This window comes from Myxocyprinus asiaticus, chromosome 3 (assembly GCF_019703515.2).
Source record: "Myxocyprinus asiaticus isolate MX2 ecotype Aquarium Trade chromosome 3, UBuf_Myxa_2, whole genome shotgun sequence".
Classification (NCBI taxonomy): Eukaryota; Metazoa; Chordata; class Actinopteri; order Cypriniformes; family Catostomidae; genus Myxocyprinus; species Myxocyprinus asiaticus.
In genome coordinates, this window is record NC_059346.1 from 29,783,068 (window position 1) to 29,855,156 (window position 72,089).

A 72,089-nucleotide genomic window follows, 5' to 3' on the forward strand; every position below is an offset into this window, starting at 1 on the left:
GGAGTAAGCTAAAGGCAGAGAATTCAAATACACACACACTTTCACACACCAACACATTACATGCATCCACACACAGCCAGTGGTATTATTGTTAATGAAAACTAAAAGGAAATCAAATGCAAACTTAAAAAGTTAGTTCACCCAAAAATGAAAATTCTCTCATCATTTTCTCACCCTCATGCCATCCCAGATGTATTTGACTTTCTTCTGCAGAAAAAAAAAAACAAAGATTTTTAGAAAAAAAATTCAGTTCTGTAGGTCCATACAATGCAAGTGAATGGTGACCAAAATTGTAATGCTCCAGAATGCACATAAACACAGCATGAAAGTAATCTATAAGACACCAGTGGATTTAATCCATGTCTCCTGAAGCAATATGATAGGTGTGGTGGGAAACAGATCAATGTTTAAGATGAAGAATGCAAATCACCAAAAACAATAGAAGAATGTGGAAATGAAATATCACTTCAGAAGATATGAATCTGAGTGAAAATTGTCATTTCTGGGTGAACTGTCCCTTTAAAAATGTAATAAACTGCAAAAAAAGAAACTAGCATATTTGGAAAAACAAACACATTATTGTGACCATTCACATTTTTAATGACCGAAGTAATTTTAGTTTTTAAAAACACAATATATCATGAAAAAGATCATAAAGATAATATAAAATACTAAAAATGTATAACCCACCTTCATTAAACATAAAAATTCCACAAGATGTCCTGAGAAAGAAATGGAAGAAACAAATCTCAGTTAGCACATTAAAGCTGGCAACTTTAAAATACTAAATCTACAACAAAAATTAAATTTACTAAAAACTAACTAGAAAACACTACAAAACTACAACTAACAAATACAGAGTTAAAACTAATGAAAACTAAACTTAATTGAAAACACAAATTGAAAATAAAATTAAAATGTTATTAAAAATTCAAAAATATACTAACCTGCACACAATTACTGTACTCACAAATACACACAATATCCAGGGTCTTACTGGGTCTTATGCAGTCACTAAAAACAGACACACACACAGGACACAGAATAACAACAACAGAAGCACAATGTGACCTAACAAACACCACACGAGCCTGTGAGCATGCTATTGACATTCTACGTATTATTCTACAATTAACACTCCTCAGGGGGGAATTAACCAGAAATCTCATTACCTCACAAAAACCATAACTCCACATGAGTGATGTAACCAGTGCTCATTGCTAAGGGAGAGCTGATGACAGTGATAGCTTCGCTTTTTCATTCATTATTGACACGCTCCATGCTTCCTGCACAAGTTGTCCAATCACAGCACACACCCCATAAATCATAATGCGGGCCCCTCCTGTCAACTGAGCATGTGCATTGAAAACAGTGATGGGGTTAAGGACTGGGTAGTTTGCATGATGGAGGATGGTTTTACTGTGCAGAATTTGTAATTCCTTTAATTCCGACGGAAAAGGATTCATATGTCTGTGGTAGATGTTTTGGTAGATGTAAGTTCTGGAAGGGCACACCATTTACACTGTGTAGGGAGAGAGAGGCTCTCTTGGTCCAGACCCTCATCTTTTATACAGTTTCTAATCTGGCATTACCTCATGGCTATGCCCCTTTATTATTTTTTGTAGTCAATGGATACCATCCGCAACCATTATTTCACAGAGCCTCTGACTTCTTTTTAATGGTGGAAACCTGGCTTTTAGTCCATTTTTTTTTTTTTTTTTAAAAAAACCTTTTAAATTAATTTAATATAAATGTATATTTTTTGAGTAAATAAAATATAACAGTCTTGAGCATAATACGGTCACTTTGACTATTGGCTCTGTTAATCTTTAACTTAGCTGTGTTTCCCAGTGCTTTCTCGTATCTTGGTACCATTGTCTCTGCTACAGCTGAGTGCACTGTGTGTTTCTTGCAGCGTAAACACTTTTAATAACCTCATATGCTCTCTCCTGGGTCACACAAAGTTCAGGCTATTCTATTTAAGTACTTTTCTATGTTTGATATGTATAAAAATACACTATGATATAGAAAAATATACTATACCATAAACATGCATTTCATATCCGGATAGCATTTACACCTCACAGTTAAATGTCTTCACTCTGATCGGATAGAGATCCAGTCACTCTTACTCAAAATGGGAAACGCATATTACATCAGCGGCTGCTGTAACTAAAAATTCTAAATATATATATATATATATATATATATATATATATATATATATATATATATATATGGATAATTGAAATGTTTTACATCGCTTTGACAGTTAAAGCTGAAGAAAGGCAATTCCTGCGACACTAGCGCCACCAAACGGAATTGAAAAAATAAACTTTGTTTTCAAAACAGCTTTCTGGATATGCCCCCCGTCTGCCACTGGTCAAACAAAGAGATAGTCCCACCCCAAACACACGCATTGGTTGAGTAACGTTGTTGGGGTAGGTCTAAGGGGGTCGCTCGAAACAAACAGAGCAATTTTCATAGCGCAACAGAAACAGTGTTGACAGTTTTCGAGATAACATAATAACATAATACATATTAATTATGTAGTTGTATCCAGATAATGAACGTGCATTAGCATTTACACCTTCTTTGCATGTGGTCAGAATCCGTCCATGACCACCTCCGGAAGTGGTTTTAGTGATCTGATAATGTGATTACAATCTGTCTTGGGTGCATTAACAGCTGGCATTTAATGTGGTCAAGTGCTATCTGTTGCGATCCAATCACTGACAATTTATTTTAATGCTAGGTGTAAATGGGGCCTTAGTTTAGTGTTATTTTATCATATTGTATGATACTTTTATTTTATTTTTTTATCAACATTTTATTTTGCATACTGATATTTCTATTTTGAGTGTTAATATTACTTTTTTCCTCTATTTGATGTTATTTCACTTTATTTGTACTTATTTTACACAGTTTCTAATTGCACACAGCCAAGCTCCAAATGTTTTAACAAAAACAATGTTTAGTTTTTGTAATGCCAATAAAGCCAAATGCATACCACAAAGAGTTAAGCTTATTGCCCTTGGTTGTTTTAGGTCTGCAACAACAAAAACTAATTAGTTCTCAAGTCATGACTTTTTAGGCAGTACTTTGGCTGTATCAGCATGTGTTTGAATTAATCTGTAAGAAGGTTCCTGGAATAAGGAAGGGAGCGGAAGCAGGGTGGCAGTCCAAGTAAGTCAGTTTTTAATGTTTTTCAGTTTGTCTACAGTTCCTGCACGTCACTTTCACAACACAACATAATTCAGCTTCACAACTCAATCAGCTTCACAATTTAAAACTATCTCAGCTTCACAGTCTGGTAAGTTTCAGCTACAGGCCTCTGGGTTTCTTTGTTCCCAACTCACTCTCCCTCATTGGCATTCTCGGCAGCCTTTTCAAGCCCATCTCCATTGTCACTGCAACGGGACACAGGTGTTACATATCATAATCAGGTGATGGCCCTTACCGCTTCCTCTCTCCCCAGTGACAGACAGATGACCACATCCCACTCCACATACCCCCACCGCCCGACTCAGGCCCGGGCAACATCCGGTCTGCCAACTCCCCCCCCATTCCTGGAGAGGAAATTAGCCACAACCATTTGTTGCCTGTGGACCACCTTAAATTTGAAGGGCTGAAGTGCCAAATACTAATGAATGATCCGCGCACTGGTATCCTTAATGCGGTGGAGCTACTGAAGCTGGGCGTGATCCGAGTGTAGAATGAAGGCCCACCACAGCAGGTAGTAGCGGAGGGCTAGGACCGCCTACTTGATGGCAAGACACTCTTTCTCGATGGTGCTGTACTTAGTCTCTCTCAAAGAGAGCTTATGACCTATGTACAGCACAGGGCACTCCACACCCTCCACCTCCTGCAAGAGCATGGCCCCCAACCCCCTCTCTGATGCATCCGTCTGTAAATAAAGGGGAGAGATAAGTTAGGAGCATGTAAAATTGACCCGCCACAGAGTGCAGATTTCACTATCGTGAAAGCCTGTTGGCACGCCTCCGTCCACTGGACCGGATCTGGTGCCCCCTTTTAAGTGAGATCAGTCAAGGGGCTGGTGACATCAGAAAAATTAGGAACAAACCTTCTGTAATAGCCAGCCAACCCCATGAACTGCCTCACTTTTTGGACTTAGGACATGGGCAGGATGCTATCGCTGCGGTCTTATCAATTTGGGGACGTACCTGCCCATGACCCAAGTGAAAGCCTAGATACCGTACTTCCACCCGCCCAATTGCGCACTTTTTTGGGTTTGCTGTGAGCCCTGCACGCCTCAGCGACCTCAGCACAGTTCTCAGATGCTGCATATGCTTCTGCCAATCGTTACTGTATATAATGATATCATCTAAGTAGGCAGCGGCATACACAGCATGTGGCCGGAGGATCTTATCCATGAGGTGCTGGAACTTGGCGGGAGCCCCGAACAAACCGAACGGATGAGTGACGAATTGGTGTAATCCGAAGGGTGTGGAAAAGGCAGTTTTTTCTTGAGATAATGGAGTTAAGGGGATCTGCCAATATCCCTTAGTTAAATCCAGTGTCGAATAAAATTGAGCCGCACCCAACCGATTAAGCAGTTCGTCAATTTGGGGCATTGGGTATGTGTCAAATTTAGACACTGCGTTGACTTTCCGGTAATCAACACAGAACTGGACTGACCCGTCAAACTTAGGTACAAGAACAACCAGGCTCGCCCAATCGCTGTGCAATTCTTCTATTACCCCCATCTCGAGCATTGCCTCTAATTCATCCCGAATCACCTTTTTCTTGTGTTCAGGTATGCGGTATGTCCGACTACGCACTACCACTCCCGGTGGGGTCTTGATATGGTGCTGTATGAGGTTAGTCTGACCGGGAAGAGGAGAGAACACGTCCACAAACTCTTTTTGCAACCTGGCCACCTCCGTGAGCTGGGACGACGAGAGGTGGTCTCCACAAGGGACCGGGGTGAATGGATCAGCTTTGAGCTTCACCTCTGGCCCAAGCTCCACCCTCTCCGGAACTACCATCACCATGGACACGGGGACCGCCTCTCTCCATAATTTAAGGAGGTTGAGGTGGTAAATTTGACGTGCCCCGCCTCTATCCGTTCGTTTAACTTCATAATCGAGGTCCCAGACTCGCCGTGTAATCTCAAAGGGTCCTTGCCACTTGGTGAGTAATTTCAAGTTCCATGTGGGGAGTAATACAAGTACTTTGTCTCCCGGTGCAAATTCCCATAGCTGGGCACCTCTATTATACAGCCAGCTTTGTGTCTCTTGAGCTTGGAGCAAATTCTGTTGTGACCACTGACCCAGTGTGTGTAGCTTTGCTTGAAGATCAAGAACCTTCCTCCCACGCCTACTGTATGACGTCAAGCACCCCGAGGGGCCAGCATCCATACAGGAGCTCGAAGGGGGAAAACCCCATGGAGGCTTGTGGGACCTCCCTGACTGCAAATAATAGGGGGTCCAGCCATTTGTCCCAATTTCTAGCGTCCTTGTGTACAAACTTACGAATCATGTTTTTCATGGTGCGATTAAATCGTTCCACCAGCCCGTCAGTTTGCAGGTGATAAACACTGGTGCGAATCGATTTAATCCCCAGCTATTCATAAGCTTCGCGTAGTGTTAGTGACATAAATTGTGTGCCCTGGTCAGTGAGGATTTCTTTCTGAATCCCCACCTGGAATTGAAGAGTGCCTCCACAACACTGTGTGCCTGAGATGTTGCATAAAGGTTGATTATCGCGTTGCATAATCCACCAGGACTAATACAAACCAATATCCACGTGCTAACAATTCTAATGGCCCGACAAGTTCCATACCAATTCTTTCGAAGGGGGCCTTGATTAACGTTAATGGGCACAATGGCGCTCTTGGTGTGGCCGGTGGATTCACCAGCTGACATTCACGGCATGCCGCACACCATCTGCGTACATCCCCGTGAATTCCCGGCCAATAAAAGCGGGTCATAAAACGGTGTAGTGTTCTTTCTTGCCCTAAGTGACCCACCATAGGATTGTGGTGAGCCACCTGGAAAAGTGTTTCCCGACGGCTACTTGGGACTAATAACTGGGTTGTATTTTCATGGGTTTGAGTGTCCTACATCATTCAATACAACCGGTCCCTAATAATTGAAAAGTACGGATATGTGAGGGCGACATCAGGCTGGAGCTGCTGGCCATTGATTGCTCTCACTTGGTCAAAGTAGGGTTTTCGGGCAGCCCCGGCTCCACCTCCCCAGCCATCGCGTCACACACCACACACCGTGTTTTTGGTTTGCAGGACCCATCCACACACAATGCTTTTAATAATCGTTTAAACCCCAGCCAATTGTTTCCCAGAATCAGTGGATGGGTGAGGCGGCAATTAACCACGGCCTCCACTCTATGCTTTACTCCCCGAAATTGAATAACGGTAGTCACTACCAGGTATTTGTGAACATCCCCCATGCACACACCTCACCATCGCCTTGTGTTTTGTACCCAAAACCCCATCATGAACCAAGCCGTGGTGGATCGAGGTTTGATTACAACCAGAATCCACCAGGGCTTGGTATGTATGGCCCTTAATTTTTACCGGTATCCTGTACGTCCCTGCTTGACCAGGGGCAGACTGTGGCATGTCAAGAACCCGAATCCACATCTCCACCTCCATCACTGGACGCCAGTCTTGGATGCGACCCAGTTCCCCGCAACCATGACAGACTGGCCCAGGCTTCCCGGCTGCACCCATGGTGGCGGACACATCAACCTGGGAAGGACAATGGAGAGGGGTAGGGGAGGGGGCTGGTGCATAGTGCAGCCCATGAAGGCAGGGCGCTGGTTTTGGGTGGAACCACTCCCCGTTTCCGGGGAGCGGGTATAGGGTAAGAGGGAAGGGCAAGAGGAGGAGGAGAAGCAAGAGAGGGGAGAGAGAGAGAGAGAACTGGACCTGGCCTCGCCAGCTTCCTGGTAGGCCGCCATGTGGGCTTCGGCCAGCTGAACGGCGTCATCCACAGACGTGGGGCAATGGCACTGGACCCATTCTGCAGTTCTCTTGGGTAGACGTATGGTCAGCTGCTCCAGCACCATCAATTTGATCACGTCCTCCACGCCGCACCCTCCCCCGGCTAGCACCCATTTTCAGCAGGCGTCTCGGAGCTGTTGGGCAAATGCAAATGGGCAGCTGGCTTCGCTCAGCATAAGGAAGCGGAACCACTGGTGGTGCTGTTCAGGAGTGCGGCCCACCCATTGCATGATAGCAGTATTCAGCTTCACGTAGTCCAGGTGGTCCTCAGCTGGCAGTTGTTGTGCCGCGAGTTGGGCCTCCCCGGAAAGCAGCGGTAGCAAGAGGAGGGCACATTGGGCTTGAGGCCAGCTGGAGGTGCTGGCAGAGTTTTCCACAAACGCCTCCGGATCATCCTGAGGGCCCATCTTTTTGAGGAGGAGGTGCGGCTTCATCTCTGCCTCCGGGGTCACGGCCTGGGCCTGAAGGGCGCGGAAGACTTCACCCAGCTGTGAGGTGTCCATGGCGGCCAGTCTTTGCAGAAGGAATTCCCAGGTTTCGGCACCAGTGTAAGAAGGTTCCGGGAATAAGGAAGGGAGCGGAAGCGGGGTGGCAGTCCAAGTAAGTTAGTTTTGAATGTTTTTCAGTTTGTCTACAGTTTGTGCACATCAGTTTCACAACACAAAATAATTCAGCTTCACAACTCTATCAGCTTCACAATTCTCAAATCTCAGTCTGGTAAGCTTCAGCTACTGGCCTCTGGGTTTCTTTGTTCCCAACTCTCTCTCCCTCACTGGCATTCTTGGCGGCCTTTTGAAGCCCATCTCCATCATCACTGTAACGAGACACAGGTGTTACGCATCATTAATCACCAGGTGATGCCCTTACCGCTTCCTCTCTCCCCAGTGACAGACACATGACCACGTCCCGCTCCATAGAATCATTAACTAATGGTTTGCAAAGATATCATTATGTATTGACTTTACTTGTTGAGGCACATGACTATTAACTCATCAAGTAATTGTTGTAATTGACACATGAATTTGCAGTAATAATGCAATAATTAAGCATGTATTAATGCATATTAGTGCACCCGGATTGGGTGGAAGTTCATATACATGGCTTTGGCTCATTGTGGTAATTAACACATTAATTAACATTATTAGTTCATATAATAAGTTGTTAGGGAATTAATCTACGATGACACATTTAATTAATAGCAATTCATATATGACTTAATATATTAATCAGACAGTCTCTTTATTAGTTGCTGATGTGGCAAACATTAATGAATGGCTTAGTTAATCATGAGTCATACATTAACTCAATATTATCTGTGCATTAGTTAAGCATGAATTAATGCTTATTAATGCACCCATATTGTAAAGTGTTGCCCAACAGTAAGTAAGCCATTTGTAATTTGCAAATAAATCCTGTCTGCCTGACACGACAACAATGACACAGCCATTGGCGTGGGTTTGAGGCTGGACTATTTGTTTGTTCGATCTACAGCAGACAGGGGCGTATTCGCAAAGCTACTTGAAAACAATGTTTACTTTTGCGATTGTGTTCGGTGTAGTGGCATAGAAATCACACACTTCAGCATTAAATATACTTAAAATATACGTATTAAATTATAATTTCATCAAACATTACAATGATCAATAAAAATTGTTCAGTGTAATTAAAAATAGACTATTTTACCCAATATTTGTGTTATGTATTTTTGTTATTTATGTTATTTGTGTTATGTATTTTTATGCTTTATACTGTATCACGCCTTTTTACAGTATCATGCTTAGCAACATACTAACATCAAACTCCACTGAATCTTAATTGTGAGATGAGTCTCCCTTGCAGAACACTATTTGTGTGGTGCACAGAGCTCCTGCCTATGTGGAACATTATTAGATGTCACTTATGAGGTAACATGATAGTTAGGATGATGCCACAGGCAGACTGACACCTATGCAGCCACCTATTAAGGCAGAGAGGAAGCTCACTAACAGAGCCACACTCACCAGGAGTGCGTGCATTATTGAGGGTGTGAGAGGGTTATGTGTCTGTGAGTGAGAAAGTGTTACTGCGTAAGACTTCATGAGATGCAAATGTCCAACTGAGAGATGGATAAAGGCTGTCAGGAGTGACATATGGAGTGGTCTGTGAATAATGCTCCTTCAGTCTGTCTCTTATCAGAGAGAACGTGCTCTCTCTCTCACACACACTCTCTGATTGACTGAATAATCTCTGTGTCTGACAGCAGAACACCAGTGTGTGCGTGTTTGTGTGTGTCACAGAAATACATATAAAGGGCACAAAGGAGAAAACTGATGAATAAATGCACAATTGCCCAAGGCACCTAGCCTCAGGGAGAGAGAGGAAGACAGCGAGAGTGAGAGAAGAGAAGCATAGATGGAAAGAAGTGAAGAGAATGACAGCTCCTGAAGAGAAAGACACAGAACTAAAACAAGGATTACAGAAGTCTGAGAAAAGATAAAAACAAATGCAACCACACACACTATGAGCAAACAAATAATGCAATAATTGTCCTGAGGTAAGACAAGGGGGAGGTGTAAGTTAAGCTTGTTAAGAAAGGTCATATTTTTTAAAAGAGCACATATAGTTGGGAACAAAAAGAGACAGTACAAGAAAATGAGAGCAACAAAGAATAAATAGCAGGGCTCCAATACATTTCAGAAATAACAATCGAGAGATTGAAACTGAATGATGAGAGATGCTGAACAACAGAATGACAAAAAGCCATTAAAAAGTGTGAAAGAGAAGTTTAAAGGTGCACTCAGTTATTTGTACCCTATTAAAAAAGTTTTACATATAATTGTACTTTTGAAAATATGTTTAAAATCATATAACGTACATGGGATGAAGACTTCAGTCATATTAGAAGCCTATTTAAAGCTGTTTCATTTACATGAATGGTGTTGCCTCATAGTAACCGCTATATTGAGATCACATGACCGGCCGAATATTTTTGAATACTTTATCTCAGTAACCTACCTATTATGCAGATAACACATTTATACAATGTCATCGTTAACTGAAAATATTTCACCATGTTTAACAGTGCAATTTAAACCAAAAATGTACTAAGTGTACCTGTAAAAAAGAGAGAGCTTTTTGCTCCTCTGAAGCAGCTCTAAACCATTGGTCATTAAATTAAGAGCAATCCACCCTGGCATACTCTCTAACTCATCCCTTTATACTGATAACATTGATTTTATACTGCTTTAACATCCACAAATTAATTCTGGGGTTAATAAAGTGCAGTGCTATCAATTATTCATTTAATTGCGATGCGCTAATGCGTAGAACCAAGCTGTCCCTATTTATATGGAATTCCCATTGCTGTGGATATAGTAAAGTCCTTACTACACTGTTATTAATTTACCAGGAAGAACACAGGAGCAAGACAGAGAAACCAGAGAAAAGAGGTTTTTAGCTGCAGTGCATGTCACATTCACTTTGAAGGTGTTGTAAATTGTATGACAATGGGATTAGCAAAGCTGGATTTCTGTCATAACTCAGTTATGACATTAGTAAAATTATTAATTATTTTGCTTTAAGTCTTTATTTATATTTGTGGTCTTAGCAGGCACTTTCTAACCTAAGAAACTGACCATGAAACGCTTAATATAATGTAAGTGACAATTACCAAGCCTCACAAGGCAAGAAGCTGTTTAAGTCCACTGTAATTGTAATCGCACTTATGCATTTTTAGACCAGATCACTACTACACTCAGGTTTCTAGTGTTCTAATACATAGCCATACGAACTGCCTCGCGAAGTCATAATGCAGTAACTAGGTAACATTGAAACTGTCAAATATTTGCATCCAGCAAAATGTGGAATATCACGTTTTCACAGTTTTCTCTAAATCTGAGCATAGTTGAGCTAGATCTAGTGTAAGAGACCTGATTTCTGTCATAACTCAGTTTTGACAAAATGTGTAGTTACTGTGTTTTGCTTTTGTAGGGCAGCACAGTTGCTGTAGATTAACTCAACTGGTGAGTTGTGACAAAAGTATTTGTAGTAGAAGTGAAGAGGATATTTTTTGAGTCACTGTGACTCCACTGTGAAGCTTAAAGGGGTCATGACATGCATATATATATATATATATATATATATATATATATATATATATATATATATATATATATATATATATATATTTTTTTTTATTGTATTTTATTCCTTGAGATTCACTTGCAATAATAATAATAAACTTTATTTTATATAGTGCCTATAAAGAGGCCTCTCAAGGCACTTTACATAGAAAGGCAAAATACAAATAAAATATAAAAATACAGAGCTTAATACAAATGGATAAGACATGCATCTCAAAACAACTAATGATAAAACACAGTAAATAAAGTGATAGTATTAAATTAATTGAATACAATAGTATCAATTAAAAGCCTCCTGGAAAAAAATAAGTTTTAATATATGATTTAAATTCACTAAAAGACTGAACTTCTCTAAGTTCTGAGGGTAGAGAGTTCCATAGTTTCGGAGCATAAGAAGAGAAGGTCCTGTCACCCATAGAGCGTAAACGAGTCTGAGGAACAGTTAAAAAAACAGATTTAGAGGAGCGGAGATCCTGCCTTAGGGTATATGAGGTTAAAAGCTCAGACAAATATTGGGGAACCAAACCATGCAAAGCCTTGTAGGTAAGCAAAATAATTTTAAAATCATCACGAAACCTGACAGGGAGCCAGTGCAAGAATTCCAAGATAGGAATGACGTGATCACTTGCCCTGGACCTAGTCAGGATTCTGGCAGCTGAGTTTTGCACATATTGCAATTTATTTAATGTAGATTTTGAGATTCCGGCAAGGAGAGCATTGCAATAATCAATACGAGAGAAAACAAAAGTATTGATCAGCTTTTCAGCCACAAAGAATGATAACATAGGGCGCAGCCTTGCAATGTTTCTGAGATGATAAGATGATGTTTTAACAGTATTTTTTACATGTGGATCAAACAACAAATTTGCGTCAAATATAACACCCAGATTTTTCATTTTTGTTTGAAGCTCCAAAACTGAGCCCTCAATGGAGTTAAGGAGCCAGCCTTCTGAAGCTGGTGAGGAGATCCAATAAGCATAACCTCTGTCTTATTACTGTTAAAACAAATACAATTTTGAGCCATCCAAGTTTTTATCTCAGAAATGCAGTTTGAAAAAAAGGCATCTGCCAGATTTTCACCAGGATTAGAATGAATGTATATCTGTGTGTCGTCTGCGTAGAAATGATAATTAAGACCCAGTGATCTTAAAAGCTGACCAAGAGGAAAAATATAAATACTAAAAAGTAAAGGGCCCAAAATTGAACCCTGTGGGACACCAGAGTGGATTGAACCAATCTCATACCTGTAACCACCTAGAGAGACAAACTGCCTACGATCAGAGAGATAGGACCTGAACCAGTTTAATGTAGTACCAGAGATATCAAAGACAGATCCAAGATGGGTGAGTAAAACAGTGTGAAATTTCCGAAAACCAATGAAATGGCTCAAAGAGATCATCGACAATGAGGTGATTGTGTGATTGAGAGGCAACAGCTCACTCTAAGATTTTTGCAAGGAAGGAAAGATTTGAAATGGGATGGAAGTTGCTCAAATTGTCCAAATCCATATTAGGCTTTTTTGGAACTGGAGCTACAGCAGCAATTTTAAATGCTGCAGGCACAACACCAGTACACAAGGAGTCATTTAATATGTCCAAAACAATGGGACACAGAGAGGCAAAACAGGATTTGAATAGACTAGAGGATCAACTATGCTAGTGGTAGCTTTCATACGTGATACCTCATTACTTAGAGTAACATGGTCGAGTTGAGTGAAATTTGAGAGAGGTGTGCCAGAGAAACAAGACAGGTTGAGAAATGAAACCGGAAAAAAACAGATGTGGTAGCTAGAATATTTTTCCGAACAGTGTCTATCTTAGTGCTAAAAAAGTCCAAAAACATGTTACACAGTGGAGGTGATGCAGGCAAGGTGGTGGAACAATTACATTTGAGCAATCTATTAATAGTATTGAAAAGATGTCTCTGATTATTTAAAATTATAGTAATGTAAAAATAACAAGATCTGGCTGATCTGATTTCTTCTTTATAATCATGTAAATTGTCTTTCCAAGCCTGGTAATATGCAATAAGGCCAGAAAAATGACACTTTCACTCCATTTTACAAAAAGCAGCCTTCATTGAGCGCAGATTGTTGTTATACAATAGGGAGCAGAACGCAAAGAAGAGATAATCCGTGATTTCAGTGGAGCAAAATCATCTAAGCAAGATGAGAGAACAGTATTTAACAGAGAAATCTTGTCTTCAAGAAGATCAGAAGAAGAAAAGCAACTTAAAGAAGAAACAGTAGAGTTTGTAAAAGCTCACAGAGCGTGCATTAAATAACGCTGTTTTAATCAGACTCGGAGATAGAGAAGAAGACAGGGAAACCTCCAGACATGGAAGTGATGACAAATTGTTCAAATCAATGCAAGTATAAATCAGTCTTTTGGCTTCCCGCCGAAACAGTGGAATAGAGATGGCAGTCGAAGACGAAGAGACAAAACTGCGTCTTGAACTGCGATGCATGTAGCGTTTTGGACGCAATATTCCATTGTTTTGACAATGTTCATGAGTGTCTTTCGGCAAATAATAGTTCCATTTTAAATTCAGTAGCTGCTGTGCAGTGTACCTTAAAGCCATGAAGGGACCCACACCCACAGTAGCCTCAAAGTGATGTAAATCCTAGGCAACAGCATGGTTGATACCACCACAGGAAGCTCACAGATAATAACAACAGTCCAAAGTTTAAAAGGTAATCCCACATTGCAATGAAGAATAAATAAAGTAGTGCTCAGACTATAAAAACATTAAACTTCGAGGCTCTGAAAATCCATGCTACCAGTAAAATAAATAAATAAACATTTAAACAGTGAGAGGAGTGGCAGCCAAACGCGCCAGCGTTCCCTATCAACTGGAAGTATATTATAATGTTAATATGACAGTTTTTCACACAAAAAATTTAGTATTACATGACCTTTTCTACCCTGTCTTTGGCCCTCTGTCTGAAACGTGTACTTAACATTTTAAACCGTTATGATTGGCTAACATCATTGGAAAGCAAACACCCCTCTCCATTACATTTGTGGAACTGTATTTTCCAAGAATGAAAGAATGAAAACTTGCAAGCGATATACGAAATACCCTGAAAGCACTCAGTCCAGGCAATCATTGATATGAACATATGAATAGTTGTTTGACTAAAATAATAATAGAAAACTGAACAAAATCCTCACACTGTTTCTCCCCAATACTTATCAGGCATACAAGATTTGGTTATAAAATGATGCTATTTAAACAGCTAAAAATATTCAAACTCAAGCTGCGAATGTGAAGGGTTAATATATATGTTTTAAGCTGTAAGGAGAGTGTTATAAGTGATAGTCGGCCCAGGGATTCCCCTGATTGATCTGAATACGCATCCTGTGTCAGGAAACACGGTATGTTCGCTGGCTGGGGAATCTCCCTCGAATGATTCTCCCTCAATACATTTGCCACTTAAATACGGGAAAATGGCCATCCCGATGCATTCATTTTGACCAAAATGTGGGACATCATGGATATAATGGGACATGAGAAAGCAGGCAGTCTTACTAACATATAGTACTTCACCATTGTTTTCCGTTGCGCTCTGCGTTCTTCTGCCATATTTAAATAATTTAATCTTAAATCAGTATTTCGTGAGGAATTTCTTTGGCAAGTAACCATGTAATAAGTACGATCCGCTCCCCTTTGGAGTCATGATAATGGTTTATTTTACAATAAAAATGTCTGACTTTACAATTCCTTACATATCAAGCAAACACAGGCAGACGAAACAATAGAATTACAATTGTTACTTACCGGCATTACTGTCATGTCCAATATTGTTGCCACTGTTATATCTTACAATTACATTTTCTTCACAAAGCCTGAATACTTGGTTCTCAGAAGAATTCATCCATGAATCAAAAGAATCCAAACATTTATTCCCACATACACTTCGTTTGAATTAGCCACTCATTTCTAACTTTGTGATCCTTTAGAAGACTATGCAGGGGTGCAGATTTTCCACAAACAGGAAAACAACAATGTCTGAATGTTGCAGAACCCCAGCCACTCTCTCTGTCAACTTACAAGCCACGATGGTTACGTATGTTGTGGAGGTAGGCACTATGCAAATGACAATGCACTTTGACGTCACAATGTAGCCAATTTCAAAACGAGTCATTTTTGGAGGATAGAAACAATAAATGTCCTTTTTGGACTGGAGAGGAAGCATTGATTCTAAAGTTACAGTATTTTTTTTATAGTTAAATGACCTCTTATATGTCAAAATATCAAGGAAAATTTGATTCCTCATGTCATGACCCCTTTAAAGAGGAGTATCTTGAAACACTAGTAATTTTCTATGGCAATCAGGGTTGGAAGATTTCTAATGAAATTTGTCTTTTTCATGTCATTCATTTACTTGGCAGTGATATGAACGTCTTTTGAGATCACCATGTAAATGTATAAATCCAGTCTCAACATCCACATGCAATCAGGGAAAGAGTATTGGAGATATTGTCTGGGGTGGTGACAGACTGGACCACCTAAGCATAAAAATGCATGTTGCCATGGTGCTTTGCATATTTTAAATAGTCAGACATTTTATTAGAATGTATTGTGCATATCTGAGTTCTGAAATGCATGTCAAGGAAACTAGAAAGAACTAATTTAGCATTGGTGCTCTATGCATGTGTGTGGGACAGTATCCTGAGTGGTCTCTTGAGGCATGTAAAAAATACAATTTTAAAATCAAGTCCAAATTCCAAATTCAGTTGTAGTTCCTTCCTGCACCTACTTATATTAGTACCGATGTATGCATTTTACAAAACTCAAAATCAGACAACTCCAAGCTTGTCTTAACCTTTCAGATTTTTTCTGGTCTATATCTGTTAGTCATTTTCTGTCTGTCTCTCATTCTCCCCCTTTTTCTCCTCTGTTTCTCTCTTTCATCTGAGAGGTACAGGATTTATGCTCTGGCTTCATGCTGGGTGTTTTACATTGTTTGAAAAAAGTATTTTTTCAAGAGAAAAATAGATAAAGGGAAAATGTAGAAAATGTGTGCCCACAATCGTGGGTGATTTCAGGTTTTACTATCTTTGTGAGGACATTTAGTCCCCATAATGTAGGCACAACCTGATGTACACTGAATCCCATAAAAATGAGTATGCCCACTTGAGACAAGATAACCAAACACAAAAGCACCCAATCCTCACAGCCTGGGAATTTGGAAACCTTGAGACAGAAGGGGAGATCAGGTCAGACTAAATATTACATCTAGGCAGTCTAAATTAAATTTACATTCACTCCCACACATTCAACACACATGCAGACATTCTTGCAAATGTATGACTCAATACAAAGAAAACTACAACCCCAATTCTGAAAAAGTTGGGACAGTATAAAAAATGCTAATAAAAACAAAAAGGAGTCATTTGTAAATGATATTCACCCTTTGCTATATTGAAAGCACTACAACTACATATTATATGATGTTTTACCTTGTGAATTTCATTGTTTTTTGTTTTATTAATGTACAGTAATTTCAAATCTGATGATTGCAACATGCTTCAAAAAAAGTTGGGACAGTGGCAATTTAAGACTAATAACAATTTGACAAGTTAAAATAAGAAGGCAATGTGAAACAGGAGATGTTAAACAGGTGAGGCAATTGTGTCATAGTATATAAGGATCCTCCAAAAACAGCCTAGTCCTTCAAGAGCAAGGATCATTCAATATTTGTCAATTTGCCAACAGATGCTACAGCAAATAATCCAGCACTTTGAAAACAATGTTCCCCTAAGACAAAATGGAAGGATTTTGGGCATTTCACCCTCTACAGTGCACAATAGAGTTAAAAGATTCAAGGAATCTGGTCAAATCTCAATGCGTAAAGGGCAAGACGAAAACCACTTCTGAATGCGTCAAGACATCACTGTCTTAAAAAAAACATCATTCATCTGTAATGGATATCATGAACATGGGCTTGAGATTGCTTTAGTAACCTTTGTTAGTCAACACCATTTGCCACTACATCCACAGATGCAAGTTAAGACTTTGCTATGCAAAGCAGAAGCCATACATCAACACTGTCCAGAAGCGCCGCCGACTTCTCTGGGCTCTGTCTCATCTTAGATGGAAAGTAGAACAGTGGAAATGTGTTTTGTAGTTCGAAGAGTCCACATCTAAAAAAGTTTATGAAAATCACAGCCGTCGTGTTCTCCGGGCCAAAGAGGAAAAGGACCATTCCAACTGTTATCAGCGTCAGGTCCAAAAGCCAGTGTCTGTATGGGCCAGGGGTGTGTCAGTGCCCATGGCATGGGTAACTTGCACATCTGTGCCAATTACACCATTAAAGCAGACAGATATGGAAAAATTTTGGAGCAGCATATACTGCCATCCAGTACTGCCTTTTCCAGGGATGTCCCGGCATTTTCAGCAGGACAACTTCAAACCACAAACTGGCCAAATAAGCAGAGAGTGCGGGTGCTAGATTGGCCTGCCTGCAGTCCTGACCATCTCCAATTGAGAATGTGAAGTGCACAATATGGCAACGAAGACCCCGTACAACTGTGCAGCTGAAGACCTGTATAATGGATGAATGGGGGGAAATTCCACTTTTTAAACTTAACAAATTTGTGTCTTCAGTGCCTAAATGCTTAATAAGTGTTATTAGAGGAAATAGTGATGTTTCACAGTGGTAAACACTCGACTGTCCCAACTTTTTTGGAGTGTGTTGCAGTCATCTGATTTGAAATTACTGAAAATGAAATTCACAAGGTAAAACATCATATAATGTGTAGTTGTAGTGCTTTCAATATAGCAAAGGGTGAATATAATTTACAAATCACTCCTTTTTGTTTTTATTAGCATTTTTCATACTGCCCCAACTTTTCGGAATTGGGGTTGTAACACAAATGTTACCATTTCTTTCAAAAATAGATATTTGACATTCATTCAAATGTCTATCAAGTGATGGTAACATCTGCATTAGTTTTCTTTCCATTGGGACCAGACACTGAGCTCTGTGTCAGCATGCCTTGCACTAAAATGAGAAGCCAGCTGTGAGATCCCACCTCTTTGAACAGAAATGAGTGAGAATACTGTATGTGCGTCCAAATGTGTGCATGTGTGAACATCTATCTAAGAAGTCATTATATACAGGATATGGATAGTTTTGGGAAATATTCATTAATTAACTAAATGAATAATCTCTGTGCATTTTAGATGATTTATGTGGACTGGAGCCTCAAACCATCAGTCTGTAATAAGCTAATTTTTTCCTGTAAGGATAGAGAGAAGGAAAGGACTGTGATGTTACTGGGAAAACCATGAGCCTCTAAATGAAGCATATTCAGCTGAATATTCACCATTCTAAATTAGATGTATTTGGCATTAATAACATCTCTGTTTACGACAGTGGGCATTAATAAAACACACTCAGAACAAATTTCTGTGTAAATCGTTCATAGATCTATTCTTATGTGAATTGCCCCATTGAATTGAATGGTGTTGCGTACAGTTTACACAGAAATTAATTCTGCTCATGTTTTATGAATGAACTGATCATACATACTATATGCTGAAGCATTGGATTCTGAAGATGTATTCAACATGTTTATCAGCTTTTATGTTAGTTTTCTACTTTAACCCTACTTTTGTCTCTCACTGGGACTGCATCTTGTTTACAAAGATGCACATACACATACAGTCCCACACAGACACATACACATTCCTGTACAAAACACACGTGACAGATGTAACAAACATAACAAATAAACTAAATCAAAGGTACTACTGTCTAAAGGGTGTGTGTAAAATGTCACAGAAATGTTGATATAATAAGATATCCCATGCATCACACTGGTTTTGCTGTAGTTGATGTATATTATGAAATGACAAATAATTTCTACATTTTATTATTATAAAAAAAAATTAAAAAAAACTTTTAAAACTTTTATATTTGTCAGTCAACATGCCAATATATATATATATATATATATATATATATATATATATATATATATATATATATATATATATACTACCAGTCAAATGTTTTGAAACACACTCATTCTTTATTATAATTTTTTTTCTTTACATTTCAGAATAATAGTAAAGTCATCAAAACTATGGAATAACATAAATGGAACTATGGGAATTATGTTGTGACTAAACAAAATCCAAAATAAATAAAAACTGTGTTATATTTTAGCATCTTCAAAGTAGTCATTCTTTGCCTAGAATTTGCAGACATGTACTCTTGACATTTTCTCAACCAACTTCTTGAGGTATCACCCTGGGATGCTTTTTAAACAGTATTGAAGGAGTTCCCATCTATGTTGGGCACTTATTGGCTGCTTTGCTTTATTATTTGGTCCATGTCATCCATATCAAAAACTTTTTTTTTTAAATTACATTTTAGTTTTATAATGAAATAAATTAATTTGGTGGCACAATTATATTTTTGTCTACAAAACTAATTTCAAACAGAATTTTTTTTTTTCTGAAAGCATATGCCTTCAGATCAAAAGATTTTTAAGATCATGAGAAACATTTCAGTCAAGTGTTTCAAAACGTTTGACCGGTAGTGTATATATATATATATATATATATATATATATATATATATATATATGTATATATATATATATATATGTATTTTATTATTATTATTATTATTATTATTATTTATTTTTTTTTTTTTAAACTGTATGAACAGTTAAGAACCAATTAATGACTTACAATATAGTTTTAGATGAAAACCATCGGGTTATGAATTACTTATAAGCTTGAATTCCACCGGGTCAAAATTGACCCACAAATGCAAAAGGTGTATGCAGATTCTCAGTGCAATAGGAGGGTTAGATTTCTATTGAATTTATTAGAAAGTGCATGTATTGTGTAAGTGACATTTACTGTATCTAAGTAGCTCATGAATATGATACAAATTAAAGACTGCAAATTCAGAGTCAATACCACTGCAGAGTAGATGGGTATTCATGTTGAGCATTGAAATTAAACCATATGGCTCTAATATAAAACATGTTCATGTACAGCTGTAGCTCTGGTTAGATAAGTAAGAAATTTGTTACTTATTGAATGGTCATGTAAGAGAAGAAGGTAGGCTGACAAAGATTGAGTTGCAGATTATTTTAATCATGAAATATCTAGTGACTGGCTGGACAGGACAGGGGTTAAGGAAGAACCTGATTGTCCTTGAATGAATGAAAACAAGGAGCTATAAAAAGCCTGTAGAAAGCTATTCATTCATTTAAATGATATTTGCTCGGCTAGCACAGGGTTACCCGGAAGTAAAAATCTCTTTCATGCTTTTGAGAGCCAGTGTAATGAAATAATTGCAATTTACTGTAAATGTTTCTTGGAAAAAAACAATAAAGAATGGCTACTTTTGAATGTCAATGGAGAAACATACTTTTTGCCATGACAGTGCCATCCAGCAGGGCTAGCCTGTGGGTTTGTGGGGCCCTAGGCGAAATCATGAAAATGGGCCCCCTAGTGTGAAAATGGTCATAACTTTAAAACATCCATAGAACCGGGGTCCTGGGTAGCTCAGCAAGTTAAGACGATAACTACCACACCTGGAGTCGCAAGTTCGAATCCAGGGCATGCTGAGTGACTCCATTAAGGCTTCCTAAGCAACCAATTGGCCTGGTTGCTAGGGTGGGTAGAGTCACATTGGGTTAACCTCCTCGTTGTCGCCATAATGTGATTCTCGGTGGGGCGCGTGGTGAGTTGTGCGTGGATGCCGCAGAGAATAGCGTGAAGCCTCCACATGCACTAGGTCTCCACAGTAATGCGCTCAACAAGCCATGTGATAAGATGTGTGGATTGACATCTCAGATGCGGAGGCAACTGAGATTCATCTTCTGCCACCTTGAGGTGAGTCACTACACCACCACAAGGACTTAGAGTGCATTGGGAATTGGGCTTTCCAAATTAAAAAAATAAAAATAAAAAATCCATAGAACAAATGCAAACATGATGAGCAGATTTTTTAAATAGAAAGTACTAAAAAAGAAGCACTATACTGTATAGCTCAGTTGACAAATAACGTGTCCAATAGCTTTTTTCTCCAACATGAAGATGTTAGGTTAAAATGTACATGCATGCATGAAGGAATATGTGTATTTTAGGTGCTTTGAAAAGTCACCATTTTATTGCCTTATATTGATTGCCTTTCAGCATTTTTCTAGAAGTACAAATAAACCAATGCCTCAATTAATATGAGGTCATGGAAACAGCAAGTATGATAATTACTGGATAACATTTAACAATAAGATTTTCATTAGGTATCATTAACAATGTATAATAACATTTTCCAGCATTTGTTTATCTTGGCTAATGTCAATTTTTTAAAAATACAGCTGTTTATTGTTTGTTCATGTTAGTTCATACAGTATTAACTAATGTTAGCTTATACAATTTTTAATGTTAAAAATGGAATAGTATAGGGAGAAATTAACATTAACTAAGATTAAGTATTGTTCATTGTTAGTTCATGTTAACTAATGTAGTTAACTATTGTTAACAAATACAACTATAAGTGTTACCCATTAAAGTAACACAAAATAAGAAAATGCTGTTTAAAGGTGCAATATGTAACAATTTTCATGTAAAATTTGCCTTTGTTTTGCCAATGTGTGAACGGCTTGTAATGCAACTTAAAAAACGAGCCCTTCCCAGACTTCCTAGGTTGCCTATTAAAGCCTGTAGTCTGATTTTCATGCGAAGGGAGCGGGTCGCTTTTGCCTTGAAAATCCAAAGGATGTGATGTTTATGCATGCTCCTGAGAGCCTTGCCACAGACAGTAATAGCTTCTCATCTGCTATTCAACAGCGACAACAAACTGCAACACTAGGTAACATTATATTAGAGATGGAATCCAGCAAACGTCCAGCTCCCAGCACAACATCAACTCCTACACAAACTCCGAGTAAGCCGAAAAAAAAAAAAAAAAAAAACAGTTATCTACTGAATCCACTCTGGCTAAGCAGGAACGTGATTGTGGTCGAGCGAAAACTAGAGTGAACATCAGCAGGGCATTTGATTGACTGTGTAATTTTAATTATCAGAATCAGAATCAGAATCAGAATGAGCTTTATTGCCAAGTATGCTTACACATACAAGGAATTTGTCTTGGTGACAGGAGCTTCCAGTACACAACAATATAAAAACAGCAACAAGACTTTAAAAAAATAATTAAAATTGAATAAAAAATAGATAAATATTGAAAAGAAAAAAGTATATATAGAATACACAATACACAATATATGTATATACAGGTGCATCTCAATAAATTAGAATGTCGTGGAAAAGTTCATTTATTTCAGTAATTCAACTCAAATTGTGAAACTCGTGTATTAAATAAATTCAATGCACACAGACTGAAGTAGTTTAAGTCTTTGGTTCTTTTAATTGTGATGATTTTGGCTCACATTTAACAAAAACCCACCAATTCACTATCTCAAAAAATTAGAATACATCATAAGACCAATTAAAAAAAACATTTTTAGTGAATTGTTGGCCTTCTGGGAAGTATGTTCATTTACTGTATATGTACTCAATACTTGGTAGGGGCTCCTTTTGCTTTAATTACTGCCTCAATTCGGCGTGGCATGGAGGTGATCAGTTTGTGGCACTGCTGAGGTGGTATGGAAGCCCAGGTTTCTTTGACAGTGGCCTTCAGCTCATCTGCATTTTTTGGTCTCTTGTTTCTCATTTTCCTCTTGACAATACCCCACAGATTCTCTATGGGGTTCAGGTCTGGTGAGTTTGCTGGCCAGTCAAGCACACCAACACCATGGTCATTTAACCAACTTTTGGTGCTTTTGGCAGTGTGGGCAGGTGCCAAATCCTGCTGGAAAATGAAATCAGCATCTTTAAAAAGCTGGTCAGCAGAAGGAAGCATGAAGTGCTCCAAAATTTCTTGGTAAATGGGTGCAGTGACTTTGGTTTTCAAAAAACACAATGGACCAACACCAGCAGATGACATTGCACCCCAAATCATCACAGACTGTGGAAACTTAACACTGGACTTCAAGCAACTTGGGCTATGAGCTTCTCCACCCTTCCTCCAGACTCTAGGACCTTGGTTTCCAAATGAAATACAAAACTTGCTCTCATTTGAAAAGAGGACTTTGGACCACTGGGCAACAGTCCAGTTCTTCTTCTCCTTAGCCCAGGTAAGACGCCTCTGACATTGTCTGTGGTTCAGGAGTGGCTTAACAAGAGGAATACGACAACTGTAGCCAAATTCCTTGACACGTCTGTGTGTGGTGGCTCTTGATGCCTTGATCCCAGCCTCAGTCCATTCCTTGTGAAGTTCACCCAAATTCTTGAATCGATTTTGCTTGACAATCCTCATAAGGCTGCGGTTCTCTCGGTTGGTTGTGCATCTTTTTCTTCCACACTTTTTCCTTCCACTCAACTTTCTGTTAACATTCTTGGATACAGCACTCTGTGAACAGCCAGCTTCTTTGGCAATGAATGTTTGTGGCTTACCCTCCTTGTGAAGGGTGTCAATTATTGTCTTCTGGACAACTGTCAGATCAGTCTTCCCCATGATTGTGTAGCCTAGTGAACCAAACTGAGAGACCATTTTGAAGGCTCAGGAAACCTTTGCAGGTATTTTGAGTTGATTAGCTGATTGGCATGTCACCATATTCTAATTTTTTGAGATAGTGAATTGGTGGGTTTTTGTTAAATGTGAGCCAAAATCATCACAATTAAAAGAACCAAAGACTTAAACTACTTCAGTCTGTGTGCATTGAATTTATTTAATACACGATTTTCACAATTTGAGTTGAATTACTGAAATAAATGAACTTTTCCACGACATTCTAATTTATTGAGATGCACCTGTATATATATATATATATATATATATATATATATATATATATATATATATATATATATATATATATATACACACAAACACACACACACATACATACATACACATACATATACACACACACATATATATATATATATATATATATATATATATATATATATATATATATATATATATATATATATATATACACTCTGGAAGTGTATAGTTCTTGAAGGGAGGGCAGGGGGCAACCAATAATCCTCTCAGCAGTCCAAACTGTCCTTTGTATACTTCTGATATCCGATTTCATAGCTGAACCAAACCAGACAGTTATAGAAGTGCAGAGGACAGACTCTCAAAACACTGTTTTGAGCGTGTTCAGCTCAAGGTTGTTTTGACTGCATCAGACAGCCAGCTGTTTAACCTCCCTTCTGTATGCAGACTCATCGTCATCTCGGATGAGGTCGATGACAGTGGTGTCGTCTGCAATCTTCAGGAGCTTGACAGAGGGATCCTTGGCAATGCAGTCATTGGTGTAGAGGGAGAAGAGTATTGAGGAGAGCACACATCCCTGGGGGGCACCAGTGCTGATTGTACAGGTGCTGGAAGTGAATTTCCCCTGTCTCACAAGCTGCTGCCTGTCTGTCAGAAAGCTGGTAATCCACTGACAGATAGACATGGGAACAGAGAGTTGGTGTAATTTAGTCTGGAGAATAGCTGGGATGATGGTGTTGAAAGCTGAACTGAAGTCCACAAAGAGATCCTTGTGATTTTTGGTTTCTTTGGGATGGGGATTATAGTGGAACATTTGAAACAGCATGGGACTTTACACTGCTCCAGAGATCTGTGTGAAGATGGGGACCAGCTGGTTAGCACAGGATCTAAGACATGCAGGTGAAACGCCATCTGGGCTCTCCTTATCCTTTGTTTTTGTAAGATGCGGCTCATCATCTTCATAGATCTAATTTTTTTTATTTATCCCACATTATACATTTTGCACATATACAGTGAAATTGTTTTTCACATATCCCAGCTAAGCTGGGGTCAGAGCGCAGGGTCAGCCATGATACGGCACCCCTTGCTCAAGGGCCCAACAGTTGCATCTTGGCAGTGCTGGGACTTGAACTGGGGGTTCAAGTCCCAGCACTGCCAAGATGCAACTGTTGGGCCCTTGAGCAAGTTCAGTTAATACTGACCTTCTGATCAGTAACCCAGAGCCTTAACCACTGAGCCACCACTGCCCCTCTTAAGTGCAGGTTGAGTAGCAGGAGGGGGGGAGGAGGGGGGTTGTAGGAGGTGTTGCTGTTTGTGTGAAGTGAAGGTCAGAGTTGGTGTGGGGTGTGAGATTGGGCCTTTCAAATCTACAGTAGAACACATTCAGGTCGTCAGCCAGTTGTTGGTCCACCACAGGGTTGGAGGTAGGAGTCCTGTAATTCGTAAGTTGTTTCATGCCACTCCACACTGATGCAGGGTCGTTAGCTGAAAACTTGTTTTTCAGCTTCTCAGAGTATCCTCTTTTAGACACTCTGATTCCCTTATTCAGTGAGTTCTTTGCCTAATTGTACAAGACTTTATCCCCAACTCTGCAAGCATCCTCTTTGGCCTGACGAAGCTGCCTGAGTTCCGCTGTAAACCATGGTTTGTCGTTGTTAAATGTTAAATAAGTCCTAGTAGAAATGCACATATCCTCACAGAAACTGATATATGATGTTACAGTATCTGTGAGCTCGTCCAGATTGGTGTCTGCAGCTTCAAAAACACTCCAATCAGTGCAGTCAAAGCAGGCTTGTAGTTCCAGCTCTGCTTCGTTGGTCCAGCACTTTACAGTCCTTACTACAGGCTTAGCAGATTTTAATTTCTGTCTGTAGGTTGGAAGAAGATGATCCAGACAGTGATCAGATAGTCCCAAAGCTGCTCTAGGAACAGAGCGATATGCATCCTTTATTGTTGTGTAGCAGTGATCCAGTATATTTCTGTCTCTGGTTGGGCATGTAATGTGCTGTTTGTATTTGGGCAGTTCACGTGTGAGGTTTGCTTTGTTAAAATCCCCAAGAATAATAATAACTGAGTCCGGGTATTGTTGTTTTGTGTCTGTGATTCAATCAGCCAGCTTTTGCAGCGCCGCATTCAAACACACATTTGGCACGATATACACACTCACCAGAATAAACGAGGAAAACTCCCACGGTGAGTAGAAAGGCTTTCAGTAAATAAAAAGTGCTTCCAAATTAGGACAGCACATCTTCTTTAACGTTGTTACATCTGTACACCAACTTTCATTGATGTAAAAGCATGTTCCACCGCCTCTCGTTTTCCCCATTAACTCTGCGATCTGATCCGCTCTGAACAGCTGAAAGCCCGGCAGATGTAACACGCTGTCCGGAATGGCTTCACTCAGCCAGGTTTCTGTGAAGCACAAGGCAGAAGAGGTTGAAGAGTCCTTGTTTGTGCGGGTGAGGAGATGTAGTTCATCCGTTTTGTTAGGGAGAGAGCGGAGATTTGCAAGATGAATGCTCGGCAGCGCTGTTCGAAAGCCACGCTGTCGGAGTTTGACCAGCACGCCTGTTCGTCTCCCTCACCTGCATCTCATAGCGTGTTTAAACAACACAGCCGTGCCTCCGACTAAAATGTCAAACAAAACATCAGAATATTCAAAATCCGGGAAAAGATTGACTGGTATATGCTGTCGAATGTTCAGCAGTTCGTCTCTGGTAAAACTGACTGGAAAAAGATTACTAAACACAGGACAAACAAACAAAAACTGCTGACAATGCTTGAAATTCCATTTCAACTACTCACACATGTGTAAAAGTTTATTTAGATCAACAAAATCAATAAAAACAAAAAGTTGTCCAGAATGTGAGAAAAAGTGAATACAAGTTAAAACATCAGGGAAAATAAGGTAAATACAGCAGTGTATAATGTATATATATATATATATATATATATATAATAAAAAAAATACATATTTTAAATAGGGCCTATAAATACAACACCTTGAAATATATATTTGTAAACAAATGTAAAGAATAAACACATACCTCTTAGAGAGCAGACATTATTGCAGATAGGATGGTTTGGTTATTTTCCAGATTAATTGCTCATATTTTCACTCTATGTGAGTTTTTTGCATCTTTATATTGGCAGTGTCTGAATTCCTTCCTATCTAATAATACTGTGAAAAGAAGCCGTGCTCTAGTTCCCAGCAATGCTTTATATTATGAATAAATTATGCAGATTAGTGTGTACTGCTTAGAATTAATTCTTGCCGATTTTAGATACACTGCTGTTATTTTATTTGTTGTAACTTTCAGATATTTGCATTTTTGTGGTTATTCAGAGCTCATTTTATACGTAATATGATATTTTTAGTTTTCACTGTCATTGTGATTTTACATGTTACATATTGTCTTGTGTGTGTGTGTACTCTGGAAAGCATGAGATTGTGGAAAACTCAAAATAAAAGTCATCAATATTTTTTAATCTGAAGGCTTTTTCATTTACTTCTGTCTGGGCCCCATCAGGCAAGTCAGGGCCCTAGGTGGTTGCCTGTAGGATGGGCTGGCCCTGACTCTGGCCACCTGTGCAACAAACACAGCAGTAACCAAGACTACTTCCTCCACCTCGTGTTCCCACTGTTCACTCCACACCTACTACATTCAGCAGCACCCCTCCAAGGGCCCAGGTGGGTTTTGCCTCCCCACCACCAGGCGGCAGATCTCCTTTCCAACTGGATCACATGCAACTGTGTACTTCCTGTGTATTTCACCACCATGAGCACAGCATGACCTGCCTGGCTTCCTCCGAACTCCTGGAAAATAAATTTATCAGCTTACTGCACATGTACAAGGGAACTGGGATTATCTGTTTGACTGTCTGAAACAGCAGGATAGAGCTGTGAAAGAACTTACCCAAGAATTTACAAAGACCATTTCTCTTCACGATGCCAAGCTTGAGACATTTACTGCAAAAATGGAGTCTAACCATCAGCGACTTCTGAATACAATAACTGCAAATAAACGCTATGAGGAAGAAAACTTCAAGGCCATGAAGGTGATGGTGACAGGAGAACTACAAAAAAGTTAAATTACCTGAATTTCAGAAGTTCGTGTAACGGGTCGTGTTACTTATAATTTAGTTTCTCCCTTTTGAACCAATTAGCAATGGAGGTAGAGGGTAATTGCTGAGGGATGACAGGAGACCAAAATTAAGGTAAGTATTAAAGAATTATTTTAATAAACTGTTCCCTTAAACTGTAGGCCTTTCCCCTTTTAAAAGAAATAAAATACTTGTAATAAAATCAAATCAAAAGAATAAACAATTCAAAGTAAATTACATAAATAAAAAAAATAAAAAAGGAAAAACTCAAGCAAATCACTGTTAATTTCATACTGGAGATACATTTACCACATACCCTTACAGTGAAATATAATACAGATTTGTTCAGGTCCAGCAAACTCAAAATCACTGTCTGCAAGTGTTGTTCAGTTTCAAATGTCACGTATGATAACAGTAAGTTCAAATCAATCACTGATATCAGTTTCTTCTTTTACTTATCTCAGTTCCAAATTCCGTGTACGAAGAACCACAGTCTCTCTCCAGGAATTATTTTACCTTGTGCAAGGAAAAGAGGAAATCAAGATACTGTTTTGGTCCTGTGTGATGACTTCTTTTCCAGTGTTCAATTTAGATTGGCTCACCATCAGCAAAGATCAACTCCACTTAGGAAAAAAACTTGACCTGTTCAAAAGGCCAGAAATGCATATATATATATATATATATATATATATATATATATATATATATATATATATATATATATCTTTCTTTCAGGCACGTGTACTTAACAGCAGCATCAACATGAAACAAATGACACCACTCAGAACAACAGTACTCACTGCGTTTCTTTGTACATTAACTTCCAAAATACAACATAAATCATACATATGAACATAACAAATGAAATAAACTTCTGTTTTTCTTACAAAAGAAATGTCATGTTCTTATTTAAACATTAAACTCAACATACATACATTAAATTAACTCACCACATCCAGATATTCACTTTTCAGCAATACAGATGTGTGATTAACCCATCAATCATCACAGGTACAAAATAAAAACAGAATTCACTCAATATCTTCCTCTTCCAACTAACTTGAAGCTAGTTGAGCTTTGAAACAATTTTCCAAGTTTTACTCTGTTATTTCTCTTTTCTTAAGCACTAAACATTAGCTAATCTCTTTCCACCTTCTCTCTTCTCCGGTCTCGTGCAGTCTGATATCTGCTGACTCAGCAAGTAGGCAGACTCTATCACACATCATTCTGATTGGTTAAGGCACTAACTCACTTAATAATTAGAAATTAAGTTATTTATTTTTATTTGTCAACCTCAATTTATATTAATATATATTCTTTTTAACCCTCAATTAGTCTGGGTTACATTTGCTTCATGGTGGAACAGCTTCAGCTGGAGCTGCAGGAGGACATTCGAGCCACACAGCAAAACTCTCGAAAGCACTGTGAACAGCTTTCCAAAGAGATTAATCACTGTAGCACTCAACTGAATGCCCTACGAGACCACCTTAAAGAGCTGCAACTGGAAATGAGTAACTACTTCAAAACACCCAGAAAGGCAGTAGCAGACCTTCAAAGAAGTGTACCACTATCACCTCCCAACACCATTCCTTCTTCATCTCCACCTCCAGTAACTGCACCAATATCGCACCCTACACCTGCTGTCAAAAATTATCATTTAAAGTTAACATTCCCCACATTCTGGTGACGCTGATCCATTGTTGTACTAAACTCGATGTCAGGACTTTTGGTCTTACATCCCCTGGCTGACGCTGATATTTTGGCTACCTTCTGCACTGTCCTGTATGGCACGGCACATGATTGGTGGGAAGTTGCTCGATCCTCTATTACCACATGGGACGAGTTCGAATCAGCTTTCCTCTTAGCTTTCCTCTCTGAAGACTATGAAGACGAGCTGGCTGAGTGAGTCCAAATTAGGACACAGGGAGAAAAGGAATCAATTAGGGGTTTCGCCTTTACGTACAGAGCCCTATGCAAGTGATGGAAGCCCACCTTAACGGAGAGTGAGCTGGTAAAGATGATTCTTAAAAACATCAAGACTTACCTTGCCAGCTAACTTCGCAGCCGAGTAAACACTGTGGATGAGCAAGTGAAACTGGAAAAGGATAATGCGCAACAGTTGTACAACGAAGGACGCATAAATCTCAACCCATACCACAAAGACCCACCTCTAACCGACTTGCTGAAAAACCTCCAGTCCAGTGTTGGAGATGTAAAGGACAACATCCGCCTGGAAATTGTCCACACTATTCCACCCTTCATTCCACAATTCTTCCAGTCAACATCCTTTTACCAGAAGTAAGCGTTCCTTGCAACCTCAGAAGTGAGGAGGTCTGCCTTTCTAACAATGCCATGTCTGTCACAATTCCCTCAAAATCATTCACCAGATTCAAAACATTCACTTCCACTGCTTCTAACAAGTCTGTTTCCATACCTCAACAGTTAGTTGTTCCTATTAATATTGGAGCCTGGAAAGGAAAGGCCATAGTAGATACGGGAGCAAGTTATACTCTCCTCCACGAAAGCCTGTGGAAGGAGCTCGCTCCATATGACAACCTCCATCCCTGGTCCTTTGGTCCACTCTATGTGGCCAATGGCGAGGCCGAAGTACCTATAGGATGGACAAATATACAGATAACACTTCACAACAAAGGCTTCACCATATGTGCTGCCATTCTCACCTCCAAAGCCCTGGCTTATTTCTTAGTCCTAGGCTTGGACTTCATCTTTTCCAGTGGTCTGCAGATAAATGTAGCCGACAGGAAATATTCATTCAAGTCAACCCCCGATGAAGAGTATCCTTTTCAACTGGGCCAGGCCAGCATTCCAGTTGGAAAACCCCAGCATCTGAAAAGGAGACCACACACCAAAAGTTCAAACCAGACACTTTCTCTACTCAGTTCCATTCCTCCATCACAATTCCCATGGGTATCACAACCACTAGATAGCATGGATGACCAAACCTTAATAGAGGCTGCGGTAAATGAAGCACACTTTTCACTTGAATGAAAACATCAATAACTTCACCTTCTAGAATCCAACCCACAAGTCTGTACCCTCCGGCTTGGAAGGACAACTGTTCTTCAGCACTGCCTCTACACCACTCATCCAGTACCCATTAAACAACGTCCATATCGGTTAACACCTGAAAAACAAGCTGTTGTGAGAGACCAGTTAAAGTAAATGATGAAGAATGGTATAGTAGAACCATCTCACTCTGTCTAGGCCTCACCTGTTGTTCTGGTCCCGAAAAGGATGGAACCATAAGATTCTGCGTAGACTACCGTAAGTTTCATGCCATCACCGAGAGAGATGCTTATCCTCTACCGAACATCACAGAGATCCTGGAATCCCTCTCCAGAGCAGTCATCTTTTCCACCATTGTCTTGAACAGTGGTTACTGGCAGGTAAGTATGGATCCAGAGAGTAAGCCTCAGACCGCCTTCATCACTTCCTCAGGGCTGTACCAGTTTAATGTCATGCCTTTTGGGTTGAAAAATGCTCCCGCAACGTTTCAGAGATTGATGGAGACTGTCCTGGGAGAGTTACGGGAACAGATATGCTTTGTATGCTTTGACGATATCATCATATACTCCCCATCCTTGACCCAACATTTTCATGATCTCCAAACTGTCCTCTCCCGTTTACCACCAGCAGGCTTGACCATAAATCTGAAAAAGAGTAAATTCTGTCTGGGAGAGTTACGGGGACAGATATGCTTCGTATATATTGATGATATCATCATATACTCCCCATCCTTGACCCAACATTTTCATGATCTCCAAACTGTCCTCTCCCGTTCACCACCAGCAGGCTTGACCATAAATCTGAAAAAGAGTAAATTCTGTCTGGGAGAGTTACGGGGACAGATATGCTTCGTATATATTGACGATATCATCATATACTCCCCATCCTTGACCCAACATTTTCATGATCTCCAAACTGTCCTCTCCCTTTTACAAACAGCAGGCTTGACCATAAATCTGAAAAAGAGTAAATTCTGTCTTCAGGAACTGACATTTCTTGGACATGTTGTAAACCTTAAAGACATTTCCACAGACCCCAGCAAAGTGGAAGCCATACGTTCTTACCCTGTACCCAGCAATCTCAAAGAAGTTCAGCGCTTCCTCGGATTGGTGGGATGGTATCACAGATTTGTACCCAGCTTCTTCCAAATAGCTGAGCCCATCAATGCCTTGAAGAAAAAGGGACGTGCATTTTAGTGGTCACCTCAGTGTCAGCAAGCTTTTGATCAGTTGAAGGCCTGTCTCATTTCCCTTCCCATCCTGGATCATCCTGATCTACAACTGCCATTTGTGGTGTATACCAAAATAATTTCGGTAGTTTGGGCACTGGAAAGGTGGCAACATTACCTTGAACCTAAACTATTCACCATTGTTACCGACCATTCAGCATTGCAGTGGGTGATGAGTTCCAGAAAGACTACCAGTCATCTTATCCGATAGGCTCTCCACTTACAAAAATGTGATTTTGTGGTGAAGTACCGCAAAGGAAAGCTCAATGTGGCACCAGATGCTCTTTCTCGGGTGCACTCCAGACCTGGATGTAACCTTTACTCCACCCAAAAGGAGGATCCAGAACTTCCAGTTTCGGTTGCTGTCATCTGGGAGGAACAGCACAAAGATCCTGTGATCACAACATTTTTTTCATTTAGCAGAAGATAGTAATTAATTGAAAGATCAATATGAGGTAATCGAGGATAAACTATATCACACGACTCACCTGCCCAGTGGCCAAGTCCATTACTGAGTATACATTCCTAGTAGCCTTGTCCCAATCATCCTACAACACTGCCATTCACATCCCTTTAGTGGTCATGTAGGAATCTACAAGACTTACAAGAGGTTGCACAATGTTGCCTTCTGGCCTGGAATGTGGATGGATGTGAAACAGCATGTTAAGAGGTGTGTGAAATGCCAGACACTTAAAAGTGAGAACCAAAAACCTGCTGGAAAGATCCAACAAGTCACCACCTCACATCCAAACGAAATGCTAGGAGTAGACATTATTGGTCCTCTGCCCTGCAGCACTCAACAACATGAATATCTGCTAGTTTTTGTGGATTATTTTTCATGATGGGTTGAAATGTTCCCCATTCGGAAGGCCAATGCCCAGACCGTCGAATCTTTCTACGGAAAGAGATTCTTACCCGGTGGGGCATTCCTGATTTTATCTTGTCAGATCGAGGTACTCAGTTCGTTTCAGCTGTGTTCCGAGAGATATGTGCAAAATGGAATGTCACTCAGAAAATGACTACCGCATATCATCCACAAACTAACATGATGGAACGAGTAAACCATACCTTAAAGCAAATGATCTCTCCATACGTAGGTGACAACCACAAAAGATGGGACCAACATCTACCTGAACTGAGGTTTGCGATCAATTCAGCAGTACAGGAGTCCATCGGAATGTCCCCAGATGAGTTCCCCTGGGAAGGAAGTTACAAGGACCAATGGACAAGTTATTGCAGGGCTAGAATCTCTCTCCCACTGTTCCCTACTATGACATAGTTAAACATCTAACTCAATTGCAATCAAGAGCAAAAGAGTGCTGCGGGAAAGCCCAATTATGACAACTTAGGAGTTATAACAAAAACAGAAGAGAGAGTACATTCAAAGAAAAAGACAGAGTGTGGGTGAGAAATTTTCCCCAGTCCAGTGCATTTCACCACTTCAGTGCCAAACTAGTGAACAAATGGAAGGGACCTTACTGAGTGATAATGCATTTGGGCCCACTGAACTATCGGGTAAGGCTGGAGGTCACTGGAGAAGATGTCCGCACTGTCCATATATGTAATTTGAAACCATGTTTTCCCACTGCCGAAGAATTAGAGTCCCAGGAAAAAAATAAACTCCTTGAAATCTTCCACGAATCCTCAGACGAAGAGTTTTGGGAGTTTTGAGAAACACTGTCCTCTTTAACAACCTGGGGTTGTTTTCTCCGTGGGTGGAGGGGTGGGGGTGAGTGTGGCGGAGCTGGGAAAACAAAAACAAAAACAAACGAGCCTTTGTTGTTGCCGAATAGCAATGGGAATGTAATTGACGGACGTGAGGTAATGATATATAAGGTGGAGTCAATGAAGGAAGATAGAAGAGAAGGAAGAAGGAGATAGAGAGCAAAGCGAGTACCTGAGTGGAGAAAGATGCAGCCTCATCAGCTGGGTGCACGTTGTGTTTAGTGCTGGAGCTATCGCTTGAGTGTTCCAAGGAATTGTGCTCCGAGCTTCGGATATCAGTGCAGAGCGTGTGTGGACTCAAGAGCTGAAGTGTGTTTCAGCCCGGGTATCTTCCTTTCCCCTGGAAATCTTTACCTACAATTCCCCATTCAAAGCTGTTTCCCCAAGTTGCCAAGAGTAGCGGTTCGGCTGTATGGCTTGCTTCACATGCACACATACCAAACACCCACACCACTTCGCCACACGCATTCATTCACGCACCTCTCCCTTTGTTCTGTGAGTATACAAATTTTCCTTTTTATATATTCATTTCTATTATATAGTGAACAATATTTGAATTAATATTGTTTCTGTTTTCCCTTTATTGTTTTTTATTTTATTTTTTTTTTATGGTTATTTGATGAGAATTGGACTCTTGAATCTGCCAATTTGAATGCAGGATTAGAGCGGATCCTCGGCCCTATCGTAACATTTATTACTGGTTTTTTTTATTTTTTTTTTATTGATTGATTAATGAGACAAGGTGTAAAAAGGTTCATGTAATGTGTTGTTTTGGCTGTTTTTGTGAAAATATAATTGGAAACTGAACTAAAAACATGCATTTATTTTATGTTGGTGTAGAGGACTAAAAAAAAAAAAAAAAAAAGTTATTATTTTGTATGTATGTAACCAGTGGCTTATATTTATATTTAGAGCTTATCTGGGTTTTTTGTAATTTTGACAGGCTTACTCCTGTCTGGCACCTGAACAATTTAATTTAGGTCAATTTATTTAATTATTGATTTAACCTTTTTTACTCCATTACAACAGACCAATTTTAGCTAAATAAATGTCAACCTACTGTTTCTGATTTCACTGTGAGATCAGTTTTTGCAAATTACAGAAAGATAAGCTACAGATATCCTATGAGGTCCTAAGAGAGTGCTTATCAAAGTATTAAAAGCATATCGTAAAGCAGCAAGCATTATATCTATGATTGAACTCACAAAATTTCCAAAGCCTGTTTAACACCATCATAACAATACTCAACACGGATTTCACAGTCTCTTCTAATTCATCCACAGACTCTTAGGAAACTTTTTTTAAATATTTTGATAAGATTGATGATGAAATAGCTTTCAGCCGGATCCACTGGATGATATGTGAAACAAAATTAGTAGTAAAATATGCTAAAGAAACATCTTGTTCATTTATTATATCATGATATAATTATAATATTCTTTTTTAGATACAGCAGATAAACAGGCAGATAAACTCTATAATTTGTTGTAATGCATGTTATAGCTCACATCTTAAAGAGATAGAACCTTTTACTTATTGTCAACATTTGTCTTTCTCTTGTAACTTGGAATCTTTGAATTTCAGTTGATCTTCTGAGCTGGTCACAGTATGCTATCCATTGGGTTGTTTTATTTCTAAAAGTGGATTCTGACGTGAAGACTACCTCCTTTTAGTTTAAATCTATTGTGAACTCAAATCTGCCCTTTTATTTAGTGATGTGGAGAAAGTACAAGAAATGTTTTTATCTCTTCTTTATACCTGGCTGTTTTACAGTCATTTCTGTCTCACCTGAACTAGCCTAGAATGCTGCTGCTAGACTCTTTGACTAATACCAAGAAGAGGAATAATAGAGTATTTCTCCTATACCATCCTCAGTATTCAGTGTAAATTTATGTTACTGTATATGCTGTTATAGCTTGGCATTGCACCTTGTTATATCTGTGAACTCATCAATTTCCATCACACCCATATGTCTCTTAGACCTGCCAAACAGCTGCTCCCTGCAATCCATTTGTCATGTTCAAGTTCAAGGTCTTCCACTCTTATCACTGTTCAAAACACTCATTTGTTCTCTTTGGCCTTTGTGACAGCATATTAGTCATTGTGGAGACAGAAGGAGGGAAGACGGTTGCATGTTGTTGATACTGCAGTGATGAATCTGTGTGAGGGAAAATAATGAGGGGCAAATGGAGTTTATGTTTACCAAATAATAAAGGCATAGTTCACCCAAAAATGAAAATTATATCATCATTTACTCACCCTCATGCGGTTCCAAACCCAAATTATTTTCTTTTTTATGTGGAGCTGAAAAAGGAGATGTTAGGCAGAACCAGATTTTCCAGCGGTACATCCTTTCCAGCAAAACAAATTTCTGTCTCTTTCTCCTTCGCTTAAGGCCCCGATATACTGCATATGAAATCGAAGAACAAACAGATGTGACATAATTTCGAGCAAAATCTGGACAAAAAGAAGGTGTTTTTGAGTTTGCTTCGGTGGTTTGTAACAGCTTGCCAGGGCAAACTTTTAGGAAAACTTCTTATAGGCTGCTAAACAGCTTCTTACTGCCATTGGTCCACATCATCATTAGGTATGACTTGAAGCTCCACCTACTTTGAGGCAGACAGCTAATTCTGTTTATGTTCTTCAGTCATTTCTTAGCAAGCTGGTGTAAATTTGCCTACATCTGTAGGATCGTTTGTTTTGTTTTGTTTAATTAGCCTACAAAAGGAATCAAATCTACTCAAATACTCTCAAGTGTCCACTCACATGTGCCACCTGCAGTAAAAGCCATTCACACATCTGCCCAAAGTAAGATATGTCTCTGTTATCTTCATTCTTTTGTCTTTATTGTACTCATTAACACTCATCTCTCTCATACACTCGTACACCCATCTTTGCAGTATTATTAGTCATCATAAATTGCAATAACAGAGTGTAATTGGCACATGTTATGGCCACGTACCCCATATGGCCGGTTAGCTCAATAGCTCCATGAATTTAGAATGTGAACAAGACAAATTCAATATTATCTGCATATATATTACTTGTATTTCTTTCTGTATTTTCTATCTATCTATCTATCTATCTATCTATCTATCTATCTATCTATCTACCTACCTATTGTCGTGGAACCTTTGCCTCTAATGTAAATACTCACTCTCAAAGTCTTGGGTTTTGATGCCATAAGATAAGACTTTATTAAAAACAAAACAAAGCGGAGGTGCTCCATGGAGCATCTTAAGTTACAGAATCATGCATTTGTATACAGTTTCTGCTCCCCTTAACTCTTTGAGGGATGGCCTCTTCATCCAGTGAAATCGTCTTATGCCTACCTAGTTTCATCTTTGCCGTCTCCCCTTCCAGCTGGTCACCTTTGGCCCCAACTTGCTGTTTCATCTTAATGCTAGCACTTAATAGCGCACATATATCGTTTGCCTGTTTTGGTAATCTTGGCATTATCTGCACCAGTCCTGCTCATTAAATTATCCTTTCTATACCCACATGCCCACCTCCCTTTGGGCCCTACAAAGTTTGATAGAAAGAGGCTGTAATTCTTTCTAAAAGCCAAGCTACTACAGGTGATGTTCCCTATCTAAACCCTCCTTACTCATTCACTTGACACAGGCATCCCATCTCCCAGGTCTCCCCCTTTCTGCATTACATCAATTCATTTTCCCTTGACACAAAGTCCTTACACAGAGAGAGACTGCAAGCTAAGCTGTTTTCTGCACTTTCAAACTGTATCTAAATAATCAGTGTGTTAAATTAATAAAATAATGATTAAATATGTAACATACTGAATAACATTGATAATGCAGCTTATCATAATACATTGATAACACATTGTCATTTTCAGATCATTGCAAATTGCATACATATTAATTCCAAAAAGGGATTAACTGAATGATTAAATAACAATATTCCATTCTATCTATCTATCTATCTATCTATCTATCTATCTATCTATCTATCTACAGTTGAAGTCAGAAGTTTACATACACCTTAGCCAAATACATTTAAACTCAGTTTTTCACAATTCCTGACATTTAATCATAGAAAACATTCCCTGTCTTAGGTCAGTTAGGATCACTACTTTATTTTAAGAATGTGAAATATCAGAATAATAGTAGAGAGAATGATTTATTTCAGCTTTTATTTCTTTCATCACATTCCCAGTGGGTCAGAAGTTTACATACACTTTGTTAGTATTTGGTAGCATTGCCTTTAAATTGTTTAACTTGGGTCAAATGTTTTGGTTAGCCTTCCACAAGCTTCTCACAATAAGTTGCTGGAATTTTGGCCCATTCCTCCAGACAGAACTGGTGTAACTGAGTCAGGTTTGTAGGCCTCCTTGCTCGCACATGCTTTTTCAGTTCTGCCCACAAATTGGATCTAGGTCAGGGCTTTGTGATGGCCACTCCAATATCTTGACTTTGTTGTCCTTAAGCCATTGTGCCACAGCTTTGGAGGTATGCTTGGGGTCATTGTCCATTTGGAACACCCAACTGCAACCGAGCTTTAAAGTTCTAGTTGATGTCTTGAGATGATGCTTCAATATATTCACATAATTTTCCTTCCTCATGATGCCATCTATTTATCTATCTATCAAATCGCAAATCGACCCCCGCTACCCACTATTCTACTGGCAAATGTTCAGTCTCTGGATAACAAGCTCTGCGAGCTGAAAGCGCGGATCTCTTTCCAACGAGAGACGAGGGACTGCTGCATTATCTGCCTTACGGAAACTTGGATGTCTGGGGAGATTCCAGACTCAGCCATTGAACCCGCAGGATTCTCCATGCTCCGAGCGGACAGAGCGAAAGACCTCTCAGGTAAAACTAGAGGAGGTGGTGTATGTTTTATGATCAACAAATCCTGGTGTGATCAGAGGAACGTACATTCCATCAAGTCTTTCTGCACTCCTGATCTGGAATTTCTTATGCTTCTGTGTCGACCATTCTGGCTACTGAGGGAATTCACAGCAGTCATTATCACTGCTGTGTACATTCCCCCACAAGCCGACACAGACCGGGCACTCAAGGAACTGTATGGGAGTATAAGTGAGCAGGAAACCGCGCACCCTGAGGCCGCGTTCATTGTGACCGGGGACTTTAATAAAGCCAGTTTAAAATCAGTCGCACCAAAATATCACCAGCACATTAGTTTCAACACACGAGGGGACCGGGTTTTGGACCATTGCTACTCTCCGTTCCGGGATGGCTACAAATCCCTCCCCCGCCCACCATTTGGCAAATCGGACCACTCTTCCATTCTGCTTCTGCCCGCTTACAGGCAGAAATTGAAACAGGAAGCACCCACCCTCAGAACGATCCAGTGCTGGTCGGACCAATCAGACTCTACGCTACAAGAATGTTTTGATCGCACGGACTGGGAGATGTTCCGGTCTGCCTCTGATGACGACATCGAGCTTTACGCTGATAGCGTAATGTGTTTCATCAGAACATGTGTAGAGGAAGTGATTCCAAACCAGAACTGTGCGAATCTATCCGAATCAGAAGCCGTGGATCAATAGCGATGTTCGCGCGGCACTTAATGTGCGGACCTCCGCTTTTAATTCCGGGAACGCGGAGGAGCATAAACAAGCCAGTTATGCCCTCCGAAAAACTATCAAAACAGCAAAATGCCAGTACAGGAGCAGGATTGAAGGACAGTTTAACACCACCAACTCTAGAAGCATGTGGCAGGGAATTAACATCATCACGGACTTTAAAGGGAATAAAAACTCCGCCATGAACACCGCTGCCTCTCTACCGGATGAGCTAAATACTTTTTATGCTCGTTTCGAGGGAAATAACACCGCCCTCGCGGAGAGAGCTCTCGCGGCTGAAGCTACAGAGGTTAGTTCACTCTCCGTCTCTGTAGCGGATGTAACCCGATCCTTCCGACGGGTGAATATCCGCAAAGCCGTGGGTCCAGACGGCATTCCGGGCCGCGTCATCAGAGCGTGCGCGAACCAGCTGGCTGGTGTTTTTATGGACATTTTCAACCTTTCCCTCTCTTTGTCTGTAGTCCCCACATGCTTTAAAACATCCACCATTGTGCCTGTTCCAAAACAATCAAAAATAACGTGTTTAAATGACTGGCGTCCTGTTGCTCTGACCCCCATCATCAGCAAATGTTTTGAGAGACTAATCAGAGATTACATCTGCTCTGTATTACCACTCAATCTTGACCCGCTGCAGTTTGCATACCGCAACAACCGCTCCACTGATGATGCTATTGCATCTACAATACACACTGCTCTCTCCCACCTGGAAAAAAAGAACACTTATGTGAGAATGTTGTTTGTAGACTACAGCTCAGCATTCAACACCATAGTTCCCTCCAAGCTAGATGAGAAACTCCAGGCTCTGGGCTTAAACAGCTCGCTGTGCAGCTGGATCCTGGACTTCCTGTCAAGCAGACGCCAGGTGGTTAGAATAGGCAGCAACATCTCCTCATCACTGACCCTCAACACTGGAGCCCTGCAGGGCTGTGTTCTCAGCCCACTACTGTATTCCCTGTACACACATGACTGTGTGGCAACACATAACTCCAATTACATCATTAAGTTTGCTGATGACAAGACGGTGGTAGGTCTGATCACTGACAATGATGAAACAGCCTACAGAGAGGAGGTGCACACTCTGACACACTGGTGTCAGGAGCACAACCTCTCCCTCAACGTCAGTAAGACAAAGGAGCTTGTGGTGGACTTCAGAAGAAAAGACAGAGAACACAGTCCAATCACCATCAATGGAGCACCAGTGGAGAGAGTCAGCAGCTTCAAGTTCCTGGGTGTCCACATCACTGAGGAACTCACATGGTCCGTCCACACTGAAGTCGTTGTGAAGAAGGCTCATCAGCGCCTCTTCTTCCTGAGACGGCTGAGGAAGTTTGGAATGAACCGCCACATCCTCACACGGTTCTACACCTGCACTGTGGAGAGCATCCTGACTGGCTGTATCTCCGCCTGGTACGGCAATAGCACCGCCCACAACCGCAAAGCACTGCAAAGGGTGGTGCGAACTGCCAAACACATCATCGGAGGTGAGCTTCCCTCCCTCCAGGAAATATATACAAGGCGGTGTGTGAAAAAAGCTCGGAGGATCATCAGAGACTCCAGCCACCCGAGCCATGGGCTGTTCTCACTGCTACCATCAGGTAGGCGGTATCGCAGCATCAGGACCCGCACCAGCCGACTCCATGACAGCTTCTTCCCCCAAGCAATCAGACTTCTGAACTCTTGATCTCCCACAATCAAAATACATCAGCCCTGCACTTTATTACTCTTTTATCTCACACCGGACTGTCATAAATTATATTACTGTTATTATATTATGTCTCTCTTAACAACTGAGTATCAACCGACAGCCTGAATGTCAATACAGTACAATACTGTACATTCTATATATATATATATATATATATATATATATATATATATATATATATATATATATATATACTTTTTTATATATATTTTAATTTTTAATTTTTATTGAATAATGTGTATCTATATAGTATCTATATAGTAAAAAACAAAAAAAAACAAAAACAGCATATTGTATACTGTACAGTGTATGTTATTATTTGTATATTGTTGAGTGTAATTGTGTATAACAGATGTTTAAATTGTGTTGTGTTAATTTGATGTTTTAAGTTGTGTAATTATGTATAACAGATGTTTAAATTGTGTTGTGTTAATTTGTTTTAAGTTGAGTGTAATTATGTGTATAACAGATGCTTAAATTGTGTTGTGTTAATGTGATGTTTTAAGTTGAGTGTAATTATGTATAACAGATGTTTAAATTGTGTTGTGTTAATTTGATGTTATTGTAAATTGGTATGTCTCATCACTGTCACGACTGCTATGTTGATCGGAACTGCACCCAAGAATTTCACACACCATTGCACTTGTGTATATGGCTGTGTGACAATAAAGTGATTTGATTTGATTTGATTTTGATTGATTTTGTGAAGTGCACCAGTACCTCCTGCAGCAAAGCACCCCCACAACATGATGCTGCCACCCCCATGCTTCATGGTTGGGATGGTGTTCTTCGGCTTGCAAGCCTAACCTTTTTTCCTCCAAACATAACGATGGTCATTATGGTCAAACAGTTAAATTTTTGTTTCATCAGACCAAAGGACATTTCTCCAGAAAGTAAGATCTTTGTCCCCATGTGCACTTGCAAATTGTAGTCTGGCATTTTTTGGTGGTTTTGGAGCAGTGGCTTCTTCCTTGCTGAGCAGCCTTTCAGGTTATGTCTATATAGGACTCGTTTTAGTGTGGATATAGATACTTATCTACCTGTTTCCTCCAGCATCTTCACAAGGTCCTTTGCTGTTGTTCTGGGATTGATTTGCACTTTTCGCACCCACCAACGTTCATCTCTAGGAGACAAAATGCATCTCCTTCATGGGTGGTATGATGGCTGTGTGGTCCCATGGTGTTTATACTTGCATACTATTGTTTGTACAGATGAACCTGGTACCTTCAGGCATTTGGAAATTGCTCCCAAGGATGAACCAGACTTGTGGAGGTCCACATTTTTTTATTCTTAGGTCTTGACTGATTTCTTTTGATTTTCCCATGATATCAAGCAAAGAGGCACTGAGTTTGAAGGTAGGCCTTAAAATACATCCACAGGTACACCTCCAATTCAGTACACCTCCTATCAGAAGCTAACTGGCTTATTGTCTAAAGGCTTGACATCATTTTCTGGAATTTTCCAAGCTGCTTAAAGGCACAGTTAACATAGTATATGTAAACTTCTGACCCACTGGAATTGTGATATAGTCAATTAAAAGTGAAACAGTCTGTCTGTAAACAATTGTTGGAAAAAATACTTGTGTCATGCACAAAGTAGATGTCTTAAATGACTTGCCAAAACTATAGTTTGCTAATACTATCTATCTATCTATCTATCTATCTATCCATCCATCCATCCATCCATCCATCCATCCATCCATCCATCTATTAGTGTTGCGCGGTATACCGGTACTAACAAAATATCACGATACCAAAAAATAAAAAATGGTACGAAATCATCTTGTTGTTAATTTCAGTACCATATCAAAGTATGCTGCCATTAGCAAAATGTAATGTAATGTAAGAGTTTTGAGATTAAATCAAAGACCATTTGAAAATAATAACAATAAAGTCTCGATATGGCCAAGTGTGATCATTAAACAGCAGAAGGATGTCATTTAATGAAATAATTAAAGTCACATGCGCACCACAGAACGAATGAGAGGCTCCGTCCTGCTCTGTCATCTCCTTCACACACACATAAGCAGGCGTGCACACAAATGCAACACACACTACTAATGCTTGATTTTCATGCAGCGTATCCAATAGTATTCATCTGCAGAGCCGCAGAGCAGTGTGTTTAGTGTATAATCAGCTGTGAACTCTCAAATTACCATTTTTACTGTTGCAGCTTGGAGATTTCAGCTTGTGAGTCGCGGGAAGCTTGATATAATGAATGTTTCACAAACAGGAAGAACTTCAAAGGTCGTCTTTCAAAATAAAAGTCCCCCTGACCCCTAACCTGAAATAAGAGCTCTATTCAACTGGATGCGTGAAATTGAGGACATTACGACAAAAAAAAAAAACAATATTACTACTGTATAAAAGTGTAATATTCAAAGTAGTCACAATAATACTCATAATAACAATGATATAATATTAAATGGTTATATTATTAATATTATTATCTGTAAGCAATATCACAAAAGCAAGTGAACTGAATATCAGCATGTTGTGATTCAGCCATGGCAGCCTTTTGCCTCAGGTAATGAGATTGTTTTCATTTAATGTTGTCATTAATACTGTAAAGCTCTGTTACTATTAATGAAATATTATTATTGGCTCTATATTGTTGAAAATTATTATATTTTCATTTTCTTAAAACAGTACAGTATGTATTTGATTAAACACAATTTGATCATAACATTTAATTCACATTTAACATGGAATCCATCAAAATTAAAAAAGAAAAGGTATAATTTGTATCTATAAGACATTATGCAGTTCTTTTAGTCAAGTCATTTTCTGTGTAATTTCATCAAAAATCAGAGTTTTATTTCCTTCTTTTTTTAAGTATCGAGTTAGTATTGATATCTAACTATCTGTCTGTCTGTCTGTCTGTCTATCATCTATCTATCTATCTATCTATCTATCTATCTATCTATCTATCTGTCTATCATCTTCCTCTGACTTGTATAATTTACTGACTGCTAATATAATTCCCACAAACACAATTAATGCACTTTCTCTTTGATTAGCCATGCCACTTTAATTTGAATTTCAGTAATCTGTTTTTGCACAAGGAACAGATGTTACAACTATCTGTGTGCATGTGTAGATGCATTTAAATGACACCAAATATGCATCCATTTGTAAGCCAGGCATCATTTGAGTTTGCTATCTTCTCCCAACTGATGGAAGGCCACAGTTCATTTACTCGGTGAAATGTGCTCAAAAACTGTAATCAAAGCACAGGTGAGAATGAAAACACCTCTGGGTTTAAACATGGATACAGAAAGTAGTTGATTTAATGGAGTGATGCAAGTTGTTTCAAGGGGTGTACTGCAAGTAAAATAGCAATGTGAGAGAGTGAGGGTTGGACTATCTGTATTCTCATTGTGTTTTGGTTTTTGATGGAGTGGACGCATTTTCTCTGTCTTTCCTTTACGTTAGCCCACCTTCTATACATCTAGCCACCTTTCTCTTTTACACCACCTAATTGTTGTCTTCTTTCTCACTCTCATCTTCTCTTCACACTCTTCTTGTCTCACGTCACTAGAAGCTGTAGGAGATGTACAAACCTTCTAAAGTGTCTTTGCTCACTCTCTCAATCTCATTTGCCAGGAACTTCTCTTGCCTTGTTTAAGCCTCTAATTTCATAATGTGACAGTCCTATGTACAATGAATGTCCTCAACTGCACCGTCACACACGGACACACTCTCTTTCTCTCTCTCTTTGAAGACATGGATTGTTCCTTTTTCTGTTCACCCTCTGTAATTCTTAAATTGGCAGAAAGAAATCCATCCACAAATCTCAGACTTCAGACTACATTACACTGTGTGTGAGTGTGTGTGTGTGTGTGTGTGTGTGTGTGTGTGTGTGTGGGTGGTTTTGGGTGGTTTATGAGGAAAACATTTTAGGTTACAAACTGGTAATTACAAGGGTATTATGCTATAAATGTGGTTTATGAGGATATTTCTAGTGTCCCCATAATTCAAATCACTTAAAAAAAACATACTAAACATTTGAAAATGTAGAAAGGTTTTTGTAAGGGTTAGGTTTAGGGCAGTGGCGGGCTGTGCATTTAAAGTCTAGGCCTTCAGTGTGATTCATGCCATTAAGAAAACACAGTTTCACAATGAATAAGACACCCTATGCCTTTGGGCATCATTTTAAAAACACATCCACGCATGAAAGCAAAACCTGAAATGACACTTAATGCTCAAGCAAGCCTAATTTTAACTGCAGCATGACTGTTCTGTTCAATGAACATCTCCCGAACAGACATTCAAAAATCATAATTTTTCATATGACTCAACCAAGGAGGTCTATAATACCTGGAAAAATCTAACTAATAATATTTGCGATTTAAATGTTCCTTGCAATAAATTTCGTTTCGTCAGGGTACACGGTTATGCTGCATTCCATTCAAGTTGAAAGTGGGATATTCCTACTTGATATCTCCGACCATAAATGCATTCCATTCCCCGATATTCGGAAGATGACATTTAAGGAAACAAAATTGCAATGCTCCCATTAGCTTAGCAGGGGTTTGACTCTCAACTGATATACAATGCTGCAACACTAGCATTTGTGCTTCAGGTGTACGATTATCAAAAGAGATTATAATGTTTTATACACCTGTTTCTGCAGGCATTTGTTAAACAAACTTTAATATCATGTAATGTGGAAACTAACTTATTTATCGATATTACTTAATAAAGGGAAGGTTTATCATTTACATTGTATATCTCCCTGAGTGTCAACATGTTTGTGTGACATCATGCCCCTGCATCTCGGTGAAATCGGAGTTGAGAATTTCTGCACGAGCCTACAAGTTGTAATTCTGACTTCAAGATGTTTTCCATTGCACTTTTCCTAGTAGGAAGTTGTAAAATCCGACTTTCTGAGTTGAATGGAACACAGCACTACTTTTCAAAACTTGATCCGAAACTGAATGCTCAAGCAGCCTAATTTACACTTAGAAAATTCCTGATGTTGCTATAACAATGCAAAAAGCACTTACCAATTTACTTGAAGTGAAAATCAGCCCGCCTTTCCTGTTTAATAAATTAAGCAATCACAGGGTCGTGCAGAACATCTCATGTTTTCAAATCCATAAGGATCTCTTTCTCAACGGCAATACCAGCAGTGATGACAACCAACTCATCAGACAGCTTGATCTTACGCTTTTTGCTCTTGAATTATGTACAGCACTTTAAGCATGATTGCGTCACTCAAGGCCAGCTAGAAGGCCTCGACCGGGACATATCCTAAAAATCACACCCACCAAGAACAAATAAATAAATCTGACTGGCTGATGAATCTGACAATATGACTTTAGTTGCTCATCCATTTGCACTGTTGAGGGATTCTGAAGAAATTCTGAAGGCCTGAGGGGGTGGAGCTCAAACTCACACGCTGCTTCAGCTAAGGAGCATGGCTTTGGGCATGTGATTTGTGAAACAGTTGTCACACTTTGTTTGTAAGCATCAAGGAATAAATTCTGACTGGATAAACATTTTTCTCTATTTGTTTGTAGATTAATTAAGAGTGGAAAGCAATTAAAAATATACAGGCAAAAAGGTGATTGAGAATGAAAGGATGAAAAATATTTATTTATTTGAAATGTTATGCCAGAAGAGAAGGTTTTGCTGGCCCTGAGAATTCGCCACTGGTTTAGGGGTAAGGTTAGGGGATAGAATCTATAGTTTGTACAGTATAAAAATCATTATGTCTATGGAGAGTCCTCATAAGGACAGCCGCACCAACATGTGTGTGTGTGTGTGTGTGTGTGTGTGTGTGTGTGTGTGTGTGTGTGTGTGTGTGTGCGTGCATGCACATGTTCAAGTGCTCATGGCTCATTTCCTCTTAATAATGTAAATTCAATTTTTAAAACACACGTTTAGGTTAGCCATTCATCTAAAAGTAATGAGCACCAAGAAGATAGTCAGTCTTATATTTCCTTTCTCAAGGACTAGCTTTTCATACAGGCAACTTTGTATGTGGACCTGTATTCATTGTGTATTTGTGCAAATACAGCATATGTTTTTAGGTGAATATGCAGGAATTATCCATTATGTATTTCCTGTTTTAGAAAAATGACAAACAGTTACACAGCTAATTTCACTATCAAACAATTTAGACTTTGTTTACTAAGATCCCTCTCAGGTGATCCATTAACAAGTTGGTAGCCTTTTGTGATCCAATTGACCTCCTACTCACAGGTCAATCATCTATTGAGCGAAAGGGTTTCATGCTGGTTACTTGCAGCAAAGCAAACAAAAACATCCAAGAAAAAATTGAAAAAGCATATATGCATAGTCTTGCAGTCTTCAGTTTTCCTGTTATCCACAAGATATTACACATTTTTTTGTGCTTACTTCTTGACATACTGTATGTTATAATCTGTAGTCATAAACCAGAGATCCTCCCCTCGAAATCTCGAAAAGACAGGAAATGCATTTAATATGCATGTTACTATCTGGTGCAAACACCAGTCTGTCTCACCAGATCACTGACCTGAGACATCTTTATATAAATTGTTAAAAGGGCTTTATACAAAATTAAAGAAAAAACAAGAAACGCGGAACAGAAAAACATATTGTGACATACAACTCACGTGCTTTATTTATAGATGAACTTTAACCATTAGATTTAACACACAACTCTCTAAAGCACTTTAGCTGCACTAATCAAAGCCACTGAGGAGCAGCTAAGTGAAAAGTGTTGAAGTGACATTGTTATTCCAGAGAGGGGAAATAAAAGTGGAATATAGGAACATTCTAATGAAGGCTTTTACATCTTTTACACCTAGTAATCACTGCTAATTGAGAGAGAAGAGTGAAGAGAAAAAGGATAGAGGGGAAACTATATTAAGGTTGTAAACTCTCCATACTGACCATAACCACAATTTGTTAGATTTTTTTTTTTTCTTCTTCTTATTTGCCAGTGTCCAATTTCAGGCTTTGTTGCCATGGTTTGGTTTCTGTCCTCAAGTTATTGTGTTACTAACAAGGTACGGTTTTAGTTAACCTGCAAATGATGCTTGTAAAACCACTTTGTAATAAGAGAGATTTTGTGTAACAAATTATAAATGAATACCTGGTGCCCTACTACTCTCCCCTGCTCTACTCTTTCCCCCTTATCTGAATGTTTAGTAGGTCCTCAGTGTGAAGTTTGCTCATTCATCTTGATCAAATAATGATGGGCCATTTTTACAGCAGTTCTGGCTTGGAGAAGCTGCCCGGCGGCACAGTGCTATAAAGTCGCCAGACAGCAGCCGTTCTAAAACATTGCACACCACTGATCACACAACACTCCAAAAACCAATTAAATCACAGTTTGAATTACAATTTTAAATGTAGACCTAAAAGTATAAGAATTACAGAGGAACGAGAGTCACGTGACACCATGCGAGGTTTGGATGTGTGAATTTCTGTGAAAGCTCTGTGCACTTTGCTAGTTTTAACACTATTAATGTCATAAACCGGTGAGATTTGATACACTCTGTTCCATAACTGTTCCATGTTCCATGTTCCATAACATACCGAGGAGAATATGTCAAAGAATTCAAAATCCTCGGCCTCTGGAGACATTAAAAGACACTTACGTGCTCAAGCTGATGCCCCTGAGCAGAAGGTACCGAGCCCAGGAGTCAGTTTGGTCAGAGAAATGAGGGAATTTCGGTGAGAAATATTGAACATGTTGGCAATGCTGACGAAGGTCGTTGCTGACTTGGAGGATCTTGCTGTAAAAAGTATTGTTTTAGAAGAAATTCAAGGGCAAAGTCTTATTTTGGCTAATATTTAAGCACCTAACGTTGATGATCAGGGCTTCTTTATAGATCTTGAAAGGATGTTGCAAGCTGCTGGCACCCCTCTTGATATAATATTGGGAGGAGACTTTAATCTTTTGATGGACTCAGTCCTTGATCATAGTGAAGCAAAAGTGTGTAAGCCCCCTAGAGCAACATTGTCGCATCACAGGATGTGTAAAATTCTTGGTCTTACAGATATTTGGAGACTTTTGAACCCATCTGGTAGGGACTATAATTTTATTTTCATCAGTCCATAAGATTTATTCTAGAATAGATTTTTTTTAAATATCTAAATCCCTCATTTCATCTGTTGTTGACTGCTCATCTAGAAACATTTTAGTCTCAGATCACACCCTGGTGAGTTTAGAGGTGTTACCACATATGGAGAAAAGGAAATCATATAGTTGGCGCTTTAATGTATCCCTTTTGCAAAATCCTTAATTCCAACAAATGTTAAAGGCTGAAATCAATGTTTATATGGAGACCAACTGGTCCTCAGTGTCCTCTGTGGGCTTGGCTTGGGAGGCACTTAAAGCGGTTCTTAGGGGCCGGATCATACTGTATCCCTCATTCACCAAATAACCCAAAGCACGAGAACTCCACCTTCCTATTTTGTCATGGAAGGTGGAGTTTTGGCTAATCAGGGCAAGACAGTCATACTTTGAGTCGGGGGACAAGGCAGGAAAACTTCTGGCTAGACATATAAAACAGAGAGAGTCTTTTTCTACCATTCCCTCGGTGAAATCTGCTGGTGGTGAAATATTTACCTCAGCCATTGATATTAATAATACTTTTAAAGAATTCTATCTTGATCTCTATAGTTCCACGTCTTTGTCTACTGATGAGGATATTAGAAACTTTGTGGAACCATTAGAACTTCCAAACTGACGGCTTGATTCTGAGATAACCTTGGAGGAGCTTGGCGAGGTAATTAAGGCCTTGCCTACAGGCAAGGCTCCGGGGCCAGATGGCTTTGCCGCTGAGTTTTTTAGATCTTATGCTACAGAATTGGCTCCACATTTTCTAAAAGATTTTACAGAATCATTAAAGAATGGAAAGTTTCTGCCAACCATGACATAAGCCTGGATCAGACTGATTCTTAAAAAGGACAAAGATTCAAGCAAGTGTAAGAGTTACCGTCCAATTTCCCTGATCCAGCTAGATGTTAAAATACTGTCAAAAATTTTGGCTAACCGATTAAGTAAAGTTATGACATCTCTTATAAATATAGATCAGGTGTTGTTTATTCGGGGCTGTAGCTCTTCTGATTAGGTGTTTCATCAATATCATGTGGTCAGTGTGAATGATCAGATTCCAGTTGAAGCCATCTCACTTGATGCCGAAAAGGCATTTGATATGGTAGAATGGGATTATTTTTAAAAGATTTTGGAAATGTATGGATTCGGGAATACTTTTATTGGTTGGATTAAGTTACTTTATTGACACCCCGTAGCGGCGGCACAAACAAATGGATTAATTTCAGATTATTTTACTCTGGATAGGAGCACCCAGCAGGGTTGCCTTCTTTCCCCCTTATTGTTCTGTCTTGCCCTGGAACCATTAGCAGCCGCGATAAAAAAGGAGGATGCTTTTCCAGGAGTAGTGGTGGGAGGTGTGGCGCATAAGCTTTTGCTTTACGCAGATTATATTTTATTATTCGTCTCCGACCCTACTAGATCTACGCCTTCCCTCCACAGAATTATTAATTCCTTTTCTAAATTCTCGGGATACAGAGTTAATTGGTCTAAATCCGAAACTTTGGCTCTGACAGCATACTGCCCGGTAATGGCTTTTCAGCCGGGCGCCTTCCAGTGGCCCAAACAGGGCATTAAGTATTTGGGGATTTTATTCCCAGCAAATTTGTCTGATTTAGTTAGTGTTAATTTTGACCCTTTAATAAAAAAGGTTTTCGAGCGATGTGAGCAGATGGGCTTCATTACATTTATCGATGATTGGGAAGGTTAATGTTATTAAAATGAATTGTATTCCAAAATTTAACTACCTGCTACAATCTCTCCCTGTAGATGTCCCCCTTTCTTATTTCAAGGAATTTGATAGCATAGCGAAGTCCTTCAATTGGAATGGTAAACGTCCCAGATTGCATTTTAATAAGTTACATAGGCCGATAGACAAAGGAGGGCTAGGCCTACCCAAGATTTTGTTTTATTACTATGCGTTCAGTCTCAGACACTTGGCTCATTGGTCACTTCCACCTGAGAGAGCCCCTCCCAGGCTTGTTATTGAACAGGCGTTTCTTGCCCCTATTTCGCCATTACAAAGCATCTCTATCAAACTAATCAGAAAAGTTAAGTTACACCCTGTTATTTCGCATTTACACTCGGTATTGACTAAAGTGTCCAGATTGTTTAAATTGGACACTTATTTAAATGTTGCCTCGAGCATATGGCAGAACCCAAGACTGTGTATTGGCAAGTCTCCTTTCTGCTGGCCGGAGTGGATTGTGTGAGGGGTTGCTACACTCGGTGACCTATATGAAAGTGGTGTGTTGAGATCGTTTGAAAACTTGGTCCAACATTTTGGGATCCCCAGACCTCAGTTTTATAGGTATTTACAACTGTGCCACCTGCTTTGTACTATTTTTGGGAGTAGCACACATCCCCCTAAGGAGGCAGATGCTTTGGGAGAGGTGATTGCGGCTTTTGGAAAAGGTCATGAGGCATCAGTGTACTACTCTCTGTTAATTCAGAGTATGGGGGATGGAGCCTTAACTTCTCTCAAGAGAGTATGGGAGAAAGATTTCAACTTGGCATTGGAGGAAGGAGTGTGGGCTTAGATTCTTAAAAACGTTAAGTCTTCATCTAGTGATGCAAGAATTATACAATTCAAAATTTTGCACAGATTTTATTGGACCCCCTCTAGACTGTATAGACTTGGTCTTAAAGACACACCCACCTGCTGGAGATGCCAATCAGAGGATGGAGACATGGCCCATGTGTTTTGGTGGTGTGTCGAGATCCAGAAATTCTGGTCGAAGTTTCAGAATTTTGTGTGCGACGTGGTGGGCACTCAGGTTTCGTTTTGCCCCAGAATTTGTGTTCTGGGCGATGGGGCGGTCATCGATGTGGAGGATGGCCATATAGAGAACTGGGTTCTGACATGTGTGATGATCGCCAGGCAGGTTATTTTGAGGGGTTGGAGGTCAGCTGGTGCGCCCTCATATCCGGAGTGGTGCACGGAGGTGGGGAGGGTGGCAGCTTATGAAGAGGTGTCATCGGGAAGACGGGGTGGCTTGGATAAGTTTATTCGGAAATGGGGCAGGTATTTGGAGTTTTTGGAGGGCTCTCGGGTGGGGTGTGGAGAGAGTGGTGTATTATAGTTAGTATGATTATTATGTGTGTGTATGTATGTATTTATGTGTATATATATATGTATATGTATTTATGTTTGTATATGTATGTATGTATATGTGTATGTATGTATATATATATATATATATATATATATATATATATATATATATGTATATATACAGTATATATACAGTATGTATATATATGTATATATATATATATATACATTTATATATATATATACATATATGTATACACAAATATATACATATATATATATATATATATGTATATATTTGTGTCAGTTTTATATTTATTTTTATATATTTTCTTATGTTATGGGGGTTGTGGGGTTTAAATGTTGATTTTATATATATATATATATATATATATATATATATATATATATATATATATATATATATATCTTGTACATTTCATTGTTATTGTATGATTTAATAAAAATGTTAATTACAAAAAGTGAGGTTGGTGCAACAATCTGTCCTTCATGTGAGCGCCAAATATCTTGTGTGTCTTTTGTGGCTCCTCTTTGGTGCCACATGGAGCGTTCACCTGCTTGTTGTTGAATTCGAATAATATCATCCAACTGAGGTTGTGGTTCTATAAGAACAACTGGAGCTAATATTGCTACCTGACATCCTGATGCTTTTTTAGCTTCCAAATCTGCTTTGTTGTTACCCTTAATGACATAGTCATTTCCTTTTTTATGAGCCTGACATTTGATGACTGCTAATCTTTTTGGTAGCATCATAGCAGAAATTAATTGACCTATCTGTTCAGCATGTTGAATGGGAGTTCCATCACTCTTTTTGAAGCCTCTCTACTTCCACACTGCTCCAAACAGATGACATACACCATGAGCATAAGCTGAATCTGTGAAAATATTTGCTGTTTGTCTCTTTGCTAATTGACACGCAGTCATGAGAGCTTTTAATTTTGCTAATTGAGCAGAGCAAGGCTGTACACACTGTTGGGATATTACAGATACAAATTCTTCAATGTCTTTCTTTACAACTGAATATCCTGTATGATTTCCCAAATAATCTCTAAAACTAGAACCATCCACAAAGTAAGTGACTTCTGCTTCAGAGATTGGCATAGACTCAAGATCTGGCCGTATCCTAGTGAATGCCAATGAATTAGTTACACAATCATGTGGCTCCCCTACATAAGCTAAAGGAATCAATTCAGCTGGATTAACTGTATTACATCGCTTAATGGTAATATCTGGATACGTAAGTAATGATGAATATGTTAGAATGCGGGTTTGAGTCAGAACAAATTTTCCTTGTTCTAGTAACTCCACAATTTTGTGATGCATATAAATGGTTACTGGGTATCCCATGGATAATGTAGATGCTTTCTCATATGCGTAATATACTGCTGCGAGGCCTTGTTGGTAACATGGGGTAATCTTGCACTACGTTGTCCAGCTTAGTGCTATAATAAGCTATGGGTTGTTTTTTCCTACCACTGCAGGTCTCTTGCATCAATACAGCTGATGCATAACCATCAGCTCTGTTTGCCACATACAGGTGAAATGGTATAGTATAGTCAGGATTACAGAGGACAGGTGCCCTTTGTAGTTCTTTCTTTATAGACTCAAATGCTAGCAATGCATCTGTATTCCATTTTAGTGGAGTACTTACATTTTGCAGTCCTGCTTGTTTCATGATTTCTCTCAGTGGAGCTGTTTTTACTGCTTATTCCTCTATCCAATCTGAAGCCAGTCATTCCTAGGAAAGTCATCATCTGTCCTACTGTTTGTGGCAATTGTGTTTTACTTATGCCTTCTAATTGATTTGGTGCTATAGCTTTTGTGCCATATGAAATCAATCGTACTAAATATTCAGTCTGCGGCTGACAATACTGTAGTTTTGTTTTGGATGCCTTGTGATCTCCTTGAGCTAATTTAATAAGTACTTTAATATAATCTTTATGACATTGTTCCGATGATGTGGAACAAATCATCAAATCATCTACATACTGCAGCAGAGTACTGTCTATCATTAGGTCTTCTAAATCAGCCTTGAGAACCTGATTAAATATATGTGGTGAGTGTTTAAATCCCTGCGGCATTCTGGTATAGGTATACTGTTTACCAGCATATGTGAATGCAAACAAGTGTCTATTTTCATCTGCCACGGAACACTGAAAAAAGCAAAGCATAAATCAATCACAGTAAAGTATTTGGCATCAGGAGGGACATCTGTCAGCAGCGTGTGCAGGTTTGGAACATCAGCTGGCCAATCCTCTACCATATCATTGATTGCTCGTAAGTCATGAACGTGGCGCCATTTAGATTTGTTTGCTTTGATCACAGGCAAAATTGGAGTATTACAGTAACTGTTTGTTTCCATTAATACTCCTGCTTTCACCAGTCCTTCAATAGTGTCTTTTATGCCTGTTTCAGCCTCAGGCCGCAAAGGGTACTGCAATTTTCTTGGCAGGCGTGCACCTGACTTAAGTTGTATTCTTATTGGGCTGGCTGAATTTACCAGTCCTACATCTGTGTCATGCTGAGACAATAACTCAGATGGTACCTGACACTCCACTTCCTTTAACAGTTCAGCATCAATAGTCTCTACCAATTTGGGTGTTGTTATCATCTGCGTTTGTATTTTTTTTTATTAATGACTACTTCCTGAGGAGTACCCATCAATATAGTCTCACACAAAATTTTGATGTAATTTTTGTCAGTAGCTTCTCTTTTGCTTTCCAATTTCTCCCTACATATAAGGACACATGTGGAGCATTAAACCAATTTTTTACAAATTCACTCTCAGTTATATTCAAAGCTGCTCCTTCTTTACCTATTATGATATATTGCGAGGTCATTTCAATCTTTTGTCTTTCAGTTCCTTCCTGCCATTTCTTTTCTATTTTTGCATCTTGCTCAGGATCATATATCATCGTACAGTGAAATTCTGATTTTGGCAACTGTGCTTCAGGAATCTGTGCTTCAATAAACTTTTCCTATTTATTAATTGTCTGTCTCACATCCTTTTCTATCTGTCCTATCCAGTACACATCTGCTCTTGGCTCGGAAATCATCATTTGAGTTCTTATTCCTTGTAAGTCTATATACACTCCCTCTGGAGAACACCAAATTTGAAGCCCCAATTTACATAATGCATCTCTCCCTAACAAATTAACAGGAGTCTGATTTGATACCAGGATAGGTATAGTTGTACTCTTATTTTTAGTTTGTTGACTGTAACGGCAGTCGATAAGAAGGACATGGGAGGTAAGCTGCTCCACTCAAAGGTAAGGATTTTAATGACCACACTTCAGCGCTCACAGCTTCACACACTATTCTCTTCAGTTCCACAATAATACATTCTTAGCTTCACAATAATAAGTTCTTAGTTCACAATAATCTCTTCAGCTTCACAACAATCACTTTCTGGACCCAGGCTCTCTCTCCCTGGTCTTCTGGCAGTGTGGCTCTTTTATGCCGCTCTCACCGTGTTCACTGTAATTAGAGACAGGTGTTAGACATAATTTAGCTCAGGTGCAAGCACCCTTACCACTTTCTCTCTCTCTGGATGGACGCTTGACCACGCCCCCGCTGCTTTATTGACATACTGGAGCGGTCATAGGAATTAATTGCATTTTTCCCGAGAATCCTACTGACAAAGGGAGATGTGAGGCATAATTTGAATTTACACACGTATAAACCGCTCCTGTGTCTACTAGCATGGGTGTGGTTTTTCCCTCTGTTTCAACCAGCAGCATAGGTTCTTGATCAGCATTGGTTGTTAAAACTGGAAGCTGACTCTCCCCTGTAGGATTCTCTGGGCATCCCTAATATCCTTGATGTGGTCCTCCCCAAGGGTTTACTGGGCCTTTAGGTGGACCTCGAAAGGGCTGCTGCCAGCTCCCCCCCACTTCCATCCCCAGGTGTTTGTTGCCATGGATTTAAGGGGCACTTACTCTTGTTATGTCCAGGCTGTCCACATTCCCAGCACACTCCCAGAGGAAAGTTTTTAGGCCTGCCTCTTCCTGTCTGTCCCCCTTGTGTTGGTTTTCTTTTCCATCCCATTGTCCCCGGCTGTTGAGCATAGACATTGACGATGGGTGCAGGGATCTGGTGTGTATCTGTAGGGATTGCTGTAGGTGGATTTAGCTGGATAGTTGGTGATGGAGCATTTACAGGAGCCATTACTGTCATTTGCTCTGATTCTTCTTTGTTTACTGTAGCTTGAATCTTTTTCTTATGCTTATGTGTTAGTTCTTCAAGTTGTAACTGAGTCAGTTTTCTCTGTAGCTCTTTCTCTTGGTTCTTGAGCTTCTGTTCATTTTTTCTGTATTGCTTCACTGCATGAGTCACATGGTTGCAAAACTCCTTGTGTGTTTTGGAGGTTAAGCCGACCATGTCCTCCAGCTTGCTCTTTACAGCTTGTGGCATGGCATCTATCACAGCATTTCTAAGCAATGTAGCCATTAATGGGTCTCCTTCTGGATTCACTTCATTTTCTTGCTTCCATCTTTTCAGTTGTCTCTGGACATATGTGATTTGGTTTTCTGTCTCCCCCAGCTGTTCCCCCTTTAATGCCTTAGGGTCCACTCTGGCTGGATACTCAGCACGCATTGCCTGCCACACTGCTGGACGGTATGCATCAAAAACAGTTTTATCCATGTAATAAGATTCCACAGCTCTGTCCAGATCAGATGCTTGAAGGATTTCTTCCATCTTTGCTCCTCCTACAATTTTTGCCAGGAGTGATTTAATGTCCCCCACAGCTAAAAGTCTGCCCATTGTTTGTTCTTCAAACTCTCTAATCCACTTCCAAGCCCCCTCGTGGATATCTGGAAGGCGAGAGATCAGCCCCTCAAGGTCCTGTGTAGCCCAAGGCACATACTGTCCCTGCCTACATTTAATTAAATGGAGAGTTGCTGTGCCAATGGTCTAAGCCTTCCTCTTTCTCTTCCCTGTGCCCACCTTCCTTCATTAAATGATAACTCCTCTTCACTTTCTCTCTCCCTACTTTCCAATAGTCTACTTCTATTTCTCACCAACTTATCTGTGTCTTGTATTAATTTTTCTGTTTCTCTAACTTTCCTATTTATTTGTGCTTCTATTATTTGCGCTTCTGCTTCAATTTCCTCTTCCTCTCTTCTCACTTGCCCTAACGGTACTTCTTCAAATACTGTTTCTCTTTCATATTGTGCTTTCATTTTTTCTAACACTGTCTGTGCCTGTTCATAACAATCTAAAGCCAAGTTTCTCTCACTTTTTCTATCCTGTTTCTTCTTTGGTCTCACTCCTGTTTGTCAATCTTTTTCCAACTCCCCATGACCCTCCATCTGCATTTCTCCTAAAACTTCTACAGTTCCCTTGAGTATTGGGAACTGACCTTCTGAGGGCACATATGGAGGTGGTTTAACAAGGACTTCTCCTTTTTTACTTATCTCTTTTTCTGCATCCTTCAGTATTTTCAGTCTTATATTTTTCAGAGAATTTTCTCCTTCCTTTTTGAACAGTGCTAGCACTTCTCTCTCTTTTTCCCTTTTTGTTTCTCTCTTTTTTTTTTTTTTTACTCTTATCTTTAGTTTTATAATTTTTTATCAACGTTTCCATTTTCTCGCACAATGCTACATCAAATGTCCCTTCCTTTGGCCATTTTGTCATAAAATCTTTTGTTCTTTTTTGCCATTTGCTTGAGAGCTTATCTATAAATTCTCTACACAATGTATATTTTAATCCTAATATGTCCACAGGAGTGGCTGCCATGATTTTTCTTATAATACAACAAACCCTATCTTTAGGAAAAATGTATCAATTTTTGTAACATTTTTTATTTGTTCCAATAATATGATCTTCCAAAAGAAATTAAATTATTTTCTTTTATTTATAAACCAATTGTTCATATTTTATTTTATTTTATTTTATTTTTTTCTTCTATAACATGCACTTTAATAATTATTATGCCACATACATGTACACATTTCCTATATATTGTCAATTTACTTTTAGGATCACTCTGCATCCAAATAGTGCCAAATCACAATAACCCCTGCTTTTTATTAGATAAGCTGAGTCTTTATTTCTTCCACTGTTATTTTTACTTGGCATATGAACAATGAAAAATTATTTTATCACCATTCATTTAGATTAATCATTGAATTTAAAGAATAAATGTATCTTTTACTATATTAATTTAGTTCCTACTACAATAATGTGCAAAGCCAATATCTTGAAACAATTTTTTAAATTTGTTTCACCTTCATTCTTCAATACACAATGTTCATACAAGTCCCTTTATTATTTATTTATTTTGCTTTCTCATTCCTTTGAGATTTTATCAATCAATTATTTATACAGTGGATTTCTAGATTTTAGTATTTCCACTGGAGTGTTTGCCATAATTATACCTTATGTAATATAACAACACTTATCTTAAATACAACCTTTGTTTAAAATCCAATTACTTATTTGACTTTAGTTTAATGATATATATATTGGACTCAAAGCTTTATTGTTTGTCCAGATAATGTGATTTCCCAAATGGAATTCAATCTCTTTATAGTTTTTATAATTTTAATATTCTTCTTTGTCACTGTGATATGAACTTTAACTCTAAGCACTATTAAACACTTTTATGTATAAATTATCTGTATGAAGTCAAGTAAATTTCTATGCTACAGTTTAGGAGTTATGATCTGGCACATGTCCAACAACAGCTGCTCTTTCTAAGTTTAGTTAATTTTACTTCAGGCTTCCTTCATGGCATGAAAAGAACAGCCCAAGACTAAATTTAGTCAGCCAGCTAAGAGTTAACTTTTTGCTTTCATGCACATTTTGTTTTACAGCAGTGTTGTCTCACCATTTTTATTCTTTTTCCTATTGTTAGTTTATAGTGTATTATATTTACTATTCCATATATATATATATATATATATATATATATATATATATATATATATATATATATATATATATATATATATATATTATCATTGGTTTTAACTCAATAATTTTTAAGTGCCCTCTTTGCCTTTAATCATCAAATCTCTTCTGCCTCATATATTGCTGGAAGGTTGAAAATAGGCCTAAATAGATTTTCTTTGCTGTACATTGCATATATACTCCTCATTAGTTATGCAGCAAAGGCTGAGTCTCACAAATTCTACAATTTGAAAAATGGACAAACAACCTACAAAGCCAATATCTCTTTTTTTGTTTTCTCTGTGTTAACAAGGGAAATTCCTTTCCAAATTTTCACAAGAGACAGGCTTTCATTCCCAACATTCATTCAACATATAAAAGACAAACCTTCTTTATTAGACAGCATTTACTCCATTCACCGTATCCCTTTAATTTTAATTTTATTTTTAGTGCTCATATTACATTCAAATTGACACTTGTCCCCTTATATATAGGGCTCATATAACATACATTCTGTGTTCCTTTTATTTTAAGGACGCATCATACATTCCAGTCCCTCTACCGGGCTCATACTTGTACTCAGTCATACACTTCCATACGCAATTGTACTTCAGTCACACTTCACACACTTTTAAACACAGACACAAACACTCTCACAGACACAGAAACTTTCACACTTTTTACAAACACAAGGCCTTTATAAACACAGAGCTCTCAAAAAATACTATAATTCTAAAACGCAACTATTCTACCACCTTTCTCAGGTGACCTACAGGATTTTCTGCCTACCCGGTCAAAAACCTGTGAATCATGCCTACCCGGCTTCTATAAACTTTATCTGCTTTCATTTACTGCTATCCATCTAGGCCCTCTTAACAGTAAAAACAGATAATTGCAGGATTTGCCTACCCGGTCAAAAACCTGTGATTTTGCCTACCCGGTTTCTTTTTAAACTTTATCTGCTTTCATTTACTGTTATCCATCTAACAGTTAAAAATAATAATAATAAAAAAAAAAAAAACAGATCATTGCAAGCAGTTATTTCTTCTGGAATAAAAACCTTTTTATTCTTTTGCTCTTTAATTTTGGAGAAGCTTTTCGAGTGTCCTTCCCACCACGGGCAAACTCTGGCAAGCAACACAAATTAATTATAAGCAAAAATGCTTACCTTAGGTGGCCACCTATTTGTGTCGCCTGTCAAGCCAGCCCGCGGTCTTCCACTCTTTGCTCCTTTCCTATCATGTCGGGGTCAACAAATTGTTGTGGCTTCTGCCATCTTTGTGAAGAATCAATTTCAAAGTCTTGGGGTTTTGATGCCAGAAGATAGACTTTATTATCAGAGATAGCAAAGCCGAGTCAGTCTGCAGAGTAACTCCAGTAAATGGGTTCCTTCCCACTTATATATGATCTACCAAGGCATGGCCAATACATTCCATACATGTCATCAATATCCATCATCCTATTCTTTGACTCCAGTCCATTTATTTTAAGAAGTGGACAGGAGCCACCTGTGGAGGAACTTCACCATATATTTTCTCAGCAGTCATGAGAACAGTTTGCCCTATGTGAGCACATTCCATTCCTATACAAGCTGCTTCATACACACACACACACACACACACACACACACACACTAAAATTCATGCTTAACCATCAGAAATAATTGTAGAGTAAAATAGCTAGATTTACATTGATTATACTTGATTAATTTATATTCAACTTGATTAAAATAGTCAACAGCTCCTACTGGGCCACTCCAAAAGGTAGATTTCCTTTTTTTAAGCCATTTTGTAGTGGAGTTACTTCACTGTCCTGCTGCATCACCCAACTTCTACTGAGCTTCAGCTGGTGCACAGCCACCCTGTAGGATATCTTGAAAAACTTGGGAATTCATTTTTCCCTTGATGATGGCAAGTGGACCAGGCCCCTAAGCAGCAAAACAACCCCTAAATCTTGATGATCCCTCTATTGTACTTCACCGTTGGCTATAGTATTTTCATATTGGTATACAGAGCCCAGACAATTCAACCTTAGTTTCATCAGTCCACAAAACATTATCCAAGTAGAATTGTGGAGTGTGAAGGTGGTCTTTGGCAAAGTTCAGGTACACAGCAATGTTTTTGTTGGAAAGCAGCATTTTCCTTTGTGGTGTCCTGACATGGACACCATACATTTTTAATGTTTTCCGTATAGTAGACTCATGAACAGAGATGTTAACCAGTTCCCATGATTCAAGTCTTTTTTTTTTTTACTTCATTGAGCATTCTGCAGTGTGCTCTTTGAGTCATCTTGGCTGGACGGCCACTTCTAGGGAGAGTAGCCATAGTACTATATCATCTCCATTTATAGACAGTTCATCTAACTGTGGACAGATGAATATCTAAGCTCTTTGAGATAACTTTGTAACCCTTTCAAGCTTTAAAAAAGCAAGAATTCTTTATTAGAAGTCTTCTGAGATCTCTTTTTTTCAGTGTATGTCCATGTCTGCAGGAGCTTCTTGTGAAAAGCAAACTTAAAATGTCTGAGTACTTTTTATAAGTCAAACTAGCTCTAACCCACACCTCCAATCTCGTTTTATTAATTGGATGCCAGGTTTGCCAACTCATGTCAACTCATAATCACTAATTAGCTTTTGTTGACATCATTAGCCTAGGGGTTCACATACTTTTTCCAACATACACTGTGAATGTCTGAATGATGTATTTAATATGTACAGGAACAATAAAATAATTCGTCCTGGTTACTTTCGTAACCTCCGTTCCCTGATGGAGGGAACGAGATGTTGTGTCGATGTAGTGACACTAGAGGTCGCCCTTGGGAGCCCCAGACACCTCTGATCTTTGAGAAAAGGCCAATGGGAATTGGCGAGTGGAATTTGCATGCCACTCCCCCGGACATACGGGTATAAAAGGAGCTGGCTTGCAACCACTCATTCAGGTTTTATGCTGAGGAGCCGAGACAAGGTCCCGGTCATTTCAGCAGTTAGTTCAGTGTTGTGGCAGGAGGGACACAATGTCTCGTTCCCTCCATCAGGGAACGGAGTTTACGAAAGTAACCAGGACATTCCCTATTTGTCACTCACTCGATGTTGTGTCGATGTAGTGACACTAGGGGTCCCTATATGAAATGCCACAACTAGCTGAACTGTGTTACGTGGACTGGCAGTGCGAGATGGGCAGAATACTGTGTGCCTCATAGCCAGCACACCTGGCCGTCACGTAACCTCCCCCAATGCTCCTACGAGCGAGTATGGTCCCGTGCACCTCGGAGACAAGTCGACTGCCCAAAAAATGGGGACAGGCTACCCCAGTGTGGCCTCTTCTCCTCTTTTTTTCTCCCCAAAAAAGAGTGGAAATTGATCATAAGTGTCTGCGTCGGGGGGGTGTCACTCCCAATGGGAAGACACCGCAGAGACCACAGCCTGCCCGAAGGGGAGGTAATGTGTGGAAATACGTCACATGGTCTTAGCGAGTTTTTTCGGAGAAGTCTTTGTGGTAGGTCCTACCCAGAGGGGAAGGAGCTCTACAAACACGGCGACCGGTGGCAGAGGGGACTCTGCCCAAAGAAGATGCGGGTTTACAAATGGGGAAACCGTCTTGCGGAAGATACATCACACGGGGTTACAGACAGGTAACCAGTGCATGTGGAGCACCTACCCCAGTATAGGCCGTACTAGCACACGTACTGGGCCGGCATCGAGTTTCTCCGTGAACTCGCTTGCCACAGGGCTAAGGAGGAAGGACATCCAGGGTCCACGTTCTCGTGAACACGGCTGGGGGGTAAAAGCGCATGTCTCCCCCTCCAGGAGGGGAAAGGCGTTATATGCAAGCGGTACACCCGGCCAGTTGTCCCACCAACTTATCTGTTCGTACCTGACAACACATGGGACGAACCGGCTCAACCTGGAGATTGAGGAACCTCGCAAAGGTATTGGGGGTTGCCGATGTCTATCGATGTCTGCCAAAGAGGCGCCATTGGTTGGGGCCCAGGAGGCCACCACACTCCTGGTGGAGTGTGCCCGAAGCCCCAAGGGGGGGCGGCACATACTGGGCATGGTTTGCCAAAGTGATGGCGTCAACGACCCAGTGGGTGATCCTCTGTTTGGAAACAGCGCTCCCATTCCGCTGTCCTCCAAAGCAGACAAAGAGCTGCTCAGAGCCTCTAAAGCTCTGCATGCGATCCAAGTAGATGCGCAAAGCACGCACCGGACACAGCAATGAAAAGGCTGGGTCTGCCTCCTCCTGGGGCAGCTTCGCTTGCAGGTTCACCACCTCATGAGAAACTTGGGCATATAGCTTGGTCGGGGCCTCAGGACCACATGAGAGTATTCTAGACCGAACTCCAGGCATGTGTTGCTGACAGAGAACGCCTGCAGTTCCCCTACCCCCTTGATGGATGTGAGCTCAGTCAGGAGGGCAGTCTTCAAGAGACTGCCTTTAGCTCAACTGACTCCAGGGCTCAAACGGGGCTCCCCACAGGACCACAAAGAGATCCCATGAGGGAATGAGATTCAACCACCTCGCGCCTCTAATGAACCCGATGATCAGGTCGTGTTTCCCTAAATACTTACCGTCAACTGCATTGTGGTGCACTGCCATAGCAGCCACGTACACCCTCAAGGTGGGGGGTACAGCTGCCCCACCAGCCTCTCCTGCAGGAAGGAAAGGACCAACCCGACTGCGCATCTCTGGGGGTCTTTGTGTTGGGAAGAACACCACTTAGTGAACAGACACCACTGCAAGGCATATAGGCACCTTGTAGAGGGAGCCCTAGCCTAAGTGATCGTGTCTACCACCACGGGTGGTAGGCCACTTAGGTCTTCCGCGTCCCGTCCAAGGGCCAGATATGAACATTCCAGAGGTCTGATCACGGGTGCCAGATGGTGCCCCGTCCCTGAGAGAGGAGAACCCTCCTCAGGGGAATTAGCCAGGGAGGGGCTGTCGCGAGGAGCATGAGGTCCAAGACCCAAGTCTGGGTGGGCCAGTAGGGATGAACTGCTCGTCGTCCTCCCTGACCTTGCACAGGGTCTGTGCAAATAAGCTCAATGGGGGGAACGCATACTAGCATATATATATACACAGTACTATACAAAAGTTTTAGACATAGTGAGGATGTCTTCAAAAATAATTACATAAATATTTTTCATTTATCACTTAATGTCATACAAAGTCCAGTAAACATAAAAAAAAGCTAAATCAATATTCAGTGTGACCACCTTTGCCTTTAAAACAGCACCAGTACACCTGGACACAGTTTTTCTTGGTTGTTGGCAGATAGGATGTTCCAAACTTCTTGGAGAATTCACCACAGTTCTTCTATCTATTTAGGTATTTCTCTCAATTGCTTCTGTCTCTTTATGTAATCTCAGACTGACACAATGTTCAGTGGGGGCTTTGTGGGGGCCATGACATCTGTTGCAGGTGTCTCCCAGTTCTTCTATTCTAATCTTTTCTATTTGCAAAAGTAATGTTTGGGAGTCTAACATTTATATTTCTTATTGACACACTAAAGCTGAAGATATAAATAACCATCTTAAGACAAATGCTTTTGTGAAATATCTTATGTGCCTAAGACTTTTGCACAGTATTGTATATATATATATATATATATATATATATATATATATATATATATATATATATATATATATATATATACTAATGCCATTTATCACTTCATTAAAATGTATGGTGAAGAAAAATTGCTGAACTCATGCCAAATTCACACTTGAATTATAACCCACTCAGCTATTGCATTCCACTGTAAAATGCTTTATATTAGACATATCTTTGCATATCCTCAAATTATGCAGAATTTTGCATTGTTTTTCAATCTATAAATGAAGAAATCATGCCACAAAGAAATTGAATCACTATCCAATCACTGGCCTGCCAATGAAAAGTAATGTCATGAGTGTATTGCATTTAACTTAGTTCCTCTGTAATGATTGCGTTTCAGTGTGACACACACAGGCAGGAAAAAATCTGTTTAGGTATTTAACAGGGCAAAAACAAAAAAAATCTGATTTTTACAAGCCTGATCAAAACCACATTCTTAGGTGGTTTGGAATCCGATTAAAATCAGATTTTTCTTTATGCGTCTCAGTCTGAACTGTCAGATCAGATTTGTAAGTGTTTTTTTTGTTTTTCGTTGTGCGCAACGGGTTGTTACAACAGGTGTTTTGATGAGAAGACGAAAGTTTGAAAGTTTGAACTACATTCCAAATGGCATAAATGATGCCTTCACAGGGCACTTCGAAGGATAACAGTAATGATGGCCACGCTGTAGGATCATTAAAAGAGTATTTTCAATAACAAAACGACTTATAAAGTGAGTTCAGAATGACTGTTTTATTACACCTTTCAGCCCTCCAACAGTGAAAGGTAAAAGGAATAGCGATGATCACTTCTGAATGGAATGAACCCATATTTCATGTATATTTTACAGTGTAGCCAAAGCAGTGCAAACCTCTTTTGAAATAATACAGATATTAGCTTTACTCACCCAAAGAGGTGCGCTAAGGAGCAGTAATACACCGGCTGCGAGCCACCACAACACCATTAGTTATTGAATGTCTCACACGAGTACAGAATGCTTTTGCATTTTGAGCGCTTTAATACCGGACGGTCTTCCTCCTCAAAAGTCTCGCTGTCCAACCCTTTAATGCTTCAAAACGGGATGTTTTGCTATCCGCTAAAATACAGGATAACAGGATAAAATACAGGACGTCCTGCTAAAATGGGACAGTTGTAAACCCTAGCATCAGTAAACATATGACACCTCTCCCAATTTTAAGCCATTGTCTGTGACAAATGTGTTCATATTTGGATACTGCCCTCATGAAAAACATCCATTGCAAAACACTCACTAATGGGGAGCATACACAAATTTGCATCGTTACTATGACAACTACTGTGGATGTGCTAGCAAATGCGACTGCAGTCTGAACAGAAAAAAAATCATCTCAGTTACTGTCGTAACCTCCGTTCCCTAATGGAGGGATCGAGACGTTGTGTCGATGTATTGACACTAGGGGTCGCTTTTGAGAGCCCCGATCACCTCAGATCTTTGAGAAAAGGCCAATGAGAATTGGCGAGTGGAATTTGCATGTCACTTCCCCGGACATATGGGTATAAAAGGGAGCTGGAATGCAGGATTCATTCAGGTTTTGTGCTGAGGAGCCGAGACACGGTCCTGGCCATTTCAGCGGCTAGTACAGCGCTGTGGCAAGAGGGACACAATGTCTCGTTCCCTCCATCAGAGAATGGAGGTTACGACAGTAACTAAGATGTTCCCCTTCTGTCACTCACTCGACGTTGTGTCGATGTAGTGACACTAGGGTTCCCTATGGAAAAACGCCACAACAGCTGAACCGTGTTACGTGAACTGCCGATGCAGGTGCAAGCAAGCTTCTGCGTGCATAATAGCAGGTGCATCAGACTGCACGTAACTTCCCCCAACGCCCCAAAAGATGTCATGTAGTTCCCCACATCCCTGAGGGGGGGAAGCAACGTAACTAGCATGGGAGCAGGCTGCGCCAGCCGTGGCCTTTTCTCTCTATGTTTTCTCTCCACAGAGTATTAGATTCAGCTGGGGCCATCTAACGCTATCATACGCTTCGAGGAAGGTGTTCTTTCCTTTCCTATTCTTTCAGGGGGAAAAGACCCCGCGGAGACCACATCTTGCCCAAAAGGGGAGGTTGACATGTGGCAATATGACACATGGGCTCAGCAGCCGCACATGGAAGAAGCACGGTGGTAGGTCCCACCATGAAAAAAGGGGGGGGGGACTCTACAAACACAGCGACTGGGGGCAGAGAGAGCTCTGCCCAAGGGAGACGCGGGTCCGCCGACAGGGAGACCGTACCGCGGAATATACATCACAGGGGTTACCGGAGTAATCAGCACCTGTGGAGCACCTATCCCAGCACCTATACCTAGACCCCGTAGTGGGGCTGGCTGCGAACTCCGCCGAGTTTGCAAACCATAGGGCTAGGGAGGAAGGACATCCAGGGTCCACGACTTCGTGAACTCGACTGGGGGTAAAAGCACACGTTTTCACCTCAGGGGAGGGGAAAGGTGCTATACGCAAGTGATACACCCGGCCAGCTGTTCCGTATTACCAAACTCTACCTGTTCATACCTGAAAGAACACGGGATGAAACCGGCTCAACCCAGAGATTGTAAAATCTTGCGAAAGTATTGGGTGTTGCCCAGCCCGCTGCTCTGCAGATGTCTGCTAGAGAGGTGCCATTGGCCAGTGCCCACGAGGACGCCACACTCCTTGTAGAGTGTGCTCAAACCCGCAAGGGGGCAGGCACGGCCTGGGTCTGGTAGGCCAATGCAATGGCTTCCATGATCCAGTGGGCAAGCCTCTGTTTGGAGACGGTGTTCCCTTTCCGCTGTCCACCAAAGCAGACAAAGAGCTGCTCAGAGCATCTAAAGCTCTGCGTGCGATCCAAGTAGGTGCGCAAAGCACGCACCGGACACAGCAAGGGCTGGGTCTGCCTCCTCCCGGGGCAGCGCTTGCAGGTTCACCACATGATCCCTAAAGGGGGTCGTGGGAACCTTGGGCACATAGCCCGGTCGGGGTCTCAGGATCACATGAGAATCTGCTGGACCGAACTCCAGGCAAGTGTCACTGACAGAGAACGCTTGCAGGTCCCCCACCCTCTTGATGAAGGTGAGCGCAATCAGGAGGGCCGTCTTTAAGGAGAGGGCTTTCAGCTCGACTGACTCTAGCGGCTCAAATGGGGCTCTCAGAAGGCCCAGGAGGACCATGATGAGATCCCATGAGGGGAAGAGGCATGGCCTGGGAGGATTAAGCCTCTGGGTGCCTTTGAGGAACCTGATGATCAGGTCGTGCTGTCCAAGGGACTTACCGTCGACTGCGTCGTGGTGAGCCGCTATAGCGGCTACATAAACCTTCTAGATGGAGGGGGACAGCCGCCCCTCCAGCCTCTCCTGCAGAAATGAGAGCACTGACCCGACTGCGCATCTCTGGGGGTCTTCAGCTTGGGAAGAACACCGATTTGTGAATAAGCACCACTTTAGGGCATAAAGCTGCCTGGTAGTGGGAGCTCTGGCTTGAGTGATCATGTCTATGACTGCTGGTGGTAGACCGCTTAGACCTTCCGCGTCCCGTCCAGGGGCCAGACATGGAGATTCCAGAGGTCTGAGTGCGGATTCCTGAGGGTGCCCTGTCCCTGAGAAAGAAGGTCCTTCCTCAGGGGAATCCGCCAGGGAGGTGCTGTCGCGAGGAGCATGAGGTCCGAGAACCAAGTCTGAGTGGGCCAGTATGGGGCCACGAGTGTGACTTGTTCCTCATCTTCCCTGACCTTGTACAGGGTCTGTATATATGCTACTGTCCCTGTGTTGTTGGACCAGACCAACACATGCAGACCAACAACGCTCCTCGACGTGGTGTTGCCTGCTCCCCTCCGCCACGAGGCCCCACCCCCAGGTACGTCAGATGCGATCGTCCCCTTAGTGCCCCTTGCTCGGAGCTTGGACGCTTGGCTAATGCAACCCGTCCGGTGTCTGCCCAGGACCATCCGACTCGGCTACACGAAGACTCATCCTGCTCGTGGGCCCCGAAAGAGACGTCAAGCTGGCCATGAGGCGGGCTGGTCTCATTTCGGAACCGGACAGGAGCAAACGAGCATGCTGGGGAACGGAAGCTCCGCGGGGAATTACCCGGCGAGACCGTGCCCATTGAACTCCCCAAATCGCCTCCAGCACCAGCCAGGCTGGCCTCACACCCGTGGGTAGAAGGCACAGCGCAGGGGGCGGCTAGAGTAGCTTTCCCTCGGAAGAAGGAAAGCTGCGACCGCAACGTTGCCATGGTCATATCCTCGCAATGAGAACATGAACCATCCACAAATGCTGCCTCAGTGTGATCACTGCCCAGACATGTGAGGCAGTGCCCGTGGCCGTCGTAGACGGAGAGATAACGACCGCATCCAGGAATCACACAAAGACGGAAAGGCATCTTTAAAAAGACGCGTCAACGTCAATGTGTGTGCTCTAATAGAGAAAATATACTCTTTAGCAGGAATATACACTATTTTTAGCGCTGTCGAAGTGCCCAGGGGCGAAATCTGCACTCGTCATGCAGAAGGAGAGAAAGCCGCTGGAAATGCACCGTATATCCAACAGCATACGCTTCTTAAGAGGTGAATGGAACAGCAGTAGTATTCAGCTTGCTGATAGTACAACCGCTCGGCTCTGAAGAAAAAACTGAATGAATCCTGCATTCCAGCTCCCTTTCATATCCGTATGTCTGGGGGAGTGGCATGCAAATTCCACTCACCAATTATCATTGGCCTTTTCTCAAAGATCTGAGGTGATCGGGGCTCTCAAGAGTGACCCCTAGTGTCACTACACCGACACAATGTCGAGTGAGTGACAGAAGGGGTACTGATCTGTTCACACATAACTTCCAGTTTGAACAGTCAGTCTAAAAAATCGGATTTGAGAAAAAAACAGAATTTTCTTCAATATAAAAGATACCAAATCAATCACATTGTCTTTACATAGTGCAAAGACAATGTGAGGGGTCCCCCTCATCATTTTCGCAGATGAGACAGCGATCGTTCTCACCAGTCGTTTCATAGTTCCCTTTGGGGTGGCCATTGCGAGCCCCCCTTTCACCCTGAAGCCCAGTATGGCAGCACTCTCTGAAGTTACGCCACTGTGGTTAAAGGTGATGTAACCAAAAAATATCCTACTCCCTGAAAGATATTAATGAAATAAGTGTCGTGAGATATATCTCACCAGTCTATGTGACAGCTCAGAACTCTGCAAACAGCATACAAATATGCATCCTCGGCTGCGGTATCTGATGCTTTCTGCCTGTAAATAATTGTTCGCGTTCTCATAGTATCGTAGTTTCAGCTAATTATTGAGGCATAATGCCTTCCTTGCTCATAACAGATGTCAGTTGAGGGTGCTATTTTGTTGCTATTGTTTTTGAAAACCGCTCCTGCTCGATGTTGGTATCAATAAAGCTAATTTATTATCTATGGATTGCAGGAAATTCTAGAATTACCAAAATCGCTTACAGCACCTTTAACTGTATGTATTGAAGTACAAAGAAGATTTTTGTAGTTAGGTTGGTATATTAACATTATACTATTTAATGATTATACAGTATGTGTGTAGTTGTGAACTGTAAAATACAGGCACCAAAATGTCCGAAATGTCTGAAACATTGTTACTGTCTTTTTTACAGTAAAGTTCTGACAACCACAACTGCCAGTTATTTTTACCATAATTTTTGTAGTATTTTTTTTTATTATTTTTTTTAATGTTCTAATGTTGGTTCATGTGTCCCTTACAGAGGGTGCCTCACTTCCAAACTCTCTTCTCTTTACACTTTTTCTTCCTTTCTCTTCTGTAGCCCCTCCCTCTTTTTATGTAATTACCGATGGGCCCCTACTCTCCACCACCCCTCTCTGCTCCCTCTGCTCCCTCTGCCTTTGGATGCATGGGAGAGAGGACAAGAGTTTGTGTCCCAGGATTTTTAGAGTGGAAACACGTTTCTCAGAATGCACTGAGAAAAAATCCTACGCATTGGAAGATGGAGGAATATTGCAGTTTCTTTCACCTTTCCTGCTTAATTAAATGTATGTGTGCATGCATAACTCTGAGATAATTCAGCTGGTGTATTGCATTGAACTTACTGTTGGGGATTTAGCTGCATGCAAACTCAGTGGTCTACTCCTTTTTCAAAGTTTGTTTAGAATTGTGTCTGCATTACACAAAATACTTGTGTATCTATCTGCATGTGTTTTTTTGTTCTGTCAAGGGATCTATATCACAAACTTTCTTATGCTTGCCTTTGAAATTAAACACTGAACCACTGAACTTCCTTGAAGTGTTTTACTTTGGCATGTGGCTCTGATTTGGCTGTTTGACTAGACTTGCTTTGTGTGCTCGGTTCTTTTGAAGTTTGTGTCTGTTATAAGGCCATTGTGCAGAAGGATGGAGTCCTGTCCACTTTATTCTGCACTCTTTCTTTTCCTTGTGCTTTTCACCACCTTTTCCTCTGTTCTGACTGGAATGAACTCTTGTTATGATGAGGAAGGTATCTCAAGCCGCTGTTTGCCTAAATTTGAAAATGCGGCCTTCAACCAGTCAATCATAGTTTCAAATGTATGCGGCATCCCAGCTGAGGACTATTGCATGCAGACGGGGTCTACACGCTCGTGTCACTACTGTGACGCCTTGGACTTAGAATTGAACCACAATGCGACTTACCTGACAGACTTCCACACAGATGAAGAGCCAACCTGGTGGCAGAGCCAGTCCATGTTCTATGGAGTTCAGTATCCAAATTCAGTCAACCTCACACTGCATCTTGGTAAGACAACCAACTTGGGCTTGAAATACTTTAATATTGAAAAAACATGAGTGAAAAAGACCCCCCCAGTTTCCATGCTGGTTTGGCTGGTTTATGCTGGTTTGGTGCTGGCCTAGCTGGTGGACGAGCATAGCCATGTTGTTCAAGTATTGCTGGTTAAGCTCATCAAAAAGTCTTGTTAGGACAATAGCAGACCAGCATAATGTGTTGTGGACCAGCATTCAAATCTCATGATCTCATGTGTATTCTTAGGTTTTCTTACAAAAAGTGTGGTTCTAGCAAACATGCAGTTGCTTATGTTTGCATAGGCACTGAAATGAACAAAACTGATGTATTGACAAAAATTTCATCTAAAATTTATTAAATTCATGTATGAATGACTTCAGAGACATACAAATGTTAACAAATCTT

At 40.2% G+C, this 72,089-nt stretch overlaps 1 protein-coding gene across 1 annotated transcript in view; it reads left to right on the forward strand.

Annotated features, from left to right (window-relative positions):
• Nucleotides 1-70,808: 70,808 nt before the first annotated feature.
• LOC127419089 (laminin subunit gamma-3-like) overlaps nucleotides 70,809-72,089 on the forward strand; it is a 149,324-nt gene continuing 148,043 nt past the window's right edge. The window contains exon 1 of the mRNA XM_051660190.1: nucleotides 70,809-71,678. Coding sequence (XP_051516150.1) covers nucleotides 71,300-71,678 — 379 coding nt within the window. The 5' untranslated portion in view covers nucleotides 70,809-71,299. The remainder of the gene's footprint in view (nucleotides 71,679-72,089) is intronic.